General features: G+C 40.5%; 1 protein-coding gene across 1 annotated transcript; it reads right to left on the minus strand.

Annotated features, from left to right (window-relative positions):
* Nucleotides 1–42256: 42256 nt before the first annotated feature.
* Nucleotides 42257–42895, minus strand: LOC145400509 (uncharacterized). The gene has a single exon (XM_080273032.1). It carries the CDS (start codon nucleotides 42893–42895, stop codon nucleotides 42257–42259), a length of 639 nt encoding a protein of 212 aa, XP_080129158.1.
* Between the last annotated feature and the right edge of the window lie 18773 nt (nucleotides 42896–61668).

The following is a 61668-nucleotide window of genomic DNA, read 5'->3' on the forward strand; positions in this document are numbered from 1 at the left end:
CTATCTGTGCATATCCTATTCTATTTGCATTTAATACATTGATCCAGTCTCTGAGAATATATATATATATATATATATATATATATATATATATATATATATATATATATATATATATATATATATATATATATATATATATATATATATATATATATATATATATATATATATATATATATATATATATATATACAAGTATTTTATTCAGTCGTAAACATATTAAGCTAGGGGTTAGACGACAGATACTTATCCAAGCAATCTTTAAAAGTTAGCACTGTATTACAATTTACTACATTGAAGGGCAATTTGTTCCATATATTTACAACTCGATTAAAGAAGAAATTCTCAGCTTCATATGACTGGAATCGTTAGCCAGTTATTTCCCATTGTTTGGGTAATCAACTGTGAATTATTTATCGACATCCATGTTATCATGTCCTTTGAATATTTTGAATACTTGAATTATATCTCCTCGTAACCTCTGGTTAGTTAGGGTAAAGAGATTCAGAATTCTAACGTTCCTCGTATGGTTTATTTCTCAATCTAGGTATCATCTTTGTCATCCTTCACTGTACTCTTTCAAGTTTCTCCATATCCTTTTTATAATACGGCGACCAAAATTGAACGCAGTACTTCAAGTGTGGGCGTACTAAAGAATTATACAAAATGAGGACGATATTTTCGGATTGATATTCAAATGCTTGGTCTATGAACCTATACATTGTTTGCTTCATTTCAAATCGTTTGTTATTATAACTCCTAAGTCTTTTTCATGGTTTACCCTATCAACCTGGACATTGTTCATGTTATAACTAGCTCTTACATTTTACTGCACTTTACATTTATTGATACTGAAATCCAATTGTCAAGTTTGGGCCCAATTAAACAGTTGATCAAGGTCTCTCTGAACTGCCTGCCTTTGCAGTGCCGTCTCTGCTCCGTTATTTTAGTACTGTCAGCAAATTTTGAAATCTTACAGCATTATCCTTCATCAATGTCATTTACATATATTAAAAAAATAGGACCTAACGCTGAACACTGCGGCAATCTACTTGTAACGTTTATTCAGCCTGATTCTTTTCCATTTATCACAACTCTGCTATCGCAAGGTGAGCCAATCTTCTACTCACCCGAGAACACTGCTGCTGAAACCATGTGCCTTTAGCTCCTGAAGGAGTCTTTTGTGTGAAACTTTGTCAAAAGCCTTTTGAAAATCGAGGTAGACAACATAAAAAGATTTCGTCTCATCGTACATGTTCAGTATATCATTGAAAATCCAACAGATCCCTGAGGCAAGAGCGATTATTTGGAAAACCATGGTGCGAATCTTTGGTGAGCTTGTTCGTTTTTAAGTGTTTCACAAACTTGTCTCTGATAAAAGTTTCAAGCAATTTGCAAACCACCGATGTTAAATTAACTGGGCAGTAGTTTTCTGGTTGTGCTCTATTGCGTTTTTTTTAATATTGTGGTTAAGTTAGCAAGCCTCCATTCATGTGGCACCTTACTGCTCTTAAGTGATTGGTTAAAAAGTTCGGATAAAGGCTTTGATATTTCATTCTGCATTTCCTTTAATACACGTGGAGAAATTTTGCTGGGTCTCGGTGTTTTATTCTCTTTTAATTTGCTAATTGCAAGTAGTATGTCGCGATCACTAACTGTAATGCCATTGATTATGTGGCCCTCTTCTGTAGCAACTGGGGAAATAGCAGGAATTGTATGTATATTTTCTGTTGAAAACGCTAACTCAAAGAAAATATTGAGAATTTCTGCCATCATAGTTTCAATATCAGCGTGCTCTCTGCTATCTGTGATTAAGGGACTGATTGTTGGAGTAATTACCTTTCTTATTCTTATGTCACTGAAAAATTCTTTAGGATTTGATTTACTGATACTTGCAATATGTGCCTGAAGACTTCTCTTATTGCATTTAATTAATTTTTTGGCTTTCCGTTGAAGGGCATCATATTTATTTTCATCTCTTTGACTCTTTGTGGTATTAAAATTTTTATATGCAAGATTTCTTGCTTCCAGATAATGTTTAATGTCGGAGTTCCACCATTTGGGTTTAGAATTTTTGGCAGGCCTTCTGTTGCGCATTGGAATACATAACCTGACTGCATTGTTAAGAGTTTCTGTAAAAAAAAAAATTCCATGCATCATTGATGTCTAAAGTTTCGACAATGGGATGCCAGTCACTTGCACCTACAATTGCCTTTAATTTCTTAAAATTTACCCTCTTAAAGTCGGGCACTTTCTTGCAACTGGCCCTGACGATGTCTTCAATGAATTTAATGTTAACTGTAACTGCAATGATAACTTGTACTAAATTCTTCTCCTACAATAACGTTACTAAATTTTCTGATGTGGCTAAGACAAGATCTAAGATGTTAGCTTCACTGATGCAATGAACTTTCCTGCAAGTTTATATATACAGTAGGTTTAACCCTCTGTGTGAGGACATGGCTTCTCCTCTTTTGGAAATGGTAAATTAAAGTCAGCAAATATTACAGTGCTTTTTATACAAGAGATTTCGGCAATTTGAATTTAGATTACATTGTCAATGTTGAGTGGCTGACCGGGTGGACGATAAATTAAACCAAGAGTGATTTTATGACAAGATTCATTTCAAAGCTGGATATAAATAGTGTCAATGTTTTCAATACATGGCTTGGTAATTACGACTGGATGAAATCCTGATTTAATATATAACAACACATTGCCCCCTGCTCTATTCTTCCTTTCACTAATGAAAATGTGATATCCTGATAAATTAAACTCTGCTGGATAATCTCTTTGCTCAGTATTCAGTCGCGATTCTGTTATGCCAATTACATCATAATCTCCAATATAGGCAAGGGCCTCTAAATCGGAAAATTTATTACGCAGACTACGGACATGTACCAGAAAAGCTTTAATGTGTTTATGATGATGGGAGTCTCCATTACATACTGATTTATCGGATCGCATGATGTCTAGTTTCGCATGCCGTGATGCTTATTTTTTCTCCAGAAAGAACCTGTTGCATCGAAGTGTATTCTTACGGTGATGATGATGATGGGGAGGTGATCCGAAGAGTGTTTGAGCTCCTTCCACTAGGTAGGCCTGGTGGTGCGTGAAAGTATAGGGGCGCAGAATGTAATGTCAAGGGAGGAGGGAGAGAGGAGTGCTTGGTGTGGGATGTAGGTGTATTGTGAGGTGTCGCTAAGAATGTACAGTCGCGATGCAGAGGCAGTAACCAGACCTTGTTGGTACTGGGACCAGCTAATCAATAATGGTCTGGTGTTCGGACACAGCTCTAAACCCCCTCCCCTCCTCCCCCCTACCATCCTCAACCTTCATCTTCTCTATTTACTTCGTGGCTTGAAGCACACACACACACACACACACACACACACACACACACACACACACACACACACACACACACACACACACACACACACACACACACACACACACGAAAATGGAAGGCATTAAGAAAAGGGAGAAAGGTAGAAAACAGGATGATGATTTCTACCACGAACTGGTTGAAATGGAAACATACAGCAAACTGGTAGAGAGGGTGAACAAAATGAAAGGGCATTTCAGAGTGAAATAGATGAAATTAGGAAGCAATTCCGCATGCAGCAGGAGGAAAATGAAAAAATAGTTAGGGACATAAACAAGAAAGATACAACAGTAGATGAACTGTCAGTTGAGATGGGTTCACTTAGAAGGAAGACTGGTGAAATGGCAAGTACTGTTGTCAACCGTGAGAGTATTATGGAGTTCAGAAATGATACAAAGACAACTAAGCAAGCAAGCAGTCTGACGGACCAAAGCAATGATACTGAAGAGAAGATAACCCAGGTGAATGAAGTGATGAAAAGTTACAAAGATGATGTGGAAACTACGAATGCTGAAATAGGGAAAGTAAAGAAAGACTTAGAAATAAGAGTTGAAAAAAAAAGCACTAGAAAGGAAGTGTAAAAAATAATCCAGAACAACCCAAAATTGGTCAAAGGTTCAGCAGATATCAACAGATCTATAGTAATCACTGGTATAGATGAGGAAAAAAAAAATCGAGAGACAGAGAGGAGATGGCAAATATAATGAGCATACTGAAGGAAGTATCAAAGGATATCTGTAATAAAGACATAGAGGAACACCAAAGGCTAGGGAAATATGAGAGAAATAAGTCAAGGCCCTCGGAAAGTAACCTTCCACTGTGGAGGAAATACTTTAAAAAGGCAAACAAACTCATGCAAAAAGAAGAATTTTAAAAAGTATGGATAAATAGATGCCTAACTCAAGAGGAATTGGGAATACTAAAAGAAAAGAGGGAGGAAGCAAAAACAAAGAACAAGGGAAGATCAGAGGAAGAGAAAAGTACTTTTTTTTAAAAGAAGTAATTGCACTGCAGGTACGAAAGTGGTTCATAACCAACAGAGAATAAAAAGAAGGAAGGTAGTCGACTCAAATTATGGCAAGTATGTAAACATGATGATTAGGTTGATGTACTCAAATGTAGATGGAATGGTGTCTGAATTATTAGAGATAGAAGGCTATACCAAAGAAAAGAAAACACGTATTGCCTGCCTAATTAAAACAAAATTAACCCCAAAGATATCGAATGCTACCCTAAACTAAGAGGAATACAATATGTGGGGAAGAGACAGAAATTTAAGAAAGGAAGGAGGAATTATAATCTTAAGAAAGAAAAATCTACAAGTCAAAGAGATAAAACAAGATATACTCTCACAAGCAGAACTGATTGCATTGGAAATTAACATATCTGAAGGGAAATTAATTGCGGCAAATTTATACATGCCACCCAGAACAAACACTTGGGAAAGAGGCAAATATGAAGACCTGGCAGAAAGTAAAATTCAGAGTTTAAGAACATTACTACATGGAATGGAGAGAAATCTGAAAGAGTTATATTAACTGAAGACTTCAATACAAATATAGATTGGAATACTCTAGATGTAAAATGTGGGCGATTGTGTGTGTGTATGCGCCAACGCAAGATCGTGCAACTAGAGTTAGAGAAGAGTTCTGAACATATGTGGGAGCATGCATGGAAAATTTAGAAAAGAATGAGAGAGTGTTTTTGATTGGAGATATGAATGGAAAAATAGGGAATGTGATTGTGGACAGAGTAGTTGGTGAGTGGAGTGTGCATGCAGAGATGGATAAGAATGGCAGTGCTTTAGTGGGCATTTGTGCCAGGAGGGGTTGGTGATAGCCAGTAAACTCTTCAGGCACAAATTGATCCATAGGTATACGTGGCGAGTGATGAGAAGGGTGGGTGGTGAACTGAATGAACGGAAGGCAGTGATTGATTATGTGTGTGTGCATTACAGGATGAGAGGGTGTGTAATGGATGCAAGAGTATACTGTACAGAGGATGGAGGAGAGGACTTTCTGACCACCACTTGGTGGTCAGAATCAAGGTCCAAATGAAAAGGAGAAATAGAAGAAGGGAAGGACAGGAGGAAGTAGTGCATACAAGGAGAGTGGAAAGGTTACAAGAGGATGAGAAAAAGGCAGAATGTAAGAGGGAAGTAGAGGAGTGATTGGGTAAATATGGACTGGAGCAGATGGGGGACGTGGAAGGTGTGTGCATGACATTCACAGAAGAAATCTGTGCAGCATGTGAGGTGGTGTGTGGGGTGAAGAGAAGACGAAAGGGGGTGCAGGGAACAGCATGGTGGAATGAAGAGGTGAGCGAGGCTGTAGCACAAAAGAAGAAAGCATATAGTGAGTGGATGGGAAACAGGGGTGTGGAAAAGTTGACAGACAGAAGATAGAGTTATATGTAGACAGGAAGACAGGTGAAATGATTAGTAAGAGAGAGTAAGAAGAGAATGATGAGAAATTTGGAAGGAATTTGAGTGTAAAGTGAAGGGAATGTAAGAAAATGTTCTGGAATGAGGTAAAGACAGTTAGACAGGGTGCCAAAGAAGTTAGTTGGGGAGGGAAAGATAAAATTGGTAGATTACTGGTGGAGAAGGGAGAAAAAGTGAGCATATGGAGAGAACACCTTAAGGAACAGAGAATGAAAGTAGTGCAAGTGTAAGTGGCTGGATAATGGTTGGTAGACGAAGTTATGTTGAGAAGAGAGGAAGAAATCAGTGGGATGGAAGGTTTGGAAGCAATGAAGAAAGTCAAAATGGGTAAAGCTCCAGGAATTGATGGAGTGAGTGGTGAAATGCTGAAGCATGAGGGAGAGATAGTAGTATAATGGATATGGAAGATGTGAAGATTGGCATGGGAGGAAGGTAGAGTCCCATAGGATCAGGTATAATTATTCCCCAGTACAAAGGAAAAGGGGAAAAAGAAGTATGTGATAATCATAGGGGCATTTGTCTTCTTAGTGTAATAGGAAAAGTCTATGGTAGGATCAGATATTCATTGTTAGATCTTTAATGGAAAGTTTCTAGAGAAGGAAAAGAAGTTGTAGGCTATGAGGTCTTCATGGATTTGGAGAAAGCATATTACAGGGTGGATAGACAAGGATTGTGGAAAGTATTAAGAATATATGGAGTATATGGGAAGCTGCTGCCTGCCGTGAAGAGTATGTATGAGGGTGCTAAGGCTGCAGTGCGTGTGGGCAATGCTGGATTGAAACAGGGATGTGTTATGTTTCCATGGCTGTTCAAACGGATGGGGTTATAAAAGAGATACAAGGTACGGTAGTGGATGTTGGGGCGGCCCTAGTGAGAGAGGGCAGTGTTTGGAAACTCCCTACACTGTTATTTGCAGATGATTCTGTGTTGTTAAGTAAAGACGAGGGGGAACTACAAGGCTTGGTGGATGAGTTTGGAAGAGTGTGTAAGAAATGGAATCTAAAGGTGAATGTAGGGAAGAGTAAGTTAAGGTCTTCGAGAGAAGTGAAGGCAATGAATGTACAGTGAGGTTGGATGAGGAGGAAATGGAAAATGTGAGTGCGTTTAAGTACTTGGGTAGTGTGATGAGTAAGGATGGAAGTTTAGAGGGTGAAGTGCTTTAAAGGGTACAACAAGAAAGAGGGGTTGCTGGTTCCTTGAAAGCAGTGATAAGAAACAGGGAAGTGAGCATGGAAGTGAAAAAGTTACTACATGACAGTAATGTGATACCAACTCTAACGTATGGAAGTGAAGTTTGGACCTTGTTGGAGGGACAGAAGTCAAGAATGAGGGCAGTGGAAATGAGTTATCTGAGAGGAAGATGTGGAGTCACATGGAGAGACAGACTGACAAATGAGGAAGTGATGAAGCGTTGTGGTGTGGATATGGACGTGACAGGAAGCGTTAGGAGAAACACACTGAAGTTGTTCGGCCATGTCGAGAGGATGGAGACTGAAAGATTGATGAGGAGAGTGTATGTAAGTGAGGTGGAGGGGGGGAGAGGGAGGAGGAGGCCAAGGATGAGATGGAGGGTTGGAGTGGAGAGGTATATGAGAGAGGGGAGTGTGAGCTGGGAGCAGGGCAGTGAAATGGCGGGAGACAAAGCGACATGGAGGCGATTTGTTTGTGCCACCCCTTGCAGGATTAAGGCGTCTGGCAATAGATAGATAGATAGATAAAAAGCCATAAAAGCCGTTGGAATCAACAGCTCCTAGATGTTGTGCAGTTTTTCCTAACACGGCATGTAAAGGAAAACACCAGAAAATAGGATTTGGTGATCCATCCGTACTAGACCTTATATTTACTAGACAAGAAGATGAAATTGACAATATAATGTATCACCCCCCATTCGGCAAAAGCGATCATGCAGTAATAAATTGTAACTTCAGGACTGCATATGACGTTACCAGTAACGAGACTTACAAAGAGTCCAAACTACAAAAAGGGCAACTATCAAGACCTGAAGAAGTACTTCTTAGAAAGTGATTGGGAAAAGGAGCTTAGAGGACGAGATTTAAATATTATATATAGAAGATTCTGTGATCTTAATGAAATAGGCGTCCAAAATTACATCCCTCAGCATAAAGCAACAGAAATGAAAATAAAGAAATGATTTATACAGAAAGTAAAAATATCCAAAGAAAAATGAGGCTTACCGTGGAATAGATACAGAAGACACAATAGTGAGAGATCATATAACAATCACTAACAGGCAAGAAATGATTATACAAACATAAGGAGGGAGGCTCAGAGACAGTTGAGGAAGACATTATATGTAAAAGTAGTGATCAACATAAACTTTTTTACAGCTACATCCGAAGCAAAACCAAAGTTAAAGATAAAATACAGTCCATTACGGATGAGGGGATCAAGTACACACAAAAGAAACTAAATAAAAACTTCAGATCAGTTTTACCAAAAGAAAATCATTTTGAAAAAGATGATATGGAACACGTATGCCAACACGTTTTACCAGATATACAATTATCAGAAAAAGAAGTACAGGAAGAGTTAAGTAAATTAGAACAAAGAACAGCAAACGGTCCTGACGAAATTTCAGGTTGGGTGCTACATGAATGTCCAAAAGAGTTAAGCAGACCATTGTATTTAATATTCAAGGAATCCTTAGGTCAAAGTAAACTACCGCATATTTAGAAGAAAGCAAACATTGTTCCCCTGTTCAAAAAAGGGAATAGACAGAATCCACTCAATTGCCGACCAGTATCACTGACCAGTGTTATAAATAAGATATTAAGAAAGCTGATAAAAGTTTGAGTAAAACATCTAGAAGAACACAGTATGATAACAGAGAGGCAGTTCGGTTTTAGAAATGGAATATCATGCGTTACTAATCTATTAAGCTACCATGATAGAGTTACAGAATCATTATAAAAAAGAGAAGGATGGGTGGACATTATCTATTTAGGTTTCAAGAAAGCACTTGACAGAGTACCGCACAAAAGACTTTTATGGAAACTGTACCATCAAGGAAGAATCCAAGGCAGTCTGTACTGTTGGATGCAGGATTTTCTCAGAAAAAGGGAAATGAGAACAGTATTAAGGGGAAATTACTCATCATGGAGGGAAGTGACTAGCGGAGTTCCCCAGCGCTCAGTGCTGGCACCAGTTATGCTTTGAGTGTATATTAATGATATACTGTAGACAGTAACATTGGAAATGGAAGCTATCTAAATATGTTTGCGGATGATGCAAAAATATAAAGGAAAATTACTAACACAGATTCTTGCGAAGAGCTGCAAGAGGAATTAAATAAGCTTCATGAATGGAGCAATAAATGGCAAATGGAATTTAATGAGGACATGTGTCATGCAATTAAGTTTGGTAAAAGTGAGAAACGACCAGATTGGGATTTTAAGTTGGGAAGATCAACCCTACACATATCAGAAAGGAAGAAGAACCTAAGAGTGATTATCACTAACAAACTATTTCCAGCTGACCACATCAGTGAGAAGGTACGTAACATTTATACATTGCTTGCTAAGATGAGAATAGCATTCACATTTATAAATGAAGACATTCTGAGAAAGATAACGTCATTCATCAGACTAACCTGGAGTATGCATCAGTAGTCTGGAATCCTCATCGCGAAAAACACATAGATAAGACTGAAAATGTACGAAGGGCAGCTACAAGATGGGTACCAAGCTTAAGGGATCTAAACTACGAAGACAGACTAGAAAAACTGAATCTACCAACACTACAGGAGAGAAGGAAAAGAGGAGACATGATTATGCTACAGAAATGCGTCTCAGGGAAAGAGAAAATAGACAAGAATGAATATATAACCTATGGGGAAGCACCAGTAAGAGGACACTGCAAAAATACTTAAAAAGAGGAGGCGATAAAGACGTAAGGAAATTCAGTTTCCCAAACAGGGCATTTGATCAGTGGAATGCACTACCGATTGAAATAGTGTGTGCCAAGCTATTTACAAATTTAAGGATATGTATGATAGAAATGGTTTAATACATGGGACAGTACGAGCTTGACTCATTCCTGTAAAGATATAATTAAGAACAATTAGGTAAGGTAAGAACACACAAACACACATCGCACAAAACATAACACCCGCTATACTCGTATCTTCAAGAGCCTGGTTGTAATTCATGTTATTCAATAAGTAAACATATCTGTGTTACGGATGAGGCGGTTTCTACCCCAAGTTAAATAAAAGTGTCAGCCAGTAGCAAACTGAAATAGCACTTCAGTTGAATAAATTATTTAGAGAGTGTCTGTTATTTTGTATACCTGCGTATGTTTTATGTTTTCCTCTCCGAGGAAGTAGTATTTTCATTCAAGCTAAATAAAATAATCTGGCAGTAACAATTATGCAATACCAGTTAACATGAACTAATAATTCCAGTTAATGTGACGTGATAATTCGGAGACTGTCTGCCTCACGCTCGCTCTGTTGCTTCTGCTTCTTTTTCTGTTTTTCGCGTCTTCCTCAACGGAGCGTTTATTTTCATTAGCAGGAGTGAAAATGTCATCTGGTAGAACCAAGCATAAAATAAATAATCGTAAACTGATAATCCAGAGTCTGTCTCCGTCTGTCTGTCTTATGTAGGAGGTGCTTTCTTTACGATGATTATGTACTCGTTTGCAGTTAGCAGGAATAAAATAGATAATCCTGAATCACAAATGACGTGTGTCTGTCTGCCTGTTTCCTTTTCTTTGCGGGAATGGTTCATTTACTTAGTTGTTTGGTAATACAAAGAATAATCCCTAAAGCCACATCCACACTAGGGATCATGTTGCGTGCACTGTAGTACGTCATGCTGCCCAACTCGGATTTTCATGCTATGGAGAGTCTGTGCCGCGCACTTCTTGCAAATCTTGCCAAGGGGTATTTCATGGGGATAGCGCGCGCCGCGATGCCGGCAGCTGCCATCTGGCTTCTCTTAGAAATTACGTGGAGACAGGCGCTGCTTGCACCACATTTCTTTCCTGCTCGTTCTTTTTGGCACGAAACAGTGCCACAGTGCTGGACATAAACAGTCTCTTGAACTGCTACAGTGTTGGTATCTTGTCCTCCTCTCGCTGCTCAGAGGTAACTGGTGTGTGCTGCTCATTGTACTAGTGTGGACATCACCGACCTCAGCAACACGAATTGGGCAACATGACGCGCAACAGAGCGCACTATATGACCCACAGGGTTGACGGGACTTAAAGGCCGTGCTATAAAAACCAGGAGTTCACGTGGTCGAACGGCGATGTTCAGTCGACAGACGTTCATGTTCGCCAATCGTCCTTAATATAAGAAATCTTGACCGTCAGCCTTGGCGAAGACCAATTCAGGCGTTTGAATGCCGCGACAGCCGCTAGTTTGGGGGAGAATGAGATGAATGAGCACTATATGAGCATGAATTGTGAATGTCCTTTCTGTTTAATAAACCAGATACATCGCTAACACATTCTGATTTTTTTACGTGATAAATATGTAAATATACACGGTACAATTGGTAAAAATTGACGATAGAAAGCATAAAGAGGATGCATTAACGAGCAAGATACAATGCTACTGTATAAGCTAAGTATGAATTATTATTTAGCCTCCTTATGCCAGCATTTGTATGAAGTAATCGTTAATCTAATTTTGAATTTATACGAGCAAAGTGAATGTATTACTGTATACTGTTTAGACTTCCATAGTATGTTTCCTGCTAGCCCATTAACCCGGAACTACACAGCAGTATATCCTGATTACGTGCACCTCTACTCATTTAGCAGTACATTCTGATCCAAAATTTATATTGCAAGATATAAATACAGAGTTATTACAAAATTATTTTTAGCATATGGACTGCTTTGCCTCTTCATAAAACTGGTGGAATGGTAACACCCATTGCAGCACGAACATATGAGGAATGCAGTAACTCTCCTCCATTTTTTTGTTTTTTTCAGCATTTTTTTCTACATCCATCACCCGGCCAAGACCAGCAGGCCATGTTGGAAATATGGGTTATCAGATATGTGCATCATCGGTTGTTCATTCTGTTCCTATATATATATATGACTACAGTTTTCTTTCCATATACATAATTGTCAGCTTGCCAGTCCAGTCATTAATATGCTGCTTTTACTCTATCTTAGCCAAAAACTGCAATCTCTCCGTTTTGAGTGCTAGGTTGTAATACTACAATAATATTAGAATATGATGCTAGTCATGAAAAAATGCTAAGGAGACAATGTAGTGCCACTGCATTATTATTTTTTTTGCTGATGAGGTGTATGAAGTAAACTACAAAAGGACGAAAATCTGGACCAGATTATTGTAAAACAACTATAGTTAATTTTCAGGTTAGCTCAGTAAGTATACTTCTCTGGTATGTACTTCCTTCATTATGATCTTTCCCGTTAAATAGTATGCACTGATTTCTTGGGGTACTTTATACAGTATTTTTCTTCTTTGTAAAATGTATATTCCTGTCTGCTAGATAAGCTTTATCTCTTTTTCCATAAATAATTCCATCTCTTCAGTACTTTCATCCCGTTTTGTTTTATACATTTCCAATCTACTTATGTTGTTTTCCTAGCTTCCTCCCAAACTGTTCATATGCTTGATGTTCATCTCTTCATTAAACATTCATTTCCTTATGATTTCCTGTTTGTCACAGACATTGCCTAACTACTCGTTTCATGCTTCTGTATAACTCTTCCACCCAAACCTTCCCTATCTTTTCTTTCCCCCGTTCACTCCTTCATTACTGTAACTCTTACTTCCATCTAATCAATCAATTCTTTAATTGTTTTTGCATGGTACTAGCATTTCTCTTAGGCCTACAGCTGTTTAAAGGAATGAAAAGCTCTTCAGATAGAAAAATGTCTCAGGATTTTTTTTTTTTTTTCTTGTGGTGAATCTCATGGTATACGAGTAACCTGCATTACTTTGCAAACAACTTTATGTTACCAAATTTTCCATCAAAGCCAACACAATTATGCTCAAATCTGAGTGCTTGACTGAAATAGGTAAATATTTTAGCCAGGATCCTAACAAACCAATTCACATTTCTACACATATGGTAACTCTACCTACCTAATTTTATCTTACCTATATCAGCTTACTAACATACTTTGATGCAAAAGCGAATTGCTTATTTCAATGAGGAACTTATGTGATTGTATAAATTTGTTGGTACTGATGAAAAACTTTTTTTTTTTTTTTTTTTTTACCCAGTACTGTGGCTTAACAGTATATGGACACACAAAGCTTCTGAAAATTGCAAACCAAACTAACAATTTACCAACACAGGGCTAACTCTAATATCCGTAATTACTGCCATGTAATATAATATTATACATATACATACTCTTCTTATACGATATGTCCTTATTTAGCCTCACATTTGGTGAAGAATTAGTATTGTATCCAGAAAAGTACTGACTAACTTTCATAGATTTATATTACTACCACTGGAGCATGAATCACTAAAACATATATTAAACTGCAAGTGATAAACTTCAAGAAGTACCCACCCAAAGTGGCATATTTATTTCATGATTTTTCAAGATTGTCAAGACTGTCACACAATGATACTGCTGGACAAGCAGGAGCCCTCGTATATGATACCTACAGCTGTGAGTCGGCTGATGCATTTTTTTTTTTTTTTTTTGCCGTTGCAGAAGTTTTTTCAGATATTGCTCAAGTATTCTAGCATTAATTTGGAAGCATAATTTACTATCGTAACTCCAAATATTTTGCACCAGGTCGCGTCGCCACCTTACCTTCAGAGAGATTTGCTTACTCGCAATCGTTTAGAGAACCTTACAGTACCTTACGTAGGTACTAGACGCAGGCCAGCTACGCCTATATGTCCAGATCACCTTCTTCCAACTCCAAGTCTTCCATTCCATGACAGTCCGATGCTCTTGTTAATGCCAGTGGCTCTTCAAAATCATATTTCACTTCTTGAGTGTCCCAGGACGTATCTAGTCTCCTTTCATATGATTTGACGCTACTTGTATATATCACATAATTTGGTAAACTGTTCCACACGTCACTAATTCTTGAGCTGAAGATTATTTTTCTTTCGGCGTTTAGTTCTACAACGATGTTTGAAGAGTTTCATATTGTTTCCTCGAGTTGTTCCTTCTTTTCTCTGTAGGTGGAGATTGATATCAGGGTCGTAACATCAGCTCATGATTTTGTATATTTCTGTCATATCCTCTCGTAGTCTTCGGTGCAACACAGTAGGGAGGTTTAGTTATATGAGCCGCTCTTTGTTGCATAGATTCTAAGGACGTTTTTAATAGTCCTTATAGCCTTCTTTTTGTATGGATACCACACCGACTGTGCGTACTCTAAATGAGAGCTCACAGTGGATTTGAAGAGGCTTCTAAACATATTCACGTCCAAAGATTCAAATGATATCCTTATCATTTCCGTGATCTGGTTTGCTTTGCTGACCTTTTCTTAAATATGTTCTTGAAATGATAGATGTTCATCAGTAATCACTCCCAAATCTTTCTCATGTGTTATCCTTAGTAGCGTACTATTCTCCATTTCCTGTCACTGGAGGTTGCTAATATTCAATGTCTTTCTTGTTTCTGTGGATGTCGTGGATTTTCAAATATTCACATTACTCTGGATGGATTACTGTAGTAGGAGCCATTTATTTGACCACCCCTGAAGAGCATCTAGATCCTCTTTAGATCCTCTTGAAGTATTTTCCTGTGTTCATCTGACTCAGTTTTTCTAAACACTTTCGTGTTGTCGGCAAAAAGATATATACTTTATTTGACACATTCTGGTAGATCGTTTAGAAGTAATGCAAAAAATACTGAAACAAGGACACTTCGTTGTGGGATACCACTTATGAGGTCTTTGCTTTCTTCTTACCAGGAATGATTCAGTCCATTTGTATATTCTGTTCTTTATGCCATACCCAGCCAGTTTCCTTAGGAGAAGTCTGTGTGGCACATTATCAAATGTTTTTTAGAAGTCCATTTATCTCACATCAGTCTCACCACCTTCATCCAAAGTCTTCGTCTATTCGTCAAGGACTTGTATTAACTGCATCATTGTTGGCCTGCCTGATATTAATCCATATTATTTCCAAGAGAATAAACGATTTTGAGACACATGCTCCATGATGTCGTCTCTTATTATGGGTTCCAATAATTTCCATACAGTGCTTGTCAGGCTCATTGGACGATTGTTGCTTACTTCTGACTAGTCTCCTTTCTTAAAATTGACACTAACATTAGCAGTTTTCCAGTTTTCACTAAGTGATGTATTTAATATCTGTGCAAGTGTTTCGCTGATAACTTCTTTCAATTCCTTCTGGGATGGATACATTCTGGTCCTGGTGATTTGTCCACTTCCAATTTTTCCAATTCTACAGAACATCGTTTTTTGTGATTTTGATGTATTCAAGGGGAATTTCATAATTTCATATTGTTACAGATGGTGTCTTCATCTGGTTCCTTCGTAAACACCTCGGCAAAGAAATCTGATTAAGTTGTGGCCTTTTCTTCATCTGTTGTTACAGTTTCTTCACCTCCAATGGTTTTCTTCTTTAGGTCAGCAGTTCTTATGGTTGTCTTCTGTGAATTCTTCAAGCATCTCCAGAACTTTTTAGGATTCTCTTTTGCCTCCTTAGCAATTTCTCGTCCTTTATCTTATTGTAGTTTCCTGGTCATAGTTCTCACTCGATTTCGTTGCTTTTTTGTGCTCTTGGTATTTTTGCTGGTCTCTTGTTTCCACGTATCTCTGCCAGCACCTTTAGTATTTCCCTTCTTAGCTGCTGCTTTTGTTATAACATCCAACTGGATATCTATCTTCTTATAGGGCTGCAATCCGGCAACTTGATCGTTCAGTCTACTAGGAACATGCTTCAGCTCTGTTTCCTCAAGTTTTTCCCTGAACGCTGTCCATTTGTTTTCAACATCCCTTAGATTTCCTATATTGTCTACCCATTCCTGGATGAATTATTTTTTCATATTTATGTAGTTGCCTTTATCATAGAAAAATAATCTCCTCTTAGTTGGCCTTCTCTCAATATAGCAGTTATATTCAAATTCCAGTTAACTATGATCACTTTCACCTGAGGTGGAATACAAGAATACACTATCTATCATTTCCTCTTCATTAGTTAGCACCAAGTCTAGTAAATTTATGTTGTCATTTCCTCTTCCTCTCGTTGGTGTTTTCACATGTCGGTACTGTACATGTAGGTGTCTCTTAAATGTTCTACAAATAAGTGTTCTTCACCAGTTTCCTCTTCGTCTGGCGTCGGCCAGTTGTTCCAGTCTATCCTTGGGAAATTAAAGTCTACTGCAGTCAGTACTTGTGTTGTCTCCAAATCTGATACTTCTGACTGTAGTTTTCTATGACAGGTACTATATACTGGGTCACTGTTAGGACTCTGATAGATGGAACTTGCCAATAATAAAATCTCCTTTGTGTAGGTCAGTGTTCACCCATACTGATTCCTGGAAACTAGTCTTCATCTTGATCTGGCTTTGATGAATGATTTAACGTACAGTAAGATTCCTCTTCCAGTTTCATCGTCAGTGTTAGAGTACAACCCATATCCATCAAGCTTAATACCGATTTCAGTTAGTTTGAATCGAGCATTCTTCGGCTTTGCTTCTGTAATTGATCTGGTATCTCCTTTGCTTGACTGAGTCGTGTTTTTTAATTCTACTATCCCATTGGAAAAACGTTTGCATATGTATACCAGCAATTAATATTACGTATCTCAGCATTCTCCTTTTGATTATGATTATCGTAACTACTTGCAACGTTTAGCCTTGTAAAATTTTCTAAATAGCCCACCATTTCTCATATGTTTTAGTTTGTTAAAGAAAATTTTATTCCTAAATTACTGTATACTTATAAATGAAAATACCAACTATCTTATGTATAAATACGAGTATGTACTGTATGTTACACGAAAAGAGGTCTCTGGTGGCGTTTATCCTTGTCTTATTCCAATACTATTTTTAAGCCTCAACCACGTGACGAACGCTTGGCATGAACTGCAGATTTGTTTATGGTACGGAAAACAGGGACGCCAGACGTTCACGTTCGTCAAAGCTGGGGTTTACTTTTTATTGCACGGTATTGAGGCGTATGCCTGTCTTTAATTTAGTTTTTCGGCCTGTCTGTATGTATATTTCTCGGAAGGTGACTTCTATCCTAACACACTTTTCTCTACCAGGAAGAATTATAAGGGAGCTTAAATGTTAAGGAATACTACAATAATTTATATCTGAAACTAATATAACGCTCATTCCTTTTTCCGTAACGTTCTTTTATTTTGTTACTGTGCAAACAGAATTTCTTCTTGTATACTTTTGTAATATAGAGTTCACGTCCGGTGGATCGTGACGTGTTTCAAACAGTGAAGCAAAGGAGTATCTCTCGATGAAGGTAGTTTGGGATGGAGGGAGGGAGGAGGAGGGGAGGGGGTTTGAAACTGTGTGCGAACACCAGATCTTTCTTGCTTTCCTGGTCCCTGCATCGACAAGTCCTGGATACTGCCTTTGGATCGCGACTGTACATGTTTTTTGGACTTGTGTTGCAATGTCAGAGTCTGGGGGGCTGTCTTGGTTGTGTTTGTACAGTTGAGTTCATGATTCCCTGACACATCTGGAGGTATCTAGCATCCTCCTACTACACGACGTAGTGTTAATCTATGAATGAAGGCAACGATTTGTGTCGTACCCACCGATTGGTTACAGAGGCTCAGTTCCATCGGTAACCAGTGTGAGAAAAAATAACATTCTAAGCATCTCTAGAATGTATTGGGTAATATTGTCAGTAAAATGGTAATGATATCACATGGTTCAGTCATACTGGGTAGATGTATCAGCATTATTTACATATACTGCAGTTGGTTAAACTGTAATAATATGAGGAACAGGAGCCAATGGCAACCTATGTTACATGTAGTTGGATTCGCTTGACTGGATCGAAACAGAATTCATATGACCAAATTGTTACAGTATTGTTTCTGCGTAGCTTATTGATGTTTAACATGTGCCTTAATCCCCCGCTGATGTGTTCTAATACTGTTTGACCTAAGGAGCATTGCATCATTTCATAGAGTCACAGTGTAACGGAACCCTGTGTGTGTGTGTGTGTGTGTGTGTGTGTGTGTGTGTGTGTGTGTATTGGAACTTCACGGAGAGAAGCGTAGGTTCTTTTTACACTACCGATATTATAAATTGATTCATAATTGTAAAAATTGTTACTTGTTTTCCATGGGCAGCAATCAGATATGTGTTATAACAATAAGTAACAAGTAGAACATACAGTATAAGGAATGGGGTTTACTTCAGATAACGTGGGCGTCGCTTGCTTGTACAATTGTTTCTCCCTGTAACTGCACAACAGCCAACAGTCCGGTACTTTATTTCAGAATAATAATAAGTATTTGCATAAGTGTATGATTCACACTGAAGTTAATATTTGAATTTAAGCATTAATATACTGATCGGTGACCTCAAAAGTAGTCTTTAAGCTAATAATGTAAAACACAGTAAGAAACGAGGTATAGAGATGCCTCCCTCCCAGGTTAGGATCAGAGAGCCCATTTTTTAATTTATACAGGATTAAACTGATTATGAATAATTACTAAATGAATATCGGTAGGCCTACCGCTGATGTTAACCACTCACCCACGACGTCAGAAGGTCACAGGAACCTATGGAGTTCGAATTACTGGCCCTTAATAATCAAATATAAATGAAAGAAAAGCATTCGGAAGCCGAATTCTAATCGCACGCCAGAACATGCTGTTGGCCAAGTCCAAGATTTTGACCGTATTTACACCCTGAAGGTTTCATGTTGATAGCTCAAGCCGTTCATCAGATATAATGGTGTTCAAGACTGGCGATAAAAACTGCTTGACCTTTGACAGAAATTTTGGTGACCTTGACCTTGACCCCGAGTGCTCATTATCGAACTCGGCTAAGATTTTTGCCTTATCTTGATACCCTGAAGTTTTATTTTGATTTCTCAAGCCATTCATTAGACATAATGCGAACACACACACACACACACACACACACACACACATAGGGTTCCGTTACACTGTGACTCTATGAAATAATGCAATACTCCTTAGGTCAAACAGTAGTAGAACACATCAGCGGAGGATTAAGGCACATGTTAAACATCAATAAGCTACGCAGAAACAATACTGTAACAATGAATTCTGTTTCGATCCAGTCAAGCGAATCCAACTACATGTAACATAGGTTGCCATTGGCTCCTGTTCCTCATATTACTACAGTTTAACCAACTGCAGTATATGTAAATAATGCTGATACATCTACCCAGTATGACTGAACCATGTGATATCATTACCATTTTACTGACAATATTACCCAATACATTCTAGAGATGCTTAGAATGTTAGTCTTTTTTCTCACACTGGTTACCAATGGAACTGAGCCTCTGTAACCAATCGGTGGCTACGACACAAATCGTTGCCTTCATTCATAGATTAACACTACTTCGTGTAGTAGGAGGATGCTAGATACCTCCAGATGTGTCAGGGAATCATGAACTCAACTGTACATCATCGTAATGAAGGTCTTAATAAATTTACTACAATGACGTAATTTATGCTCTTTATACCCTTAGAGATTTTATTCAGTTTTGTAAAGGCTTCCTGTACCAAAGGAGTTGCTGAAGCTAATTGTACACCCGATAGCACTAGTTTCTCCCCCCCCCCCCACTTGTAGCCAGAGTCGCTGCCAGTGAGCGACCGGGCGATCGAACACCCAACACACACCGCCCCTACCCTAACCCCAGTGTAAATGTTCTTAGATAGATGTGGAACGGCCAAAGCTGGTTATGTTACGACGTGTCATGACTGTTTACATACACAGTCAGAACCAGTAGGGGTAAGTATATAAAGGTATTTAATGTCAAATATAATGCTGTTATCCACAACACATGACCAAGACAGGAAAATGAAAGACCAACGATGAAATCTGTTATTGTCAATATACTTACGTCCTATGTACGTCCTATGTTACAGATAAGTATAGTTTAGTGAACAGCATCTGCTGAAATATATGATGTCTTTTCTCATCCATTCTGGCGCCCACCTCTGGGTTCCTGTCTCTACAAAACATCTAATTTTACCTTCTCGTTCCCCAGTCCCGCCCTTTGTTAATCGACATAAACTAAGGTGATGAAATGTCCGTCAGGTATTGATCATATTAATATTATCATACACCTCTGTATTAAGCACCATCAAATCAATAACATACAATACTTCGGTATCTCTGCCAACTATTTCATCCTGTTGTAAGCTGTTACGTGACACTCAGTGCAAGTTGGACCTTGTGTTACAAGGACATATGGTTGTTTATCGTTAACACAGGTTGTGTGGTTTTGGACGTCCATTAATTCATATTAACATGTCAATTTAAGCCTTACATTATGAACACGTAAGGTTTATGTTCTTGTTATCATTGGATGAACCAAACGAACTAGAGATCGGCTGCTCTCCCTCCAACCCATACCACTCTCACTCACATACCCCTCTGTCCCATTCCTCCACCTCGCTGTGGGCCTCCTCCTCCTCATCCTTCTCCTCATCCTCCTCATCGTTCTCCTCCTCCTCCTAATAATAATAATAATAATAATAATAATAATATCAGTCTTAGTAATGCTAGCAATAATCTGCGGCTGCAGCACTTTTTTATTTTTTTGCACCACCTCGGCCCATATTTACAAACTGTCATGTTTTAAGTTGTGCATCGGAACTCCGTTAAACGGACAGCTGGATGTGGACGCACATGTGTTATTTCAAAGAGCATTACAGTTAGTCTACAACGGATCAGTGCACATCATTGGAAGGATTTTGAAATAATCTTAGATACAACTCAGTTTCCTCAAAATTCCCCACCATTTTTTTTTAGCAGAAGATGAACAGAGGAAGGAATAGCAGAGTGAATTAAAAAAAAAAAAAAAACATACTCCAGATTACAGGTGTCCTCCATTCATAAACTAACGGGGGGATGGAAATAGGTGTGATATATATCTAATGTGGATGTAGTGTGGTGCAGACAGTTGGAGGTAAAGTTTTATGAGGGTATACTGGCCTGCTCTGTATTAATGAAAAAGCTGAAAAGGTTCAGTAAAGGCAGATGGTAAGGAACAGGTCCTGAGGGCTGGTGAAACGGGAGCTCCAGCTCTCACTGTCACCAACGTGCCATCCACCTCGGAAGTATCGCCATGTTCGCGTGATTCTACAGTCTACTTTGCTTAAAATAGCCAAAATCTACAAACTGAGTACTTAACACCACCAAAACTGTTATTTTCGAGAATATTAACACTATAGTTGTAAAGTTTATCAAAAAGAAACAAGTGATCCTTAAGTGACTACACTTGAAATCTACCATAATTTTACTGAAAAGCAAAACAGTGTCAAACTGAGCACTGTAACTGGGTTACCTAGGAAATTTAAAGTACAACGGACTGCAGAGCACTGGAAAGCTTATGGAAAAATAATGTGTTACTTGAATGACCAATCTCAAACTTCGCCATCATTCTGCTGAAAAAATGCCAAAATCACCACTGAGTACCAAAACTTGTTATTTCGGATACTATAAAAGCTACAAAGAACCCACGCTTGTTGCTAGAAAGGTTATGAAAAAGCAATAGAAGTTACTAAGGTGATGTATTTGCCGCCATATTGTTTAAAATCGCCAAATTTAGCACCAAAATTGAGCTATCTTGGAAGCTATTAAAGTTAAAACGGACCAACTCATTTCGCTGTAAAGTTCACGAAAAGGTTAGCAGGTGTAGGTGATTTTTTTTTTTTTTTTTTTTTAAAAATTCGCCACCGTAGTACTGATAACAGCCGAAAAGCGCCAAAATGACCACAAGAATATGTTGTGTCGGAAACTATGTAAGCCACTGCGTACCTCATTAGAAAGATTAAAGAAAAGTAATAAATGTTACGTCAGTGGATATTCCGATGTCACCAACATACCGTTGAAGAGACAGAAAAAAAAATGAGTCGTGTAACCGACAATGCTTTTGGGTAGAAGGATTCAAAGAAATTCTGAAAGAAGATAAATCACTTCAAGGAGTGCATATAATCAGGCATATGGTAAAGCACATTTCTTCTTTTAGCTAAAACAGCAACATTTGCACGCTTGCTGGCACGAACACGTTTCATACTTTTAGCCGTGAACGCTTATAACATCATACAGGCGATTTTCCTCACTCTTACGGCCATCAAACGCTTAGCTATTAAATCAGGTGAACATGAACCTATTAGTACTGTGTCCCTTAAAGGGTTCTGAAACAGGCATTTTCAAAAGCTAATCAAGGGAGGAACTCCAAGGATTGGGCTTAGAAGCCTCACCGCTATGAGCCACTGGGCGGAGGGTGGTATGCTGAGTACCCTTCCGCGACATCTGATCTATAGACAGATAGATGGATAGATATATATAGTGTGTGTGTGTGTGTGTGTGTGTGTGTGTGTGTGTGTAAATAAAGAAAACAAACGATTAATGTGACGAAAAGGTGGCTGCAGTCTACAGAAGCTTGACTGGTATTGAGGAATATCTTTTTTTATTAGAACTAACAACACAAACGAAAAAAAACACACACACACACAACGACTGTCATCATTCCCACAGGAATCCAGAAATGTCAGAAAAGAAAAAGAAAAATCTAGCAATCAAAGAGGTTATTGTTCCAGCCCACCTCACAAAAACTGGTACTTAGGATGCATGATGCTAGATGTTGCTCTGTATGGCTTTTGCAGGATTTGATTTTTGACGTCATAAAACCATTTAAAGGGCCAAAATCACCAAGCTGATCAAGATGTCCCGGGGTAAGTGCGCCTGATGCAGTTTTTTTTTTTTTTTTCTTTTACACGAGAAAGAAGGAATCAAAGGCTGAGCCCGCAAAACAGTTCCTTCTCCCCCTCCAAAAAAAAAAAAAAAAGAGCCAAATTCAAGATCCGTTCATTTCGAGATGCCTGGACACACTGCGTTTGAAACTCTGGAGGTCATAGAAAGTAGGAAATGCAGACAGAGGGAGACAGTTCCAGAGTTGACCTGCTGCATAAATGAAGGACTGAGAGTAATGGTTAATTCTTGCATTAGAGACTTGGACAGAAAAGGGATGAGAGTATGTTGCTAGACGGGTGCTAGAAGCCTGATGTAGTGGTGGAGGGATGCAAGGAGACAGTTCAGAGGAGAAGTGACCATTGAAGTAGCGATAGAAAAGAGATAAAGAGGCAACAGTGCGGCGAAGAGACAAAGGTTGAAGAGAGCCAGTAAGAGGAGGAGAGTTGATGAGACGAAAAGCCTTTGACTCCGCCCTCTTGAGAAGAGCTGCATGTGGGGAGCCTCCCCACACATGAGAGCTGTACTATAAACAGGGGCGAATAAAACCCGTGTATAAAGTCGACAACTGTGCAGGGTAAAGAAGGCAGGGAGTCAGCTTAGCACACCTAATCTCTTGGACGCAGATTTTACAAGAAATGCAATATGACCTTTCCAAGATAAGTCTCGAGCGAATGAAACCCCAAGCATGTTCAAGGATGATGCAGGATTGAGCTGGATATTATTATTACACATTAGTGGGTACCCTACTCCTGTGGAAGATTTTGACGGACTGATAGTTGTAAAAACTGGGTCTTTGATGCATTAAAAACAACAAGACTATTTTTACCCCAGTCAGAGATACGAACCAAGTCAGACATTAGGTGTGCCATAGCCTCATCCCCTGTTTCTTGAAGTAACCGCTGAGATGGACGTTGCCGAAACCAAATGAAAAGGTAAAGGGTGGCATCATCAGTATACGAGTGAATAGGGTTAGATGTACAGCTTAGAATATCATTGATGAATAAAAGAAAGAGAGTTGGTGATAGGACAGAACCCTGAGGAACACCACTCTTGATAGATCTGGGAGACGAACGATTGCCGTCTACAACAGCAGCTATAGAACGACCAGAAAGTAGAAACCGTAATAGGGCAGTTTGGAAATTAAAGATAAATGCCAGCCTCGAGCGAAAGCCTTTGAGATGTCGCGTGCAATGGAAGCTTTCGCCGAAGTCCCAAAAGGAGGATGACCAGGAATCTGAAAGTTAGGTGAGAAGATCGCCAGTGGAGCATCCCTGACAGAACCCATACTGACGATCAGAGAGAAGGTTGTGATAGGAAAGATGCTTGAAAATTATTCTGTTAAGAATAGACTCGAAAACTTTTGAGACACAGGATGTCAAAGTAATTGGACGATAGTTAGAGGGTTGGCAATGGTCACCCTTCTTTGGGACTGGCTGAATGAGAGCAAACTTCCAGCAAGAAGGAAAGGTACAAGTTGACAGACAAAGGCAAAAGAGTTCACCTAGGCAGGGTGTAAGCACAGAAGCACAGTTCTTGAGGACAACAGGAGGGACTCCATCAGGCCCATATGCCTTATTAGTATTGGGGCCAGTGATGGCAGAAAATACATCAGCTGAATAAATTTTAATGTCAGCCATGAGGAAGTCAGAGGGGGGAAGTGATGGAGGAACAGCCCCGGAATCGTCTAAGGTGGAATTGGAGGAGAAAGTCTGAGCGAAGAGATCTGCTTTATCAGTAGAAGAAATAGCTACATAGCCATCAGAGTAGAAGAGAGAGGGGAAGGATGAGGTAAAGTTGTTAGCAAGGTTTTTGTTAATGTGCAAGAAGGAGTGGGAAGAATTCGAGTTAGAGAGTTGAGAGCATTCAGTACAGATGAAATTATTTTTAGCAGAGCGAAGAACAGACTTAGAACAATTCCGGGCAGAAACATAAAAAAGTTGTGATTCAGGGCTGGGTTGGCTCTGGTACCTTTTATAGGCCCTCTCCTTGTTGCAGACAGCATTAGAACAAGGGTGATTAAGCCAAGGCTTTCTTGCATTAGTCAATGGAAATCAGAAAGGAATGTATGCTTCCATGCCCGAGAGAATAACCTCCGTAATGCGCAGGGCACACTCGGATGGCTCCCGGCCATGGAAGCAGTAATCATTCCAGGGAAAATCATAGGAGTACGGCCTGAGGGCCTCCCAATCGGCAGCTCCAAAGTGCCACAGACAACGTTTCCTTGGATGGTCCACAGGCTGTACCAGAGCGATAGGACAGGTTAAGGTAATAAGGTTATGATCGGAGGAGCCCAACGGAAGAGAATTATAACAGACAAGCAGAAGGATTAGTTGTAAGGAAGAGGTCAAATATGTTGGAGCTCTCTCCAAGGCATTCAGGGATACAGGTAGGGTGCTATACGAGCTGTTCTAGGTCATTAAGGATAGAAAAGATGGTGGCTTGTTCACCAGGTGGGTCAGTGAAAGGAGAGGAGAGCCAAAGGTGGTGGTGAACATTGAAATCTCCTAGAATGGAGATTTCAGACAAAAGCGAAATGGATGGAATGCGTTCCATCGGAGAAATAAGATAGTCAAAGAATTTTTTATAGTAGAATTAGGAGATAAGCAAACGGCGCAGATACATTTAGTAAGAGGATGATAGGAAAGCTGAAGCCAGAGAGTAGAAAATTCAGAAGAATCAAGTTCAGGAACACAAGAGCAAGATTGGTCGTTGCATACATATACACAACAGCCTCCTTTGGCTTTGAAATGAGTATAGAGAAAGTAGGAGGATACAGAAAAGGGTTTGCTGTCAGTTGCCTCAGACAGCTGAGTCTGTTAAGAAAAGAAGGTGAGGTTTAGAGGCGAAGAGGTGGTGTTCAACAAAGGAAAAGTTAGAGGAAAGGCCGCGAGTGTTGCAGAAATGAAGATGTGAGTCAGACAGTGGTTCCAGGCATGTTGATTCATCACCGGGAGAGGGGCGGATGGTGGGGGCATTTATGGTCCCCCCCTTTTCCCGGGGACTCCAAGGCATGGTTATCGTTCGCCATTTTTCTGTAAATTTGAAAAGGTAGTGTAGTGTGTACTGTGCATATACTGTATATTGATGTTGACAGTTAGAGAAACTTGTATTGGAGAGCGTGCTGGCGTACTCTCTGTGTAACTGAAACACTGAAAAAGTTCAGCAAAGGGGGATGGTCAGGAACTAGTCCCGAGGGCTGGTGAAACGGGAGCTCCAGCTCTCCCTGTCATCAGCTTTCCATCCACCTCGGGAGTACTGCCCTGCTCGACTGGTGCTACAGCCTACTCCTTCATCTCTAGCTTCCTTTCTGGTCGTTCTATAGCCGCTGTTGTATATTGCCATCGTTCTTCTCCTAGTTCTATTAATAGTGGTGTTCCTCAGGGCTCTGTCCTATCACCAACTCTCTTCCTTTTATTCATCAATGACCTGAACTAGGCAATGCAGTCTGCGTCCAACGCCATGTCTTGGGAGATAGAAACTACTCCTTCAGTTATTTTCTGATTCATTCACAGTGTTACGGAACAGAGAGAGATAATGAACACTTCAAGAGAATACTAAAATCACTACTGTCCCGCAAAATTCCAGGTTCAAAACAAAACACTTAGAAAAAATTACAAGTTAAAGTTTAATGCTCAAACTAACAACTAAACATTCAGGACTCATAAGGATAATGTAATGGCAAAACAGGTTACATATATGGTTAACTGCAATAGCCTCTATTAACACGAAATTAGCAAGAGTAAATTTATCTAAGTCAGTCCTGATAAAATGAGAAAACCGGATAATGCTCAGTTAATGCAAGATATATTATTACAGATACAAAATATTATTAATAATGGCTGACATGACAAACTCCACATGAACCACAAAAACCTCACCAGGCCCACGAATTGACACCTTAGGCCATACAGTTCAAGAAAAATGATAACAACACTTATACTCAAATTATACAGCAGCTAGATGCTTGGAGACTTCCTGACCACTCACAAAGATAATACACTTTACAGGGGAGGTCAGAGATGTGAACCAAATGAGGAGTAGATCTAAGTGGCAATTAATGCAGAGAATAAGCTCATTATATAGGGGCCCGCAGAGCTTGATTCAACTTGTAAGAAGGACACGCAAATGAAGCCATAGGGGCCAAAGAGTTGACACTAGTGCTCTGAACAACAGAAATAACGACTTACTCTACCATAAGGGGGAGAAGGGAGGAGTAAGGTAGAACACGCAAGCCTGGTCACTATGGAAGCCACGAAGCGAATCGTGATCAAACATGCAGCATACTGTACGTTAGAATTATACAAAGGATGATGAAATCATAGGCTATGTAACACCTCCTCACAAAGAAAAAGACATTTACAAAGGAAATTTCTTATTACTCTAAAACAATCTGTCTAAAGTCTAGATAAGCAATCTGCAATAACATTTTCTTTCCCTTTGACATGTATGTCTAATGAATACTCCTGAAGAAGTAGACTCCATCTTGTCAATCTCTGATTTTTATATTTAAACTTACTAAGGAATTTCAGTGAGCTATGATCGGTATAAATGACTATGGGGTCAAAACCAGAACACAAATAAAATGAAAAATGCTGTAAACCCAAAACCAAGGCCAAAAGCTCTTTCTCAATAGTGGAGTAGTTCTTCTGAGGTGGAGTGAACTTTTTACTGTAATAAGATGCAGGGTGTTCAATACCGCTGATCATCCTCTTCCAGCAAAACAGCCTCAGCTCCTGTATCACTTGCATCAACAGCCATCTTAAAAGGCTTAGCAAAATTTGGAGTAGCGATCACTGGCTGACTTAATAGGATAGCTTTAAGTTTACTGAAGGAGGATTCACAGTTATCGGTCCAGACAAATTTAACTCCCTTTTTCAGTAGGTCAGTAAGTTGTGATACAAGAATTGAAAAGTTAAGAACAAATCTCCTGTAATAACCTACCATTCCCAAAAATCTTTGTAGCTCTTTCCTACTTTTAGGTCTGGGAAGATCACTTATAACCTGAACCTTAGCTCCTGGTGGTGCAACGTGTCCATCACCAATTACGTACCCAAGGTACTGAACTTTAGCTTGACCAAACTCACACTTTGATAAATTAGCTACAAGATTAGCCTGAACCAAACGTTCAAGAAATTTACTGACATGGCATAGGTGATCATTCCAGTTGTCACTGAAGATTAATACATCATCAATATAAACAACACACCCTGCCAAACCCTCTGTTACAACATTGATGACCTTCTGAAAAGTGGCTGGTGCATTCTTCATACCATATGGCATTACAGAACATGCAAAAGTCTTTCCTAGTGTTACAAAACATGAGATCTCCCTAGCACGTTCAGTCATAGGTACTTGCCAGTATCCCTTTAACAAACCAAACTTACTTATGTACCTAGCCTTTCCGATCTTGTCTATGCAATCTTCCACGCGAGGGGGAGGGTAAGTGTCTGTTTTGATTATCTAATTAACACGTCTGCAGTCGATGCAAAGCCGCTGTGACCCACCTGGCTTAGGGACTAGAATAACAGGAGAACTCCACTCGCTCTGACAGGGCTCGATCATCTTGTGGTCCAACAGGTAGCCAAGCTCCTTCTGGATGAGAAGAACTTTCACTGGGTTCACACGGTAAGGAGGCAGTTTAATTGGCTTTGCGTCTCCAACATCGACATCATGCATCAACACAGTGGTTCTTCCTGGAGTGGCACGGAACACTTGCGGGTACTCCTGCAGTAATGCCGAAAACTCCTGCCTTTCCTCGGGAGCTAGATGAGAAAGCTTAGTCTGGAGATCATTCATGATATCAGGATTCTTCCCCAAACTATCACTCAGGCTCATACTGCATGAGAAAGCTTCACTTGCAGACTCGGGTGGAACAGCTACAGTGCAGACTGGGTTATTTTCGTCCCGCCTGTGATATAACTTTAGCATGTTGATGTGACAAAGTTGCTTGTTCTTTCTACGATCTGGTGTGGCGATGACATAGTTGACATCACTGAATTTCTTCTCCAAGAAATAAGGACGACTAAACTTGGCTTGAAGAGGTTGCCCATGCACTGGTAGCAGAATCAAAACCTGATCTCCTGGCTGAAAGTGGCGTAACCTGGACTTTTTATCATACCAAGTCTTCATCTTCTCCTGAGCAGCTCCTAAATTCTCTCTCACCAGCTGTAAAGCAGTGGACAGCCGTTCTTTGAACTTCATCACATACTCCAGCAGGTTGACGTCATCTTCTTCCGACAGCCAGCATTCCTTGAGTAGCTTAAGGGGTCCTCTTACTTCATGGCCAAACAGTAGTTCAAAGGGTGAGAAGCCCAGTGATTCATTAGGAGATTCTCTTGTGGCAAATACAACAAATGGAAGACCTTTATCCCAATCTTTCTGATGTTCCAAACAGTATTTCTTGAGCATCGATTTGAGTGTTTGATGATATCTCTCCAATGCTCCTTGGGTCTGGGGATGGTAAGCTGAAGACGTGATCTGGGTGAAGCCCAACTCTTTCAGAGACTGCTTGAAAACATTTGACATGAAATTACTTCCCCTGTCTGACTGTACCTCCTTGGGCAGACCAAACTTGGTGAAGAACCCCAGCATTTCCTTAACCACGTTCTTTGCTGAGATATTTCTAAGTGGAATGGCTTCAGGATAACGAGTAGCCATATCAATCAGGGTCAACACATAAGAAAATCCTGAAGAAGTCTTAGGAAGAGGGCCCACAATATCCACCAACACATGGGTGAATGGCGCCTCAAAAGGAGGAATGGGAACTAGAGGTGCAACCTTTTCAGTCTGATTACACTTCCCCACAACTTGACAGGTGTGACAAGACTTACAATACCAGGAAACATCTCTGAAGATACCTGGCCAATAGAAGTTGTTTCAAAATGCTTGCCACAGTCTTCCTCACTCCAAGGTGTCCTGCCAAACTGGAATCATGAGCCACTCTAATGATATCCTGCCTACAAACATGAGGGATGACAACTTGATGTACAACCTCCCATTCACAGTCGGCTGATGCTGTTGGGGGTCTCCACTTTCTCATAAATACTCCTGACTTTATATAATAACAAGTAGAAGCACCAGCTGACTCTTCCTCACTGCAAGCAGAGTTAGCTAGACCTTTCAACTCAGGGTCAGCAACCTGCAACTCAACCAACTCTTGACGAGAGAAATTATCAACACTACGGAGGACTGCCTCATCTGGTGAGTGGTCCAAATTAGCAAGAAAAGTGTCAGCTAGGATGACATCATCATCATCATTATCCTCTAAGTCACTAATAACTTTAGACTTAGCCCTAGTGACAGCACATGCAGAGAACACCTCAGGGATATCACAATCCTGGGTTGCAGTCACTGGTTCACTAGACAACTGAGGAGCTGGACACACTTGACTTCCACCAATATCATTTCCAAGTAAGAAAGTTACACCTGACATTGGGAGTGTCTCAACCAATCCAACCATGACGGAACCAGTAACAAAACCAGACTCTAAATTCACTCTGCACAGAGGGACAGAGAAGTAATTATTCCCTACACCTTGTAAGATTACAGTTTCATCAGAAGAATTAACATTAGAGCCTAGAACACTGGTCAGCATAAGAGATTGGCAAGCACCTGTATCACGATATCATTCTTTCATTGCCAGACGCCATGTATCCCAAACGGGGTGGTCAAGGGCTTAGAGTTAATTGTTTTACAGGGAGGGGCACTAATCCTCCACCAACCCCACTTGACACGTAGGGAGAACGAGCCAACAGCATCTGGTGTTCCCAGGCGGTCACCCATCCAAGTACTAACCAGACCCGATATATTTTAACTGATTTCCTGTCATTATTGTCCAGAGGACTCACAAAAACATCAGACAGGAAATTAGCACATGAAGTCTTGAGAGTGTCACCCACTTTACTGCTCAAAAGAGGAGCTTCATCATGAGAATTTTATTTACCCCTCAAACCAGGTTCAGTTAACTCAGTTAAAGAATTCTGGGAACTCTCAAGGGTGGACACTAGACCAACTGACTGAATATTTAAAGACTCCTTTTTGTTCACATCACGCTGTCTCCTGAAACATTTCTCCGTAGTATGACCAAGCTTACTGCAATAAGTACATTTACTTTTCTGAAATCTAGAGGTGGAGCTGGTATTTACTTCCTGAGAAACATCATCTTTATTCTCTTTCCTGTTACCTGTACTCTGAGTAGAGGCAACGTACTTACTCTCAGCTTTCCTTTTTTCTTTAGAATATCTCTTGTGAGTGAGAACATATTCATCAGCTAAAACTGCAGCATCAGACAAATTATCTATTCTTTTCTCATCAATATATAGGCTTACATCTTTATTAATACACCTTTTGAAGTCCTCCAGCAAAATCATCTGCTTTAATTTATCAAAATCAGAATTTACATTCTTAGAATTTAACCACTGCTCTAACAGATCTTCTTTGATTTTTGCATACTCAACATGGGATTGCTTTTCTTGCTTATAAGTTGTCCTAAATTTTACTCTATAGGCTTCAGGAACAAGCTCATAGGCCTTAAGAATCAAGCTCTTAACTACATAATTATCAGATTGATCCTGAGGCAAAGATGCATAAGTTACTTGAGCTTTACTGGTGAGAACACTCTGTAGGAGTACTGGCCAATACTTTTTGGGCCAATTAAAACCTGTAGCTACCCTCTCAAACAACTGAAAATACTTTGTTAAATCAGAATCATTAAAAGGAGGGACAAGTTTAACATTTTTAGCCACATCAAAATCATCAGAGCTAGATGATCCAGTTCCACTTTGTTTCATGTGATACTCATGGTCTGCCTGAATCCTGGCAATTTCAATTTGTGCCTGTGCCTCCTGAATACGAACCTGAGACTCAGCCTCCTTGGCACGAGCCTCCTGCAGGGCTAGCTGTAACTTAGCTATTTCAATCTGTGTTTGCTCATCTGGAGGAGTTACATTAAACAAGCTTTTATTAATCATGTCAACAATTTGATCTTTAGACTGATGAGAGCGAACAGCAATTCCCAATTGTTGAGCAACAAGCTTAAGTTCATTCTTTGTTCTGTTTTCTACATCACACACTGTGTGCACATTTGACAAAAAATCTTTGGCTTCATCAAGGGAAGTAATAGTAGACATCATGAATAAATCACAGTCACAAAATATCAAGCAATATCCTCATGATAATATCTGAATATCCTGATAAGAGGTCGCCAAATTTATGTTACGGAACAGAGAGAGATAATGAACACTTCAAGTGAGAATACTAAAATCACTACTGTCCACGTTCAAAACAAAAGACTTAGGTAAAATTACAAGTTAAAGTTTAATGCTCAAACTAACAACTAAACATTCAGGACTCATAAGGATAATGTAATGGCAAAACAGGTTATATATATGGTTAACTGCAATAGCCTCTATTAACACGAAATTAGCAAGAGTAAATTTATCTAAGTCAGCCCTGATAAAATGAGAAAACCGGATAATGCTCAGTTAATGCAAGATATATTATTACCGATACAAAATATTATTAATAATGGCTGATATGAAAAACTCCACATGAACCACAAAAACCTCATCAGGCCCACGAATTAACACGTTAGCCTATATAGTACAAGAAAAATGGTAACAACACTTATACTCAAATTATACAGCAGCTAGATGGTTGGAGACTTCCTGAGCACTCACAAATATAATGATATACTATACAGGGGAGGACAGAGATGTGAACAAAATGAGGAGTAGATCTAAGTGGCAATTAATGCAGAGATTGAGCTCATTATATAGGGGCTGGCAGAGCTTGATTCAACTTGTAAGAAGGACGTGCAAATGAAGCCATAGGGGCGAAAGAGTTGACACTCCTGCTCTGAACAACAGAAAGAACGACTTACTCTACCATAAGGGGGAGAAGGGGGGAGTGAGGTCGATCACGCAAGCCTGGTCACTATGGAAGCCACGAGGCGAATCGTGATCAAACATGCAGCATACTGTATGTTAGAATTATACAAAGGTTGATGAAATCATAGGCTATGTAACAACAGTAAACCATTTTCGGTCCAAAAACTATTTTGTTCATCTTTGTATAAATGATCTACCGGTACGTGAAGCGCTGACGAGTCATAAAATGACTTTCATGAATTTGAAACTCGAGGCACAGCCCAAAACATTAGGGGCAGAGGTGCCTTATGCCGGAGCCGGATGGCGTCCCCTGAGGAACACAGTATAGCAAAACAACATTATGATACCCTGAAAGTAGGAAACTGTCACCCTTATTTGGAACAGGTTCAAGAAGAAAACATTTCCCCCATGGAAAAAAAAAAAAATGTTCTACTAGAAAAGGGAAAAAAGAGAAGTGATAAGAACCCTGGTGTAGTGAGGTGGATGTAGCCAATTTCTCCTCATACTTCCAACATAAAACTGCTCGGTACGAAGTTTGATGATATCGCTTGGATTTTATGATCAGAAAGCAACATTTACCAGTGTTCTGGGTACTACATTAACTAGAATCGGAAATAGCCGAAGTTCATGGTATTAATGCCACAGAAACTCTCTACGGAATACCTTGGATGCTGTAGTATCCCCAGTATAGTTTTTATGGGATGCAACAGGTCACACGGAATAATACGACCGGGAACATATTTTCCTCTTGAGAGTCTGTCATTGTAATAAGAATATGCAATGTGCTATAACTTGCTAGATTATAGATTGTTTAACAGCAGAGTTTAATAGCAGAAAATGGCGCTATCACGAATGAATGTAGAGTCGTAGCAATATCATATTCTGTGAAAGAGCTACAGGAAAATAAATACTTTCTGCCATATGTTGTAACTGACAGTATATATTTGCTAACCACGTACACAGAAATCCTTTACCTGCAGAAGAAGCTTTCGAGGGAGTTGACCACTGTAAAACTTATCCTCTGGATCAAATTCATTTGAGGTTCCTGCTCTGTTCCCTCCATTTCAGTGGACTAACGCAACTTAGTTAGTGTAGTGTTGGTCTCACTGAGTGCCTGAGTGTGTCGTGTGGTGATGATGTACTGTGGCTTTGTGCCGCCTCACCACATCACTGTGTCTTATGCCTGACTGATGGTCCTGGTTGTGAAATACGGAGTATCTCGTCTTATCATCTGTAATCTCATAACTAGTTTTACGGCGCTGGTTATCTGGCAAAAGAATGACTGACTCTCAAAGTCTGTAGCAAATGTCCATCTATCTATCTATTGCCAGACGCCTCAATTCCGTAAGGGGTGGCCACAAACAAATCGCCTTCACGTCGCCCTGTCCCACGCCATTTCACTGCTCTGCTCCCAACTCACACACCCCTCTCTCATATACCTCTCCAACCCATCCCTTCATCTCATCCTTGGCCTCCTCCTCCCTCTCCCCCCCTCCACCTCACCCACATACACTCTCCTAGTCAGTCTCTCATCCTCCATCCTCTCCACATGGCCAAACCACCTCAATCTGTTCCTCCTAACGCTTCCTATCACATCCACATCCACACCACAACGCTCCTTTATATCCTCATTCGTCAGCCTGTCTTTCCATGTGACTCCATGGGCTCCTCTTATATAACTCATTTCCACTGCTTTCACTCTTGACTCGTGTCCTTCCAACAACGACCAAGCTTCACTTCCATGCATTAGAGTTGGTATCACAATACTGTCATGTAGTAACTTTTTCACTTCCATGCTCACTTCCCTGTTTCTTATCACTGCTTTCAAGGAACCAGCAACCTTTCTTCCTTGTTGTACCCTTTCAAGCACTTTACCCTCCAAACTTCCATCCTTACTCATCACACTACCCAAGTACTTAAACGTACTCACATTTTCCAATTCCTCACCATCCAACCTCGCTCTACATTCACTGACTTCACCTCTCTCAAAGACCATAACTTTACTCCTCCCTACATTCATCTTTAGATTCCGTTACTTACACACTCTCCCAAACTCATCCACCAAGCCTTGCAGCTCCCCTTTGTCTTCATTCAACAACTCAGTGTCATCTGCAAACAACAGTGTAGGGAGTTTCCAAACACTACCCTCTCTCACCAGGGCCACTCCAAGATCCACTGCCCAACATTGTACCTCTTTTATGACCCCATCCATGTACAGATTGAACAACCATGGAGACATGACACATCCCTGTTTCAACCCAACCTTCAAAGAGAAAAATTCACTCAGTTCACCATCCACACGCACTGCAGCCTTAGCACCCTCATACATACTCTTCACTGCATTCAACAACTTTCCATCTACTCCATATATTCTTAATACTTTCCACAATCCTTGTCTATCCACCCTGTCATTTGCTTTCTACAGATCCAAGTAAGCCGCATACAACTTCTTTCTCTTCTCTAGAAACTTTTCCACTGAAGATCTAAGAATGAATATCTGATCTACACAACCTCTTCCCTTCCTAAAGCCTCCCTGTTCTTCTCCAACTAATTCCTCTGTTCTTTCCCCAACTCCGTCAATAAGTATCCTATCGTACACTTTTCCTATTACACTAAGAAGATAGATGCCCCTATGATTACCACACACTTCTTTTTCCCCTTTTCCCTTGTACAAGGGAATAATTATACCTGACTTCCAATCCTCTGAGACTCTACCTTCCTCCCAGGCCAATCTGCACATCTTCCACATCCATTCTACTACTATCTCTCCCCCATGCTTCAGCATTTCACCACACACTCCATCAATTCCTGGGGCTTTCCCCAATTTGACTTTCTTCATTGCTTCCACAACTTCTATCCTACTGATTTCTTCCTGTCTTCTCACCTCCCGCCATCTCCCAGCCATTCCCCAGCCACTTATACTCGCATTATTTCTGTTCTTTATGTTCAACAATTCCTTAAAGCATTCTCTCCATCTGATCACTTTTTCTCCCTTCTCCACTTGTAATCTACCATTTTTATATTTCACTCCCCTGCTAACTTCACTGCCACCCTGTCTTACTCTTTCACCTCTTTCCAGAGCATTTTCTTACAGTCCCTCCACTTTACACTCAAATTCCTTCCAAATCCCTCATCCACTCACTTCTTACTCTCTCTTACTAATCTTTTCACCTCTCTCTTCCTTTCTACTTATAACTCTCTCTTCCGCCTCTCAACTTCTTCCACGCCCCTATTTCTCATCCATTCATTGTATGCTTTCTTCTTTTGTGCCACAGCCTGTCTCACCTCTTCATTCCACCAATCTGTTCCTTGTACCCCCCCTCCGTCTTCTCTTCACCCCACACACCACATCACATGCTGCACATATTTCTTCTGTGAATATCCTGTACACACCTTCCACATCCCCCATCTGCCCCAGTTCATATTTACCCAATCGTTCCTCCACTTCTCTCTTATATTCTGCCTTTTTTTCATCCTCTTGTAACCTTTCCACTCTCCTTGCAACAACTCCTTCTTCCCGTCCTTCCCATCTTCTATTTCTCCATCTTACTTGGATCTTGATTCTGGCCACCACCAAGTAGTAGTCAGAAAGTCTACTCGACCAACCTCTATAAGCTCTTGCATCCATTACACATCTTTGCATCCTTTCATCCGCACACACATAATCAATCATTGCCTTCCTTTTATTCAGTTCACCACTCACCCTTCTCATCACTCGCCATGTATACCTGTGGATCATTTTATGCCTGAAAAGGGTATTGGTAGCATATATATATATATATATATATATATATATATATATATATATATATATATATATATATATATATATATATATATATATAAGAATACAACCTCACTCAATCCTTTATTGCATCACCAGAAGCATAGGTGGCCAGGGCTAAACTACTTAGTCCTAACATTAAAGGTAAAGGTGATCAGTGGCCAACCCTTACGCGACTAAGGCATCTGGCGGTTGATGGACAGTGTGAGAAGTCCCTCATCCCTGCCCTCAGCGCCATTGTGTGAGCAGTATTCCCCGACCAAATCTCAGACGTAAACCTTTAGTATGGGTCTTATCTACCTGGAGCTCCTGGACCAACTAGACCAAACTTTTCTTAATCTTTGTACAATCGGGTTTCGCCATGATTAGCACAATTTTTCATTAACCTGTGACTCTTGACGCTATTGTGACGGGAGTTTTACAAAAAGGGCCACCAGTAAATTAAATATGTTTTGAAAATGACCTAGAACCCTTTGGTTGCCAAATGCTAACCGTGGATTTTATTGTGGTTAACGTCAAGCGATGTTATCCAGCACAGAGAATCGCATGATAACAAAATGATTGACAAGGTAAAGTCGCCCGCCCCAAAGGTCAGAATGTGGGGGTTGGAGCAAGCTCAAAGACTGCCCCCACTGATAAGGATGATTATCTTTACCAAGAATCTTGTGGTGTCTCAGTGTAATATATTAAGCCAATAACCCTAAAACTCTAAGAGAAAGAGGATACGAAAACAGAAGTAATTTTAAACTGTTCATAAATACCTCAAAGAATAAGTATTAAAAAAGTATATAAAAAAGGTGTTGACATTAAATTTACTGTGCTCATTATTTAACAACATACTGCTAGTCAGCAGCTGATAGTTTATGAACAATTTAAAACATACAGTATTCTTTAATGAATTCTCTTGAATACTCATTAATAAATTATTTTGGATTAATTAGCACCGCCAAGGAGGCTATGTTTTTGCCAGCGTTGGTTGGTTGTCTGTTTGTCTGTTAACAGGATTACTAAAAAAATTATGAACGAGTTTTGCTGAATTTTTTTGGATGGATAGGGTATGGGCTCAAGGAAAAATCCTTTAGATTTTGGTGGTGATTCGGATCATCATAAAGATCCAGGAACTTTTTAAAGGATTCTTCACCTTTGAGGGAGAGTGGCAATATTTTTTGCATCTAACTCGATAAATAATGCCTACAGTACTTGCACTTCAGCCTTGGAGGAGGTTTGCAATCTCGGATTGCTCTTGTTGCTGAAAAAGTTCTTTAAAAAGTTCTTTTTAGAGAATAACTTACTGCATGAAATCGCCTTAATTTTTTTTTCTCCGTCACATGGAAGACACATTTCGAATACCTTGCCTATCGGATTTTTTTTTCTCCCACTTCCCGTACACTTACGAACTCTGACCAGATTCTTAGCTTCCCCCCCCCCTACCCCTATGAACTCTGACCAGATTCTTATAGCGATCTCAGCTCACTTCGCTCGCTCCAATCCCCAAATACAAGCTGATGTTAGTACAAATTTTGGCCCAGAATATAGAATGTTGTATTTAATTCGAGCTATCACCAAACGAGTTTATTCAACTAAGATAAATCCACCTCACTCAACTGCTGGTTCAAGGAGCTGTAGCCCACATCATGATCCAGATGTCTCTGTGTTTGTTTATAATATAAGGAAATGTTGATATGGCCACAAAAACAACTCCAGATCACTAATAAACACTCAGATTGGATTAGCCTCGAACAGCAGCCCTGCACACTCCCTCCTTCCCATCCACCCTTTTTTTCTCCCCCCTTCCCACCTACCCGTCGTTTCTCCCTCCTTTCCACCCATCCTCTCTTTCTCCCACCTTCCCACCCACCCTCTTTCTCCCTCCTTCTCACACACCCTTTGTTTCTCCCCCCGTCCCTTCCACATTTTCTCTGCCTCCTTTCTCCCCACTTTCTTTCTCCTTTCTTCTCTCCCACACTCCTTTTCTTCCTCATACCCCTGACTTTTTTCCTCCCTTCTCTCCCACACTTTTTCTTTTTCTCCATTCCACCCTCTCACATTTCCTTCCTTCCCACCCTTTGTCTCCTTCTTTCCCTCCCAGCTCCTTTACCATTAATCTTACCGTTCCTCTTCTGCTGTCAATTAATTATTTTTGGCTTAGTTTAAGGCTATTGTGATAAGATTCAAAATAATCTCAAAACATTAATCTTATCACGCACCCACTTGAACAAGGTTGTGTACCCCTCTATGCCACAGTTTGTCCCACTCAGCTATCTATCACCAGGCTATCACGTGCTGCTTATATTTGTTTCCGGGGTTAACATAACCATTTTGGTTTGTTATCTAGGTTCGTATTCGCGTCAGCTTCACTGTTTTCTAGCACCTCTTCGGTAAAATTAATTTAGCATTACTACTAACGAAAATTATTTTTCCCGTTGCGCAGAATGGACAAGGCGGTCTTTTTTCAGAAGGAGGAGGAGAATGTGGTTCTTCTGGAAACCGTTGCTTAGAAACCTCAAGCATCAGGGAGCTTTATAGAAAACATTTTTCAAGTTAACCATGCAATTGCTTCGGAAATCTGTTATATCAGTTGCTCTTGTTGTGAGCCTCCAGGTTCATACAGGCCTCTGTTATAGAATGGGGGTGCACAGTGTTACTGTACTTTATGTTTATATCGAAACTGCGTATTACAAACGACATACAACAATATATTTTATTACCATATTATAAAAATAACATGGCATGTTAGAAGTACTAGAGAGCCTTCTCAGCCTACCAGAAGACTGGTCACAATATCAAGCTGATTAAAGGGAAAGAATAATACCAAATCCAGGTGTGCGAGGCCGTTGTTTATAGGGTGCAATAAGTTATGTTGGCTGTCTCAGCCAGGTACACCCGACAGCACTAGTTTCTCCTCACCTTGTAGCCGGAGTCGGGGCCAGTGAGCGACCGGGCGATCGAACACCCCACACCTACCGCTCCTACCCCAACCCCAGTGTAAACATTGTTGGATAGATGTGGAACGGCCAAAGCTGGTGACGTTACAATGTGTCATGATTGTTTTTATAGACAATCAGAACCAGTACGGGAAAGTATATACAGGCATTTAATGTGTAATACTGTGCTTCTATCCACAACATACGAGAAAGGCACGAAAATGAAAGAAGACCTAAATTGCATTATATTTTATTGTCTATATACTTACGTCCTATATAATAATGTTGCAAATAAGTATAGTATAGTGAACAATATCTGTTGAAAGATATGCCTATTCTCATCCATTCTCGCTCCCACCTCCCTTACCTTTCTCTATGGGTTCCAGTCTCGACCAATTGCCTCTCCTACCCTCTCTTACCACGCTCCCACCCTTTGTTAACCAACATAAACAAAGATTATGATAAAATGATCCATCAGGTATTGATCTTATGTTCAATATCATACACCTCTGTATTAAGCACCAACGTATCAATAACATACAATACTTCGGTATACTTGCCAACTAGTTCATCCTGTTGTAAGCTGTTACGTGACATACTGCAAGTTGGACCTTGTTTTACAAGGACATACGGTTGTTTATCGTTAAGTTGTGGGTGGTTTTGGACGTCCATTAACTCGTATTAACATGGCAATTTAAACCTTACATTATAAACACTTAAGGTTCCTGTCACTACTGGATGAACGAAGTGAATAAGGGATCGGCTCTGACGAACCACAAACTCTCTGCTATAACGAAAGCATTCCGACCTCTCGTCACAACATTAACACAATGTCATCATGTACACGATTGAATATGGGTCAGTCTTATACATAATGACACTGTCACTGTTGCGACAAGAGGTCGGCATACTTTCGTTTAAGCAGAGAGTTTGTGGTTCGTCAAAGCCGATCCCTGATTAGTTTAATTCATCCAATGACAGAATAAACCTTATATGAGTATAATGTAAGGCTTCACTTGCCATGTTAATATGAGTTAATGGACGTCCAAAACCACACAATCTGTGTTAACGATAAACACCCGCATGTCCTTGTAAAACAAGGTCAGTTCGTGTCATGTAACAGCTTACAACAGGATGAAATAGTTGGCAGATATACCGAAGTATAGTATGTTATTGATTTGTTAGTGCTTAATACAGAGGTGTATGATAATAATATAATCAATACCTGACGGATCATTTCGTTATTAGTTGATGCTGGTTAACAATGGGTAGGGCTGGGGGAACGAGAGGGTAAAAAGAGACGTTTTGTGATGACAGGAACCCAAAGAGTGGGGTGGTGGAGGTGGGAGCCAGAATGGATGAGAAAAGACATCATATCTTTCAAAAGATGTTGTTCACTATACTATATTTATTTGTTAGTATATAGATAATAACAATACATTGTAAGACTTCTTTAATTTTCGTGACTTTCTCATATGCTGTGGTTAAAAACACAGTATTACACATTAAATGCCATTATATACTTACCCCTACTGGTTCTGATTATCTATAAAAACAATCTTGACACATCGTAACATCACCAGCTTTGGCCGTTCCACATCGCCAACACCTCTTACACAGGGGTTGAAGTAGGGGCGGTGGGTGTGGGGTGTTCGACCGGCCGGTCGTTCATTGGTCGCGACTCCGGCTACCGAGGGGGAATTAGTGTTTTCGGGTGTACAGTCACTCATTAAAGAAACGGACCCCCCTTGGCCAGAGATGAAGTATCTCGTAGCAGTCCGGGTCTGGTAACACTGTGGCCGACATTTGGGGGGATTGTTAGGGGGTCAGAGGCGGTGTAGGAGGGTGGGAGGCGGGTCTACACGATTTACTGCTCAGATCATGTTTCATTTCGTCATAACTAAATCGAAACCAAGGGTACGTATAATTAGATATTTATAATCCATGGACTGCCATGTCTCAAAATATCGTAGGATAAAAGCAACCTAACTACTCACCTAACATTGCAACTATTTATCCACTTAAAACCTTTAAATTGTCGTTAAGGAGGATTATATATATGTTTTAAATGGTTACAACTTACCCACTCATATCAGTCACACTGACTGCATTATCATTCCACATGGTTGTGTAATTTGTGTGTATGATACAGCAGGAATGTGTAGACAGAGGAAAATAATATCGATTTACATTTTTAGTTTATTTAGGACTATTTCAAATTTACACATTATAATCCTAATATCGTAGAAAAAAAAATGGTTCTATTATCTATAAACATAAGTAATATGATTAATTATTTTCATAGCTGTTCATTATGAACGGCGTCAATTACTGAATAACATATGTTAGGTGTATACAGTATTTGTAACATAGTAAACAAAACAAATAACAAACAAAAAACACGTTACTTCCCCTTACAGCAATATACGATTTACTTTATATTATGAACATTAGTAGCATACCGGTACTGTTTTTAGACTTCTGCAGTTATCTAATTGTTTAATGTCCAAGCACCTAATATTTCGCCCACCCTCCATTAGCTTGTATGATTGCGTGTAACCTACTAGGAACAGAATCTACTAGATGTTGACAATAGTTTGTAATAGGTCTTATATTCTCCCATTCTGCCATGGCATGATTTGTGATATTTTCTCTGTTTCTCGCATCCCGGATATCCCATGTCCCGACTATCATTACCCAAACATTCTCTATAACATTGATATCACAACCCTTGCTTGGCCAGTCTATAACTTCAGATTCTGGATGTTCTCCGAACCATTGCCTTACCACTTGGCTCATACGAATTGGTGATCTATCATGGAAAAATGTAATTACCCTCTGCCGAATAGAAGGTAACATTCCATTCAAAATGTCGACATATTTCGCCGCTGTAAGGTTACCCTCAATGGGTGTGAGATCCCCAAGACCTCCTGCCTACATCCATCCGTGAAAAGAAACACTACTGCGGCCACTCGTGTGCCGCTCCTGAATGTTTTCCTTCTCATATCTTGTGTTTGGTGGTCGCCAACATACACGAGTCTTGGCAGCAGTTGTCGAGAAGGACTTTTCATCCGTCCAGACTACGCTGTTCCAAAATTCTGCGTCATATGCCTCTTGTGTATAACGTCTGGTAAATACAAGTCGTGCAGTCCTGTGTTCCACAGACACTGCTTCCTTTCTAACAGGGACATAATAGTAAATGACTGCCTTATTCACATGCCGCCTCGTTGTTTCCGGATGGCATGGTAGGTCTAATTCCTGAGTGACGTCAACAGCTGATGTGTGAGGCCTTTGTAACACAACATTTAAGATGCGTTGATCATCTTCTGGAACTAAAATTCGTGGACGACCACTTCTAGGGCGGGTAGTAAAGGTGCCCTCCTCATCCCAACGCCGTATCCACCTTCTCACGGTGTTTATACTTAATCCTGTTTCCCGGGCAATGGCTTTTATAGACATGCCAGCATCTCGCATACCTATGATAGCACCACGTTTTGTGATAACTTCGGGTCTATCGGCACGTCCTGTAGGTCTACGTGCTCTTTGGCGGTGCACTCTTCCAGGCCGGTTCATTCTGCAAAACTTAAGTATCTGTCTATCTATATGTAGCTCTGACGCCTCGCTCCCTCCAGAAACTCCCTCCAAGGGAGTGGCCACGGCAGAAGAGTCTCCATCTCTCCCTGTTCCTCACTCCCCCCACTCCTCTCATCTCTCTCCCTCACATATTCCTCTACCCTGTTCACCCAATTGACTGGTGGTCTGCCCCTCGCACCAGGACCCTCGACTTCACTCCCATACACATTCCTTGCAAACTCCCCATCTTGCGTTCTCTCCACATGACCAAACCACCTCGGTTTATTACGCTTCGCCCTCCCCACCACCCCACACTCAATGCCAATTCCCGTCTCAACCCACATCTCTCACAGACACTCTCACTCCTCACCCCATCCTATCTCGTCAAGCCACATGACCCTTTAAGATAGCCCATTTCCACTGCTCGTATTCTAGACTGTTGTGCCCTATTCCTAGTCCAGGTTCTGGATGCATATGTCAGTGTCGGCATGACTATGGTATTTTTCAATATTGCAAATAGTAATATCAATAAAAGTAATAATAAATACATTAAACCTATTTATTTCATTATGTTGCCCACTAAAATAAGCTGAGACCTTAAATGGTAGTGTAAAGCCATATTAAGAGTAACATAATTATTTACTTCTCAAAAGGAAGGACAAGAGCACAAAAGTGCCCACAAACGAAGCCGTCCCCATAAAGGAAGGGCCACAGGTGGGGAATTTATGATCCGAGGTGGATTCGGTTCACATCCATCCATCCATCATCCAATCCTACATTGCCCCATGAGGAGAGTAGGAGCCCGGGGCTAGGCAGTTGGACCCGACATTTAAGATGAGAATGACCAGCCTCACTCATCCCTGAGTTGCATTACATGAGCAATCAACCCCAACCATCCCTTGGATATAAACCTTCACCGGCTCAATCCGATTGGAGCGCAATAATTACTCACTAAACCACCAGGCGCCAAAATTTGGTTATATGGTTACCACCCAGCGTAGTAAATGGTTTCCTGGTGTACAGGAAACCATTTGGCTTGTCACTCAGTGTAGAGTCACCCACAGGCAGAAGGAAGAGGAAAGAATGAAGGAAAGAAAGACAGAAGAGGAAGTGTAAAGTTACCCATAGGCAGAAGGACAAGGAAAGAATGAAGTACAAGAAGACAGAAGAAGATGGAAGGAAAGAAGGATGGAGTAGAGGAAAGGGCAGACACTCGAGAGCAGCACTACATCGAGTGAGTGGATGGTGAGCTCCCCCACCTACCACAAAACTGCCTAATATTTTCAGTAAAGTTTAGTGATGTGCAGTGCGTATGTAAGGGTAGTGCAGATAGTAAATGAAAAATGCATTGGAGAGCACGCTGGATTACTCTCTGTTTTCTTGAAACACTAAATATGCCCAGCTAAGGCAGATAGATTGGGGCAGGTGTAGCAGAAGTTTTCCAGCACCTCCACACCTCCTTACCTCGCAAACTATGAGATGAGAAGGAACTGCCGACCTAGGCACTTCAGCATTTCTCATCAACTTCGTCGACTCTCACAGCTCTGACCGAAACCATGGTCAAGTATCCATATGAACGGTTTAGTCACATTAAACATAGTTTGGTTAGATCGCTGATACATAATGTTCATGTTATATACGTTGCATTGCTTAGTGCATATTATTAATATAATATACCATTTGAAATAATCTTCCAATGATGGCATGCCAAGAGATTCAAGTGAGCTATCACCAGGCCTACCAGTAGCCCACTTAACTCACGTATTGGTGTGGATCATAGGGATTTAACTTTCATATCTTATCAGAGTATATGTAATTTGGTCTCAGATAAGTGGAGTTACAACAGTCTTTAATTACAACTGTTAATGTAACGTTATTTATTTAACTATGATCCCCTCTTGTGTTCGATTATGTATTACATGAAATGAAACATGATCCGCGCAGTAAGTCGTGAAGACCCGCCTCCCACCCTCCTACACCGCCTCTGACCCCCTAATATTCCCCCCAACGTCGGCCACAGTGTTACCAGACTCGGACTGCCACGAGATACTGCAGCTCTGGCCAAGGGGGGTCCGTTTCTTTTATGAGTGACTGTACACCAAGGATGATCTGGAGCTGCATTTAATCATCGAGGTCTCTCTCTCTCTCTCTCTCTCTCTCTCACACACACACACACACACACACACACACACACACACACACACGTAAGAAGAAAAAAATGAACGCAGTCGATGGTGGTCTCCAAATTATTGCAATCCGATGTGTGTTTGTTGCTATTGTTACCAGGATTGGGTGGTTCGAGTGTCCTGTAAAGCAGTGGTTCTTAACCTATGGGTCGCGACCCAAATTTGGGTCGCCAAGCCGTTTGGAGTGGGTCGCCAAGAGACAAATATATTACGGTACTGATATTATTAAAGTTGTATACTATTACTTTTTAACATATTACCGCACTTGTCGATACTTCACACTTTACATTCTCTCACTCTCTCTCTCTCTCTCTCTCTCTCTCTCTCCCCTACAGTAGGAGATTGCATTTGGCTTAAAAAAAGATTATTACCATGCACACAACTGGGAGTAGCGTACCAGTACTGTACATTTTATATTTTAAAACTTGACCGTTTTCATTTCGGAGTAATGATGCCCAGCTCATGGCTTACGTACGGTACCGAGGTCCAGAAGACATGGAAGAGGAATTTCTGTTCTGTCGGCCATTACACACGACCACAACCAGAGAAGATATTTTCAGTACTGTGGGCTCATTCTTCAAGGAAGCAGGGCTTCAGTGGAATCAGTGTTTTATGTCTGTTGTGATTGTCCACCAGCAATGCTGAGAGTACGTCATGGCTTCATTGCTAGAGTTAAAGAAGAAAATCCATTCGTGCTGATTGTTCACTGTCTCCTTCACCGTGAGAATCTTGCTTCTCAGGGGTTGTCACCTGAGTTGCAGAAAGTGATGCAGGAAGTCATCCAGGTAATCAGTTTCATTAATCTAGGGCTGTGCCCTCCAGGATCATCAGTCGGATGTGTTTTGATTTTGGTTCAGAACATGTACACGTGTTGTACCACTCTAAGGTTAGGTGGCTGTCACGAGGAAGGGTGCTCCAACGGTTGCCTGAAATGCGGAACGAGACTGAGATATTTCTAGCAAAAAAGAATCATTCACTGGCCCCAAAGATTCTCTGATTCAAAGTAGGTGATGCAAATGGCTTATCTTGCAGATATCTTTCATGAGATTAACGCTTTGAACATTTCAATGCAAGGTCACGATCAGACATTAGTTGGGCTGTCAGAGAAGGCAACTACATTCAAGGGAAAACTGAAGCCGTGGAAGACTGGGAAGACTGCGTCGTTCCATCTTTGAGTGAATTTCTGGAAGACGAAAATTTTTCTCTCACCCAGGTCCAAAGCATCATTGTGGAACATATCTCCAGACTAATCGAAGAGTTTTTCACTACATTCCTGAGAATGTGATGAAATATGCCTGGGTAAGAAATACCTTCAGCACTGAAGCTGAAGACTTACCTGACGAGATTTCGAACATCAGCTACCTCCAGGAGCAGCTCATCGAGGTTCAGAATGATGAAACACTTCGTTATGATTTCAGGAAACAAAACGAATCACTGAGCTCATTCTGGATCAGAGTTTACAAAGAAAAGAAAATTCTTGGAGGTGAAGCCCTGAAAGCACTCCTTCCCTTTGCTACAACTCATCTGTGTGAGGCAGGATTTTTTGCACTCACAAAGTACAGAAACCGTCCACAACCAGAGCATGACCTAAGATGCAGTCTGTCATCTAAATCACCCCGGTTTGAGAAGCTGATTGAAACTTTTCAGTGCCAGGGATCTCACTGATTATAGTACTTTATGTCTCAGACAACATCCAAAATAGTGACTCTCTCCTTAATGGTCAGAGTAAATAGGTGTATCATGAACATGAATGAATTATTTTGATTTTCTGATCTTCGATTTATTTTTTTTCCTGCCAAAATGTGTTGATATTTTATTTCTTAGGAAGTACATATGATAAAAATGAAATTAATTTATTATGACATCAATAAAATATTGAAATATTACTTTGGTTTTAGTCACATGATATGACACATATGTTTGATTCAGTTCTGGTGCAGAGTAAGTTTACGAGGGTTTGGGTCGCCATAGAGACCATCTTATGGATTTTGAGTCGCCAAGAAAAAAGGTTAAGAACCACTGCTGTAAGGTGACCGGTATTTGATAAGTAAAAATATGTGGCAAGTTAACAGCCAAGAAAGCTTACATCTTCCTAGAAATAAGAAACGAGGCAGCTTGGCTTTGTTTACGTCTTATTCGCCTTGGCTGCTTTCAATGGAATTGATTTTTCTGCTGTAAAGTGCGGTATCTTTTTTTTTCTTCCTATAAACAGAGATCGGCGCTCCCATCTGGAGGAAGTGAAAGTATTGTAATTAAGAAAGGCGGTGACTTCGATATATATATATATATGTATGTATGTATGTTTGTATGTATTAATAAAAATTGGCTAATTTCACCAGAGTGAAGGAACTTTATCAAGTTGTTCAGTGGCTAAGAGAACAAAAAATAATGAGCTATTAGAAGAACAAAATAAGCAAAGGAATGACAGCATTCATATGAAGTTGGAAATTAAACAATTGATAGACAGTTTAACAAAATCATGAGTCAGTACTCAGATTCACGAAGGAAAGTTAGACACCTGGTGAAGAGCAAGAGTAGTGGAAATCAAACTGAGCAGACTTAGGAAATCTCCAACAAAGGTAAGGAAGAGATAATTCATGTTCAAAAAACAAGAAATAAAGGTGATATGCTAGGAGTCCCGCGCATTAAAGAACAAAGGTATAGGAATTAATGAGAGTGGTGACTTCGATATATATATATATATATATATATATATATATATATATATATATATATATATATATATATTTATATATATATATTGTTACATAGCCTATGATTTCATCATTCTTTGTATAATTCTAACGTACAGTATGCTGCATGTTTGATCACGATTCGCCTCGTGGCTTCCATAGTGACCAGGCTTGCGTGTTCTATCTCACTCCCCCCTTCTCCCCCTTATAGTAGAGTAAGTCGTTCTTTCTGTTGTTCAGAGCAGGATTGTCAACTCTTTGTCCCCTATGGCTTCATTTGCGCATCCTTCTTACAAGTTGAATCAAGCTCTGCCGGCCCCTATATAATGAGCTCAGTCTCTGCATTAGGGCCACTTAGATCTACTCCTCATTTGGTTCACATCTCTGTCCTCCCCTGTAGAGTATATTATTATCTTTGTGAGTGCTCACAAAGTCTCCAACCATCTACCTGCTGTATAATTTGAGTATAAGTGTTATTGCCATTTTTCTTGTACTGTACGGCCTAAGGCGTTAATTCATAGGCCTGGTAAGGTTTTTGTGATTCATGTAGAGTTTTTAATGTCAGCAAGTATTAGTAATATTTTGTATCTGTAATAATATTATATCTTACTTTAACTGAGCATTATTCGGTTCTCTCATTTATCAGGGCTGACTTAGATAAATTTGTTCTTGCTAAATTCGTGTTAATAGAGGCTATTGCAGTTAAACATATATGTAACCTGTTTTGCCATAACATTATCCTTATGAGTCCTGAATGTTTAGTTGTTAGTTTGAGCATTAAACTTTAACTTGTAATTTTACCCAACTCTTTTGTTTTGAACCTGGAACTTTGCGGGACAGTAGTGATTTTAGTATTCTCACTTGAAGTGTTCATTATCTCTCTGTTCCGTAACATAAATTTGGCGACCTCTTATCAGGATATTCAGGATATTATCATAAGGATATTGCTTGATGTTTTGTGACTGATTTATTCATGATGTCTACTATTACTACTCTTGATGAAGCCAAAGATTTGTTGTCAAATGTGCAAACAATGTGTGATGTAGAAAACAGAACAAAGAATGAACTTAAGCTTGTTGCTCAACAATTGGGAATTGCTGTTCGCTCTCATCATTTTAAAGATCAAATTGTTGACATGATTAATAAAAGCTTGTTTAATGTAACTCCTCCAGATGAGCAAACGCAGATTGAAATAGCTAAGTTACAGCAAGCCCTGCAAGAGGCTCGTGCTAAGGAGGCTGAGTTTCAGGCTCGTGCTAAGGAGGCTGAGTTTCAGGCAAATGCTAAGGAGGCTGAGTCTCAGGCTCGTATTCAGGAGGCACAGGCACAGGCTCAGGCACAAATTGAACTTGCTAGGATTCAGGGAGCCCATGAGTATTGCATGAAACAAGGTGGAACTGGATCATCTAGCTCTGATGATTTTGATGTGGCTAAAAATGTTAAACTTGTCCCTCCTTTTAATGAATCTGATTTAACAAAGTATTTTCAGTTGTTTGAGAGGGTAGCTACAGGTTTTAATTGGCCCAAAAAGTATTGGCCACTGCTCCTTCAGTGTGTTCTCACCGGTAAAGCTCAAGTAACTTATGCATCTTTGCCTCAGGATCAATCTGATAATTATGATGTAGTTAAGAGCTTGATTCTTAAGGCCTATGAGCTTGTTCCTGAAGCCTATGGAGTAAAATTTAGGACAACTTATAAGCAAGATAAGCAATCCCATGTTGAGTATGCAAAAATCAAAGAATATCTGTAAGAGCAGTGGTTAAATTCTAAGAATGTAAATTCTGATTTTGATAAATTAAAGCAGATAATTTTGCTGGAGGACTTCAAAAGGTGTATTAATAAATATGTAAGCCTATATCTTGATGAGAAAAGAATAGATAATTTGTCTGCTGCTGCAGTTTTAGCTGATGAATATGTTCTCACTCACAAGAGATATTCTAAAGAAAAAAGGAAAGCTGAGAGTAAGTACGTTGCCTCTACTCAGAGTACAGGTAACAGGAAAGAGAATAAAGATGATGTTTCTCAGGAAGTAAACACCAGCTCCACCTCTAGATTTCAGAAAAGTAAATGTACTTATTGTAGTAAGCTTGGTCATACTACGGAGAAAAGTTTCAGGAGACAGCGTGATGTGAACAAAAAGGAGTCTTTAAATATTCAGTCAATTGTTCTAGTGTCCACCCTTCAGAGTTCCCAGAATTCTTTAACCGAGTTAACTGAACCTGCTTTGAGGGGTAAATTAAATTCTCATGATGAAGCTCCTCTTTTGAGCAGTAACGTGGGTGACACTTTCAAGAGTTCATGTGCTAATTTCCTGTCTGATGGTTTTGTCAGTCCTCTGGACAGTAATGACAGGAAATCAGTTAAAATATATCGTGATACAGGTGCTTGCCAATCCCTTATGCTGACCAGTGTTCTAGGCTCTAATGTTAATTCCTCTGATGAAACTGTAATTTTACAAGGTGTAGGGAATAATTACTTCTCTGTCCCTCTGTGCAGAGTGAATTTAGAGTCTGATTTTGTTAATGGTTCCGTTATGGTTGGGTTGGTTGAGACACTCCCAATGTCAGGTGTAATTTTCTTACTTGGAAATGATATTGGTGGAAGTCAAGTGTGTCCAGCTCCTCAGTTGTCTAGTGAGCCAGTGACTGCGACCCGGGATTGTGATGTCTCTGAAGTGTTCTCTGCATGTGCTGTCACTAGGGCTAAGTCGAAAGTTACTGGTGATTTAGAGGATAATGATGATGATGATGTTATCCTAGCTGACACTTTTCTTGCTAATTTGGACCACTCACCAGATGAGGCAGTACCCCGTAGTGTTGATAATTTCTCTCGTCAAGAGTTGGTTGAGTTGCAGGTTGCTGACCCTGAGTTGAAAGGTCTAGCTAACTCTGCTTGCAGTGAGGAAGAGTCAGCTGGTGCTTCTACTTGTTATTATACAAAGTCAGGAGTATTTATGAGAAAGTGGAGACCCCCAACAGCATCAGCCGACTGTGAATGGGAGGTTGTACATCAAGTTGTCATCCCTCGTGTTTGTAGGCAGGATATCATTAGAGTGGCTTATGATTCCAGTTTGGCAGGACACCTTGGAGTGAGGAAGACTGTGGCACGCATTTTGAAACACTTCTACTGGCAAAGTATCTTCAGAGATGTTTCCTGGTATTGTAAGTCTTGTCACACCTGTCAAGTTGTGGGAAAGTGTAATCAGACTGAAAAGGTTGCACCTCTAGTTCCCATTCCTCCTTTTGAGGCGCCATTCACCCGTGTGTTGGTGGATATTGTGGGCCCTCTTCCTAAGACTTCTTCAGGATTTTCTTATGTGTTGACCCTGATTGATATGGCTACTCGTTATCCTGAAGCCATTCCACTTAGAAATATCTCAGCAAAGAACGTGGTTAAGGAAATGCTGGAGTTCTTCACCAAGTCTGGTCTGCCCAAGGAGGTACAGTCAGACCGGGGAAGTAATTTCATGTCAAATGTTTTCAAGCAGTCTCTGAAAGAGTTGGGCATCACCTAGATCACGTCCTCAGCTTACCATCCCCAGACCCGAGGAGCGTTGGAGAGATATCATCAAACACTCAAATCGATGCTCAGGAAATACTGTTTGGAACATCAGAAAGACTGGGATAAAGGTCTTCCATTCATTGTATTTGCCACAAGAGAATCTCCTAATGAATCACTGGGCTTCTCACCCTTTGAACTACTGTTTGGCCATGAAGTAAGAGGACCCCTTAAGCTACTCAAGGAATGCTGGCTGTCGGAGGAAGATGACGTCAACCTGCTGGAGTATGTGATGAAGTTCAAAGAACGGCTGTCCACTGCTTTACAGCTGGCGAGAGAGAATTTAGGAGCTGCTCAGGAGAAGATGAAGACTTGGTATGATAAGAAGTCCAGGTTACGCCACTTTCAGCCAGGAGATCAGGTTTTGATTCTGCTACCAGTGCATGGGCAACCTCTTCAAGCCAAGTTTAGTCGTCCTTTTTTCGTGGAGAAGAAACTCAGTAATGTCAGCTATGCCATCGCCACACCAGATCGTAGAAAGAACAAGCAACTTTGTCACATCAACATGCTAAAGTTATATCACAGGCGGGACGAAAATAACCCAGTCTGCACTGTAGCTGTTCCACCCGAGTCTGCAAGTGAAGCTCTCCCATGCAGTATGTGCCTGAGTGATAGTTTGGGGAAGAATCCTGATATCATGAATGATCTCCTGACTAAGCTTTCTCATCTAGCTCCCGAGGAAAGGCAGGAGTTTTTGGCATTACTGCAGGAGTACCTGCAAGTGTTCCGTGCCACTCCAGGAAGAACCACTGTGTCGATGCATGATGTCGATGTTGGAGACACAAAGCCAATTTAACTGCCTCCTTACCGTGTGAACCCAGTGAAAGTTCCTCTCATTCAGAAGGAGCTTGGCTACCTGTTGGACCACAAGATGATTGAGCCCTGTCAGAGCGAGTGGAGTTCTTCTGTCACTCTAGTCCCTAAGCCAGGTGGGTCACAGCGGCTTTGCATCGACTACAGACGTGTTAATCAGATAACCAAAACAGACACTTACCCTCTCCCTCGCGTGGAAGATTGCATAGACAAGATCAGAAAGGCTAGGTACATAAGTAAGTTTGATTTGTTAAAGGGATACTGGCAAGTACCTATGACTGAACGTGCTAGGGAGATCTCATGTTTTGTGACACTAGGAAAGACTTTTGCATGTTCTGTAATGCCATATGGTATGAAGAATGCACCAGCCATTTTTCAGAAGCTCATGAATGTTGTAACAGAGGGTTTGGCAGGGTGTGTTGTTTATATTGATGATGTATTAATCTTCAGTGACAACTGGAAAGATCACCTATGCCATGTCAGTAAATTTCTTGAGCGTTTGGTTCAGGCTAATCTTGTAGTGTGAGTTTGGTCAAGCTAAAGTTCAGTACCTTGGGTACGTAATTGGTGATGGACACGTTGCACCACCAGGAGCTAAGGTTCAGGTTATAAGTGATCTTCCCAGACCTAAAAGTAGGAAAGAGCTACAAAGATTTTTGGGAATGGTAGGTTATTACAGGAGATTTGTTCTTAACTTTTCAATTCTTGTATCACCACTTACAGACCTACTGAAAAAGGGAGTTAAATTTGTCTGGACCGATAACTGTGAATCCTCTTTCAGTAAACTTAAAGCTATCCTATTAAGTCAGCCAGTGCTTGCTACTCCAAATTTTGCTAAGCCTTTTAAGATGGCTGTTGACGCAAGTGATACAGGAGCTGGGGCTGTTTTGCTGCAAGAGGATGGTCAAGGTATTGAACACCCTTTATCTTATTACAGTAAGAAGTTCACTCCACCTCAAAAGAACCACTCAACTATTGACAAAGAGCTTTTGGCCTTGATTTTGGGTTTACAGCATTTTTCATTTTATTTGTGTTCTGGTTTTGACCCCATAGTCATTTATACCGATCATAACCCACTGAAATTCCTTAGTAAGTTTAAAGATAAAAATCAGAGATTGACAAGATGGAGTCTACTTCCTCAGGAGTATTCATTAGACATACAACATGTCAAGGGGAAAGAAAATGTTATTGCAGATTGCTTATCTAGACTTTAGACAGATTGTTTTAGAGTAATAAGAAATTTCCTCTGTAAATTTCTTTTTCTTTGTGGGGAGGTGTTACATAGCCTATGATTTCATCATCCTTTGTATAATTCTAAAGTACAGTATGCTGCATGTTTGATCACGATTCGCCTCGTGGCTTCCATAGTGACCAGGCTTGCGTGTTCTACCTCACTCCCCCCTTCTCCCCTTATAGTAGAGTAAGTCGTTCTTTCTGTTGTTCAGAGCAGGATTGTCAACTCTTTGTCCCCTATGCCTTCATTTGCGTGTCCTTCTTACAAGTTGAATCAAGCTCTGCCGGCCCCTGTATAATGAGCTCAATCTCTGCATTAGGGCCACTTAGATCTACTCCTCATTTGGTTCACATCTCTGTCCTCCCCTATATAGTATATTATTATCTATGTGAGTGATCAGGAAGTCTCCAACCATCTAGTTGCTGTATAATTTGAGTATAAGTATGATTACCATTTTTCTTGTACTGTATGGCCTAAGGCGTTAATTCGTAGGCCTGGTAAGGTTTTTGTGATTCATATAGAGTTTTTAATGTCGGCCAGTATTAGTAATATTTTGTATCTGTAATAATATTATATCTTACTTTAACTAAGCATTTTTCTGTTCTCTCATTTATCAGGGCTGACTTAGATAAATTTGTTCTTGCTAAATTCGTGTTAATAGAGGCTATTGCAGTTAACCATATATGTAACCTGTTTTGCCATTACATTATCCTTATGAGTCCTGAATGTTTAGTTGTTAGTTTGAACATTAAACTTTAACTTGTAATTTTACCTAAGTCTTTTGTTTTGAACCTGGAACTTTGCTGGACAGTAGTGATTTTAGTATTCTCACTTGTAGTATTCATTATATCTCTCTGTTCCGTAACAATATATATATATAAATCTGGCTAATATCACCAGAGTGAACGAACTTGATCAAGTTGTTCAGTTGCTAAGAGAACGAAAAATAACAAGCTGTTATAAGAACAAAATCAGCAAAGGAATGAGAGAATCAATTATGAAGTCGGAAATATCCCTTAGCCGCCAGGGGTTTTAGGCCGTCGCCCACTCCTCCTTGCGGGGGATTTCAGAGATTTTGGCAAAAATATCCTTACTTCAAACCCTAATATCTGCCAAACTTTAATAACTAGAGGAGAAAATAAAAACACATAAGACTCACCAACTCTTCCTCTCGAGGTCTCTAGGTGGTCCCGTCGATGAGTAAGGACGAGTTGAAGTCGAGTGGTTTTACTCGTTTGCCGGGCTGATCTCAAGGACGCGCCACTGACTGTGACCTTGGACTCGCTGGCCAGCGTTGACAGCACTGACCAGAATGGTAATTGTAATACTGCCCAGGCGTCCTTGGTTGGAATGTGAAAAGTTCCATTCGTTTTTCGACTTCCTGCTCACCGTCGTAAGGATGAATCTTCACCCTGTCCATGTGGCTCCCCAAAGGTTTTTCCGCCCCTTTCATAACGCTACATACCCCGTAGGCGTGTGGGAAAGGAAATATCTGTTTTTTCTGTACTCACCTCTTCCGCCAGTTATAATATTTCCCATTACAAGGACACTTATAATTGCACTTGACATCATGATTACGGGCAACTGCACTTTGACAAGTAATGCTGTGGCTCTTTCACTCAGTATCGTTGAGTATGAGGTAATTACTTGTACTATAATTCAGACTGATTTGTACTAATCAGGGGGATCGCGAAAAGCTTATAAATGTTATACACAACTTTCATTATTTGTACTTTAAATCACAAATACACTATGCTCATATTCAGTACAATTTTCCTGAGTATCGAGTGAAATAATTTAGTTATAGCCAATGCAGTAGTTTTCTTTCTGGCCCGCTTATAAGTGGTTTTCTTTGATGTAACATGTAGACTAACTCAAAGTTCTTCCAATAATTATTTCACCATTATCAAATAAGTAACACTTATTGTAATGCTGTGTAGAACATATTATAAAACACTTACAGCACTTACTATAAATCACTTATAACATCCAACATTTTACTTATTTATAAAAGCACACACACTTGTGCATTCCAATATAGCCTACTATTTACACTTTCCCACACACCTGCTCAATAATCACGATTGGAGTGATACACGGAAAAACATTCAGTATATAGGGGGACCTTGCACTCTGCATATTAATATGAGGTCTCTTTTCGTGCTGAGGGACGACGTTTGGTCGCGTTACAGACATGGCACCGCCTGTAGGCCTGACGACCTGCTGTGGTAAGGCCAATCTCTACCAGCCTGTCACCGGAAATACTCGGCACAGCTTAGCCAGGCCGCTGTAGCCGCTGTTCCCCTCCTAGCACCTAGCACCTGTGCAGCTGAATATTCTTCAAAGAGTTTACGTGCAAGCTTCCTCTCAAACTCTCGTAGAGAGAGAGAGAGGTTTCCTGACGAGCTCCTTGAACAGTATGAAGCTGTTCAGGACGGCAGTATCAAGAAGGTTTAAACATCTTGTACCGCCTGCAGGACTTACGTAGGCAATAAACCTCACCAGTTTGCATGTCCGATTTATCAACAAGCCGCATGTTGATATTATAATCGTTGACAGCCTCTGGCTTTACCACTGGTTCCCTGGTCCTGTAGTCTGTTTTTCCAGTTTCCACAAACACACCCTTATGTACTGTAGACAACATGTTAACCTGTCTCTTATCATGCCAGAAAAGGGCTAACACGTTGCCACATTTCTTGGTCAGAAGGGCTCCTTTCTTAGTATTTGCTGGTAATGCAAGGAAATTCTTTCTGTTTGCCGTAACAGTTCCACAGGACCCTGTACCGTGTTCAAGTAAAAACATGGTCAACGTGGGGGCAGTGTAATAATTATCGGTATACAGAATGTGGTGCCTGTTGAAATACCTTTCCATGAGCACTTTCATGACTGATGCCGAGAAACCGTGAGGATCGCCACAGGGCATATCAACATCTGTTGCCAAATAAGCTATCACATCTAGCACATATCCAGTTTTACACTCACAAAGGACAAAGAATTTGAGGCCAAAGCGATGACGCTTGGATGGCACATACTGAATAAATGCCAGCCTGCCATAACACCAACGACTCGTCAGTTACCACTTTCTGAAACAGATGAAAAACCCTGGCAAATGACTCATTGAGCATTGTTAGGATTGGTCTATTTTTCCACAACCTGTCGTTCTGTGCAGGTCCATAATTTCTATTGACACGAAGGAACCTTAGGATGGCCAAGTACCTGTCACAGGTCACATACAGTATACTTACCGAAGACAGGTGTGCCCACGAGTTCATCAACCGACCAATAGTCATGGAGCACATGTTTTCTTGCGTGCTCCCATCAACATGGTATCAAGTCATGCATGTGTGTGCTCTTGCTGGCAGCCACATCCAGCCACTGCACACACATGGCCTGGTCCACCAGTTACTGCATTATAGTAGTAATGAAAATAGCCCTGAATATACTGCTAATAGTCCAGGGCCTGGGGGGAAGCTCATCCTCCTGCACACCTGCTCCTTCCTTGTCAAACACCAGCACAGACGGATCAAAGCCGGCTCCATCTTCCCACACAAAGGTATCGACTCTACCCACACGTTGTAAAGCCGGCCGTCTGCCATGTGCAGGACATTTTTTCTGCGCTCGTGCACGCCCACGTGCACGCCCATGGGCAGGAGGTGAGGGGGAAGGAGAGGGAAAGGTGAGGGAGGTGAGAGAGTAAGCGGATGATGACTCACCTGATGCAGGACTTCCCTGGGGAGATGCTTGGTGCTGAGTATCACCAGGTGGGGCCCATGTGGATACTACTACTCCTGAAGGGTCTGGTTGTGGTAATTCCACCTTCAGGATGCTAGGCTGAGGTGTAGGTGAGCGTTGGAGTGGAACATCGGCGAGCAGGCGGCGAGCGTGAAGGTGAGACGGCTCGTTGGCGTTTATTCTGCTGATGACCACCAGCTCCATGTTCACCTGCCCGGTATACTAGGTCATCTACCTCCTCCTCCTCAGTCAACTCGTCACTGATGAAGGCCCTTCCCTCCTCCTGCAGGAGTATGAGAGCCTTCTCTGGCGTCTGAGAGCGGGTAGGTGTTGCAGTGCGAGAGAGGTAGCTCTCCACATGGTAGCTCCTTCTCTCCCCCGAAGACGTGCTTTCACTAAGTGTCCGTGAGGACACGGTGTCGTCTAAGGCACGACCAATGGCACTATCACTTACCCCTTTCCCCGGCAGTAAGGGCAGAACTTTCTCGGGGGTCAATGAGGCTATCGGCCCTTCACGCGGTGTTACGGAATTGGATGATGACGAAAAAGACAAGGCTCCTCACGCTACCAGTACTGTTTACAGACTGAGCCGTGCATCCGTGGGGTACCTGGGGGTCCTACCTACCCAGTGGGTATCATAGAAAATGGTCGTGAATTCAAAGGGTGGCGGGAAGGTGTGTGTGGTATGTGCTGTCAGCCGGTGGCGCTCCACACCCTGAATCGTGATGGCTATACCTGTCAGCCGGCGGTTGGGGGTTAAATAATTGATAGACAGTTTAAGAAGATCATGATTCAGTACTCAGGGTCACAAAGAAAGTTAGACGTCTGGTGAAAGGCAAGAGTAGTGAGAGTCAAATTTAACAGATGAAGGAAATCTCCAACAAATGTAAGGAAGAGATAAGCATAATTCATGTTGCAAAAACAAGGAATAAAGATGTTATGATAGGAGGCCCGAGCATTAAAGTAAAGAGCAACATTAAGAGAGCAGAAAGTATATCTAGAGTATGAGAGTCAATGAAAAAAAAAAAAAAAATGAGAATCGTTTAAGAAACACAATAGGAGGTGAAAGGTCAGTGATAATATTTGGCCAGAACGATGAAGAAATAAAATCAAGCATAGAATGGGATAAAGAGAAGAGGAAATTTGCTAAGAGCATAATAACCAAGTTTACAAATGAATTAAGGGGCAAGGATGTAGTGGAATTCAATGGGACTGGAAAGTATGAAAAAGCTAAAATTATTCACTCAAAGGTACTTTTTTCAGTTCATATATTGTGGTCAAAATTCTGGGCATAGCAAGAGCACTAAAGGATATTGAAGAGCTTAAACATGGGGTGATAAGAGGATTATGAGCAAGGACGATAGGGATGTATTAAAGGCTCGAAGAGGGAGAAAAAAAACGAACTGGAAGAGAATTGAAGACGCTCATTTTTTCTACAAGATTGTGGGACTGTAAATAAGTGTTTTCAGCAATGTGGAAGGATTGAGAGGAGAAGTAATGACTATTTAAGGGTTTTGTGCAGCGGTGTGGATGGATTGATGTCTACTGTAGGTTACTGGAACTAAGAGATATAATACAGATCCCAGAATGCCGAGTAAAGTTTCGAGGACAAGACTGTGAGATACCGAGGAAAAATAGGAAAGTAAAACAGGTACAGGGGCGAGGATTTTGAGAAGAAATGAACAGCAAGTAAAGGAATAGGAAACTGACGATAATCAGGCTAATGTGGCAGCAGCCTTAGTAGTAGCTAACGGGGAAGCATTCGTAATGATAGCGGCCGCTGTCTGGCCACTAATCTGGGGACTGACCGTGTGAAGACAAAAACTGTAAGATGTCTCTGTCTGAGAGGTCATGTGAAGTCATTCTTAGCCGCAAGCTATCCCGGCTGACCCTGGTTCAAGTTGCCACCAGTAATGACTCGGCTGCGACCCAGTTTGGAGCAATGCGTATCAACAATGATAAAGATCAACTCGTGTCGAAATGTAAGGAGTGAAAGGAGGCTAACCCTAACCCAAGTTATGTGGGCCCTACCCACAGAATGTAGTAGCCAGTCCTATTAGAATAACCTGTCATGACTGTCTTTTTACTCTAGTTCAGGGGTCGGCAACCTTTTCAGTGCGAGGGCCAGAGAAAGCTTCTAGGAGTAGCCTGCGGGCCGGAGTGCCAAAGAGAACCCAAAAGTGACAGTGTACAAAAATTTTATAGAAAAGCAGGCAAACCAGTGACTAGATTACAAGAAATTTATTGAAAAACATGCAAATTATTGACTGCCGAAAACAGTTTGTGACAATAAAAAAAATATATATATAGAAAAGCAGGCAAACCAGTGACTAGATTACAAGAAATTTATTGAAATACATGCAAATCAGTGACTGCAGAAAACAGTTTGTGACAATACTGTATACAAAAAAATTGTAGAAAAGCAGGCAAACCAATGACTAGATTACTAGAAATTTATTGAAAAACATGCAAATCAGTGACTGCAGAAAACAGTATTATCAAGAGACATGCAAATTAATGGGATGGTTGGTGCCGTTTGCCATGGAGAAGTGATCAATGTCTGGATCGATTAATGAGGTAGACAAGAGCAGAATGTCATTTAGTTGGCTAGGCTGTTGCGGGCCGGATTCTTATATAAATATCAAGCAGGGTGACGAGCCATGAGTTCGGACTCTGCGGGCCGGATCTGGCCCGCGGACCGGAGGTTGCCGACTCCTGCTCTAGTTCATTGGAAACAGATGTAGTGCTGCTCTCAGACAAGTTAATGAAGGAAAGGAGGCATGACTACTAGGATATTTCAAAAGTGGCTTGAGATAAAAGGATTACTCTCTCAAATCCAGCCTCCTCGAAGTCCCTCTCTTAGTTCAGTGGTATAGTACATTTCTCGTAAGAACTCCAAGACATCGAGTCGTAAGTTAACAATTTGTATTTACTCGTATGTTAACCTGTACTGTACACAGCAACCAAATAGCTTAACTGTTCCCATTTAGTACCCTATTAGCTGAAGTGTATGACTGATCTTAAGTTTATATGTGATTTTAATTAGGTTTGAAGCATCCCAATGTCCACCTGTTTATTGTATAAAAGAACATGATTCTGTGATGTGCTGGGCTGAGATTTCGTAAGTAAAGTTAGGTATATTTGTTTAAGTGTCATTGCTTTTTATTCGAACCCTCAGAGACAGAAATCTCCCTGCTCGGTTCATAACAGTAGCTATGGTTTACATGCAACCATTCGCAAATGAGATTACAGTGAGTTAGTTGACAAAACTGAGCAAAGTATAGGAAATATACCTAGGCAGTTGGAGAGGTCAAGCAGAGTTATATTAACTGGGGATCATAATAATATTGTTGAAGGGTATGAGCTGCAGCCGGAGGCAGAAGAATGCTTGGAAGGACAAATAATTAAATGTTGCATTTGATTACCTTATCAACACATTAAACAATTTACCAGAACTGGAGGTGAAAATGAATCTTCCCATCTGGACTTGGTTTTCACTAGGCAAGAAAATGAAATAGAAGAAACAGGATACTCTCCACCCTTTGAGAAACAGGATCATTTAGTAACTGGGCTTAAGTTCAAAGTAGTAAACGATATAAGTGATAGTAATGACCATTGCAAAAAAGTTTATGAACATCAGAAAAGGTATTTATCAAGAACTGAGAAAATAGTAACAAGAAATTAATGGGACAAGGAACTGGGTATGTTAGATGTAGAAAGTCAGTATGATCCATATTTTGTGAGAGATTTGATCTCGCTCGCTTCGCTCGCTCGAACACCAAATTTAGTCACAGTTTGGACCTCCGACATATGTACCCCAGCGAAAGATTTATCGCATCAGCAAGAAATGGAGGCAGGGGTCGAGAGGAAAAGTCCGTAGTACAGTAGCGAACTGTGTTGGATATCTCAGGCAGTTTTGAAGTTATTAAAAAGATAGACACCAATTTGGAAATCGCATAAAAATCTTCATTCATTTTCGTTTCATAGACAACCGTACTTCCCAACAGTTTCCCGTAAGTCGAGGAAACTATTTTTTATAAGGCAGCCGGCTGCGCAAGAAGTAATGGTCTAAGACTGCGTGAGTAGCGCATCAGTATTTTCCGACGACTCCTGAGAGCAACCAAGTTTTGCCTTTTCAAAATAAATTATACATTCTGTTTGGCTTTCTTTCTTTTTTGTTCTTTTTTTTTTTTTTTTTTGGACTGAATCTGAGTCAAACTAACACAGTACCCTGATCGATGGAAGAAACTGAATTTCTGATTCGAATCGGAGCTCACCAAGAGATTTGGTGAAAGTAATTTTTGTGAAAAACGCAGTCATGATTAACCTGCTAGGTCCCAAGCCCTAGACCTAAAATGAATATAAGAGGAGTATTTGTTTTAGGAAGTGTGAGGGAATATTTCTGGTATAATAAGTTCTTTTTATTATTTCCGGTCAGGAGATCAGAAGAAGATGAGCAACATTAGACAAAATTCGGCACTGCCTGACTTGTTCGCTCGCTCGCTCGAACACGTTCCACACTTTCAGTGTGGACGCCTATTACATGTTTTAATCTGG

The sequence above is a fragment of the Coenobita brevimanus genome, chromosome 52 (assembly GCF_032717465.1).
Source record: "Coenobita brevimanus isolate Jiangsu-jjx chromosome 52, ASM3271746v2, whole genome shotgun sequence".
NCBI classification, from domain to species: Eukaryota; Metazoa; Arthropoda; class Malacostraca; order Decapoda; family Coenobitidae; genus Coenobita; species Coenobita brevimanus.

What these genes read in the sequence shown, in the direction of transcription:
- LOC145400509 (XM_080273032.1), bottom strand. Translation starts at nt 42,895, where the DNA reads ATGAACCGGCCTGGAAGAGTGCACCGCCAAAGAGCACGTAGACCTACA.